General features: G+C 41.2%; 1 protein-coding gene across 2 annotated transcripts; it reads left to right on the forward strand.

Moving 5' to 3' along the window:
- The first annotated feature begins 8113 nt into the window (after positions 1-8113).
- On the forward strand, positions 8114-57912 carry cdh24b (cadherin 24, type 2b). 2 transcript variants are annotated; one of them, XM_016671794.1, is made up of 9 exons: positions 8114-8325; positions 25124-25380; positions 26942-27078; positions 31210-31331; positions 40640-40757; positions 44533-44847; positions 49645-49852; positions 51255-51744; positions 54290-57912. In XM_016671794.1, the coding sequence occupies exons 1-9, from the start codon at positions 8146-8148 to the stop codon at positions 55289-55291; spliced, it is 2829 nt and encodes a 942-aa protein (XP_016527280.1). In that variant the 5' UTR covers positions 8114-8145; the 3' UTR covers positions 55292-57912. The 2 variants fall into 2 exon arrangements, with proteins under 2 accessions (XP_016527280.1, XP_016527281.1); XM_016671795.1 differs by having other exon boundaries at positions 49648-49852.
- The last annotated feature ends 14177 nt before the right edge of the window (positions 57913-72089 follow it).

Here is a 72089-nt window from a genome sequence, read left to right on the forward strand (position 1 = left end):
GCACTATTTTAGACCCGAGGTGTGATTTTTATCACAGGCCAAGCTCGGCTGCTTTTTGAGCTTCTTTGATTTGTTCGCGGCGTACCACTCACTTTTTTCCTCCTCTAACCTCTGCCCGTTTCCCCCACTGACTCTCTCCCCCGCCCCCCTCTGCCTCCCAGTCCATCACAGGTGGAAATGATGTATGGGTTTTGTTGCCAGCTGCTCTGCAGTGTGAACAGAAAGCTGATAATGACTAAGGCTAGCCTACTTTACCATCATCACACCCCCTTTGTCGCTATTCTCCTGAGCGCTCCCCAAGTGTGACAAGTGTGCATTAGACAGAACAAGGCTGGAAATGTTCTCCGTCTTGGGGTGGGTGGGTCGGTGTGTGTGCGTGTGTGTGTGTGCGCAAAAAAATAAAATAACTCCAGAGCATGTTGTGTCCTACTTTGCCACGCAGTCCTCTCCAGATCAATAAGAACCACGCACTCTGATTTGTGAATAACTTTGTCAATTTACTTCCTCACTAGCAACAGGCACATTTATGTTCAAACTGCCTTCGTTACAGCCGTCTGGTGTTATGTCAGTCCCAGATGGTGGGCTTGGTAATCACGCCACATAAACTGGCATTTAGCATTGAGTTATTGGCACTTTCTGTCCCTTTTCAGCGAGCCGAGCCCCGCGCGGCCATGTGGGCATTGACAAACTTTGTCAGCGGTTAAATAAATTCTCCCGAAAACGGTGTGCTCTCTGACTGCTTTCATATGCTTTGTAATGTACTGCCATGGTCTGGGTTAACCTGCCAAAGTCCAAAACCGCACCAGGTGACACCTACTGTAGCTCTGTCAAAAACAGTCGGGGTGCATCCTGATCCGCTTCGTTTCGTCTGCTTCAATCAAACTCCAGTGTTTGCCTGGTTAGATTGTTGAGGTGTGAATGCGCAACTGGACACAAAAAAGGCTAGCTCTGGTCCGCTTAAAAACCTACGATGTGAGCGCTAAGCGGACCGGAGACCCCTTCAAAAGCAGGAAGCGGACTAAGTGGCAGGGTATTCTGGGTAAATGCAACCAAAACAAACGCACAAGTCTAACGCTAGACGGAGAAATGGTTCGTGGTTTTTTACAAATGGCAAAAGAGAAATCCTGCAACCGCTGAAATTCCAAGCCACTCCATTTTTGTTTTGCACTTTGAGAAGAAGCAAGTCGCGCTCAGCGACCTTCTCCTGAGGTTTTCGTGTTGTTTCCTTCAGTGGTTCTCGATGCAGCACCACCACAGGCAAGGGGGCGAACGGGTTTTTCAATTATTTTGGGTCGTTCGACACAATGCGGTGTGAAAGCGATCCGCGCCAGCTGGAAATGTAAGAAATGCTGCCATTTTGGTCCCAAATCAAACCCAGTCTGCCCAACTAGCAGGCGTGCAAACGTCCTTAAGCACCAAGAAAGGCAGAGAATGGTCTGATTTGGAATAAAAAACTATTAGTCATTCTGTCCACAGACGGAGTTTATTTATGCAAGAGTGGCAAGAGGAAAGCTACTGTTGGAAGAAAAACACAAGAACCTCCACCTGCTTAACGATGAACATTCGTGTTGGGAAGCTCCAGACAAAAATCTAATTGAGAGTCTGTGGCATGACTTGAAAATTGCACAGAGGTACCCATCCAGTGTGATTAAGCCTGGGTTACTTTGCAAAGAAAACTGATCAAATATGTCAAGTCCCCACATGTGGAGAAAAAAAGAAACTGGAGGAGATCTGCAGCTGTCGTTGGTTTTACAAATCTTCCATTTAGAGGCGCTGGATGCAAATGTGCGTCAGGCTTTGTAGAGTCTTATTTTTTTTTCTTTTCCCATTATGAGTATGAACTGCTTTCTGTTGGTGAAGCTCATGAAATCTCAGTGGAATACAAACTATAAATAATTTCTAGAGGTTTGAATATTTTAGGAAGCCCTGTAACGGTCAGGCAAACACTGACTGGAAGTCTCCAAACACAGGAGAGGATTCGTCATGCAGCGTTTCTGTCACTTTATAGAGATTAGCAGGCGCCACCATTTTGGGTTGGCGTCGTGAAGGTGGGTCGTACTTCGCAGCGTTGCAGTCACTTGGTGTGCGAGCGTTCCCACACATGCTTTGTTTCTGTGAATTGTGGGGAGTGAAGAGGTGGATATTCATAAACACAACTGATACTAACATTTATTTTTAGCCTTTTTTTTCCATCGGAGATTTTGATGTTAGACAAAATGATTTAATTTATTAAGTGTGACAGATGGTAGTTTGTTTCTTCATGGACTTTCCTTTTAACAACAACAAAGGGTTTTTCCACCATGATCAGCCGCTTGACATTCAGAACTTCACATCTGTTCAGATTTAATCTCAGACTTTTATTACGTGTCTCCAAAATATTTGTATTTACTATATGGTGGTGGAAATCCTTGTGCGTGTATGGTTGTTGTTCTGCTGGCCGGATGGATAGATGGACGGACGGACAGACGGATGGGTGGATGGATGGGTGGATGGATTTAAACAGAATAAGTCTGTAAGGAGGCAAATACTTGTTCACATCACAAAACCAGTTCCTCTTCTTCATCTCCACCAAATCGTGTCCAAATCCGACCATTTGTTGTTTTGCTATAACAATCCTGAGCAAGCAGCTGTGGGGCAGCTATGAAAGATTTTTATTGGACTGTTTACAACGTGAACATCTGATTCACGCCTCCAGCAAATGTTAACTTCCTGTTATGGTGAGTGAAGCTTAAATTATGAGGTTTCCTTTATCTTCACTTAGCGGTTTGTACCTAAAGAGCAACCACAATGTTGTACAGTGAAAGTCAAATAAAATTGCCTATTGTCAAGTGGCTGATTTCTCTATGTACATTAGCTGCATTTTTATTAATTTTAGTTACTATTTGGGCCAAGAATAATTCAATTTACTTAGAGACTGAACACAAGTTTGTTGTTTAAGTTGACATATATGTTAAATGAAAAAAATTAAGAATCCCATTGAAAACCTCATGGTTATTCCACCAAATATTGATTTCTGAACTCTTCCTGAGTTAATACATTAGTGTTGTTGTTTTTAAATGAATATGAATGCATTTTTTTAAGTGCTGTGTCTTTTTCATTATTGCTCATTGTCTGCAAATAAATACTAGATTGTTGCTTTGACTTTCAGACACATGTTGTCGGTACTTCATAGAATAAAAGAACGACGTCCATTTTACTCAAACATAAACCTTTGCAAAGTAAAATCAGAAAAAAAACTGATCTTTTTTTTTCCCCATTTTTTCCAGAGCTGTATATAAATATAGTCAATTACTTTCTGGGGATTTTTTTCTGAGTTTTTGAAAAGAAAATCATTTATCTCCACATTCACTTAAATCAGTCATCTTTATTTTTCCCTTTTTCTTTAAAGTAGTTGTTTGATGCAAGCGTATTGAAGGCCACTGACACGTTTAACATAGGAGCTTAAAGAGTGGGAAGGAGTCCTTGACTGCATCTACTGGAGCACGTTGAGAAAACTGCCGAAAGTCTGAAAGAAAAAAAAAAAATCAGGGAAAGAAATAAGATGCCTAAAGAGCTGGCTGAAAGGCAGTTACAGGGCCGACTCACGGTCCCTGGGAGCTTAAAGGCCAACAATGGGTTTATTGCTGCTGTCACAGTTGCTGCTCAAAATGTGTGTGGAGGAAATGATTTGGTTCTAGCGAGCAGAATCACTTAGACATATTAGCAATAAGAAACAAATCCCTCTCGGGGTTTTTTTCTTTTCAAAGCCCTGAAAAATAAAGCCAACTCTGCATTATATTCAAAAAACAAAACAAGTTTATCCCCTTTCCGATAACGAGCATCGTGGTCATTCATTAATCTACGACGATATTTAGAGAGATACTAATTAGGCGGCAAATGCTTTCAGGTCGTGGATGTCGAGCTCTTGCGTGAGCGCGCACGTTATCCTCGTCTTGTCACGGCCGCTTTTGAAAAAAAATAAAAACCTGAGGTGGTGAAGATCATAACATCTTCGAACCCAAACATTAGACATAGACTTTATTGTGTAGCCCAATTTATGAGCCCGTGTAGAATGACTCTCTATCCTCAGAAACTCCAGAGCGGACATCGGAGAGTGAGAACTCAAATATTTCATTAAACGCGAGACGCTTTGAATTGCTTTGTCGGCGAAATCTGCTGAGACAGGAGTGGATTTTCAGTTTAACCCCACAAATTCATGCTTTTTAGTTTGAATTTGATTGATTGAACTTAAGTTTTATACAACATTAACATGAAGGAAACTAAAGGAAATGGTCACAACGCTGCTTTTTGCAGATGAAGTGACTTTGTTCAAGTCTTGGCTCTCGTGAAGCAGTTCCTCGAAGTCTAAGTCGTAAAATGATGGCGATTGATAGATCAATGCCTCTTCTACCAAACTGCGTAATTCATGGTGCACGCATTGTTTCGGTCTGTTGTGGTAAAGAAGCAGCCGAACCAAGAAGCTTCGTCTATAATCTTACGCTCGCCTGTGGTGCGTGTGGAATGGATCATGGCTGAAAGAACAAGATCATAGACAGAAACGGCTGAAATTTGCTCCGTCTGTAGGGCGGCTGGTCTCAGCTTCAGACAAGGCCTGACAAATTGAACTGAAACACTAGCTGCGTTTCCATTACGAATGTACGCGAATCTTTGTCGATATTCTGCTGATGTCGAAAAAACAACTTCATTTCGCAATTCCTGTGTTTCCATTCAACAAGAAATTCGATTAAAATCGAATATGAATAAGTTTGTTCACACGATAAGTCATTAAAAATCATGGCAGCGACAGACGTAAACGCTTGCGCGATATACATTTGTCATTTAGCTGTCGGCTAAATGACAAATTAAATCAGCTGTCGGCCATCTGAGATGTCTGGATAACGAGTGAATTTGGTGTCTTATTCAGGCGTTCGAGCGGCAAACCCCTTTTGCTTTGGAGCAACTTTGTTTCGCCGTTTTGAGTAAATTGTCGTCGGCGATTTTACAGAAGAGAAGAGAATGACGCCCAACTTCTTTGTGAACTGTGCGATGCTGTGAGGCTTCTGGTGCAATATCTATAAATTAAAAAAAAAAAAAGACATCATCCTCCGACTACTTCCTGTCGTCATCTTTGTTGTTTTCACCAATGGTAACATTGGATTGTTGATCACGTGACTAAAAGTGTTTCCGTTGCAGTTAATACATCTATTTCGATACGGCAGAAGAAAAAAAAAACACCGCCCAAAAACTTTAGAAATCAAACAATTATTTTTTGTAATTTTGTTTAATTTTTATTGCAGCTAGCTTTTATGGCAGCTAGCTTTCCCACCGTAAGTGGGAACTTACTAACAAGTTCCCAGTTGAACTTATTAGTAAGTTCAACTGAGAGAAGACCCGGCGGCAGACCCAGAACACATCGGAGGAGTGTTGTGTTTTCTGACCCGACCACAGACGGTGGAAAAGATTGAAAAATCCTCCATTGTTTCCTGGGAATTCATGAAATGTAGCAGCACAGAAATGTTCGCTCCAAAGATGTAAAGCAGCCTATCACACTTCATAAACATGCATATAGGAAAAATAATTGCCTCAGCAGTAGATAAATCGGGGAAAGACTTTGATATTTCATCTAAATATTCATGCATGGAAAACTGTCCACAAAATCTATCGTTGGGACGCATTTGTGACACCAGAAAAAAAAATAGTTTGAAAGAAACAAAAATGTTTTTATTTTTTTTAACGCCTGCAATGTCATATTCTGTAACAGAATGAGAAACAGGCTTTTGATAATAATAACTACTCATAAGCCAGCCTCCACAGATTGGACCTCAGCGAGCGTCCTAAGGGGAAGGACTCTCGCTGCCAATAGACGCTTCGACATCTGAACCGAAACTCCGGTCAGCAAACCGACTCTGCGTCCCTCCTTGTTCTGCCACGATGTTGTCACGTTTGCAGAATTCACCTGACTGCCTGCTGGCGCTGATACGGCCTCGTCGAAGCGCTATCCGTCTTTCATCCTGTCAGCCCCCACGTGTTTGTTGAGACGTTGTTCTCTGTGGTGTTTACAAGTCTGATCTGGTTCCTTTAGCGTTAGCCGAGGGAGATAACAGCCGATGTTCGATGTGTGTGCGCCGAAACCGTTTCCTCGATTTCTGTTTCCCACACACCGTGTTCTTGCCCGTGGCAGCTCTCTCTCTCTCTCCCTCCCTCCCTCTCTATCTCTGTGTGTGTGTTAAGATGAAATGAGATGTCTGGATAATATGTGAATTCAGGAGCGTGGGAGTGTGTCGTTTTTAAGCCTAAAAAGTTCCCTCGTACCTTGTATTTTCATCACAAATCAGACGTAAACTGCAAAGCCAGCAGATGGATTCATGAAGTTCTGCTTTAATGTGCACACCGCTGGAAAAGAAAAAAAAAAAATGCATGTTTTAATATAATGGCAGTGAACAGGAAAGACCCCTGTTATCTTAATGAATGCTTGTTAAGCAGGAGGAAGAAATGGACAACTCTGGGACTAAGAAGCAGATGATTGTAATGAGTAGGTGGCTCAGTTCATCAAGCTTAAATGGGAGGTAGACGGAGAATCTCCCGTCTCTGCAGTCTGTTCTTTCACTCCGTCACCCCTTCCTTGTCTTCCAAACCCCAGCCTCCTTTAATTTAGTTATTTTTGCAGCAAGTTTTTTGTCTGTTAATAATATCCTGGCGGCTAGCGCTCAAGCCTGCCTTCATCCGCTGCGCTGATTTAAATGAACAGCTGGCCTTATCTGAACGACATGTTGTAAATATTAGCTCGGCACAGGTGTGGGGAGTCGATCCGAGGACATAGCAACGCATTTAGCTGACAAATGAATTGTGTCAAGCGCTAATGACGTGCCGCGACTTGGACACCGTTGTGGAAATGACAGGAGGCTACAAGGGCCGGGCCCTTTGGGGAGACTGCCACCAGGCGCCAAGCGACACGGGATTGGTGGTTAAGCAGTTCATGCTTAACGTGCAAAGTGCTGGATTAGTAATAGGGAAGCATTTGAATGGAAAGAAAAAAATGTAATGAGCAAACTAATTAGTGCTGAACGCAGCGGTGATGGATGTTACGGCGTGCCTACGTAATGTGGGATTGGCTGATGATAATAATGAAAGCTGAATAATAATAATAATAATTAAGCACCGTCAAAATGGGTTTTGCCTCAAGTGTTGCATTGTTTCCATCTACACAACCCCAGATCATGGTGCTGCCACCACCGTGTTTCACTGTAGGTATAATGCGGTTTTGGTAATGTGCAGCATTGTGTATGTTTGGTTTGATCAATTTCACTTCCTCCCCACAAGTTTGGATTTTTTTATTTATTTTTTTTTTATTCAATGTTGGATGTTTTCACCGTCACAGTTGCTAGGCAACAGCACATAGGTGAGGGCAGGAATACATCTGAAGCCTACACCATCTAATTTCACAGTCTCAGTCGGTTTCGCAGACCCTAAATCTGAAAACACCCACAGTGCTTACCTTTTGTTTTGTATCTAGCTCCTGACTGATACCTTTGTTCAGTAAGATCACTTTGATATTTTTGCAACCTCTCTTCAAGCTTTAGGATGCTAGTAAGCAAATGATGAAAAAAAAAACCTCCCAATAGGACAGTTTCAGTTAATTCAGGTTAATTAGATGAACTATAACTGATGTGACCTTTGTACCAAGAAAATATTTTATTTAATCAGAAGATCAAAAGGATGTTTTTATTTTTTTACCTTTTTCTTCTTCACAATTTTTTTTTTTCAATTGAACATTGAAGGATAAATTTTGTTACTTTTATATGTCTCAAACTGGGAAATGGCTAATTTTTTTAGTGACTGTTGCTATATTTTCATACAAATTTGTGTATATACTGGATGTTGCATCTAAATCCTAGTCGCATATGAAACCCTTTGTTATTAAAAAGAAAAGTAATGTAGTTAAAATGGTCAGGGAAGGCTTCAAGGCTTCAACTACAAAAACATTTTACCCAATCACCAATGCTTAAGACCTCAAGACAAAAAAAAGAACAGACAAGATGATCCTGTATTCAAGGTTGCTCAACAATATGGGCAACCTTTCCCTATCATATATGGGACAATTCCATATTTATTTAACGGGTGGCGCCATCAACCCTAACGCGTGTCTCTGTGCGTCTGCTCCCAGGCATGTGGTCCTTCTCCGTTTCCGAGCTCGCCATCCCCGGTGCCGAGATCGGGCGCATCTCCGCGACCGACGCCGACCTCGGCGAGAACGCCAAGCTGGAGTACACCATCCTGGAGGGGGAGACGGGGGAGACCTTCAACATCACGGCCGTGAGCCAGGAGGCGGTCATCACCCTCAACAAGGTGAGAGGAGGACAGAGGATGCAAGTGCAGTTACCAAAAAAAAAAAAAAAAAAGAAGGAAAACGTTGATTGTGTTTTTGGGAAAGAGAGAGAGAGAGAGAGAGAGAGAGAAAAAAAGAAAACCAGCCCCCAGCTAAGAGCATAGGCAGATGGGGAACAGATGATGAGGGGATGACACAGGTAACGTGGGAAGGTCTTTAGAGGAAAGCTGTTTAGAGTCAAAGCATAGCTAACAACATGTTGTCTAAGCCCATTAAAGTAGAATTACCTGGAAATAAACAGAAACCACTGTAAGCCTGTAAGGTTTTACACAGTTCATCAATTAGCAGCCTCTTCACTCAGCTTTCTTTCTTTCTTTTCTTTTTTTTTTCCTTCCTGTTTTTGAAACCAGCTAATCTGTATTCATCCTACCTTTTCTCTGCATCCCTCTCCCGTCGGATAGGGAGCCTTTTGATGGCTTTCTGACAACGACAAGCTCAATTTCTTGCTTGATTCACTCGCAATGAACCAGACTCCCTTTTCTTTCCTTAATCAATATTTCCATCTGTTTACAGCAAACACAAAGAAACATCTGTACGGAAATCAATTAAAGCGCCGCGCATCTAAATGCAAATGCCTCCCTCCGCTTTTTTTTTTTTAAATTTTGAAGCGGAGTGCAAATTACTGAAAAAGTGTTTTGACCACCGCTGTGGTGTGTTTTGACTGTTTGCGTGGATTGCTGAGGCTTTTTTGCATTCCCATTCGGAGCGCAGCTGCCTAATAGATCTCCGTGGCGTAACGCCGGATCACTTTGGGTTTCAGAGCCGCGTCCGATAATCACGCTCCCGTGAAAATGATGCGCCCTCGCTCTCGCGACCGGTTCCCGATCGGACGCGCGCGCGCTCCCGGCGGAGGAGAGGCTGTTGTGGGAAGCCGGTCTGAGACGTGACACTTTCATGTTAAATGAGCTCTTCAGAAGCCTCCCCGGAGCTTCGGCGAAAACACACACAATTCATTTTTAATGATGTCAGAAGTGTGTCTGATCCGCGGGGCGTCAGATCCGCGAACATGACATCGGCGCTCAGCAGGTGCTAAGTGCTCTATTATTGAGGCAGGCGTGTTGCCGCGCTGAACGGGCCCTGGACCCAACATTGCGTCGGTCTCGGTTCCCCTTGCAAAAAAATGTTCAGGTTTGATGTCGTTCAGCAACACAAAAGTAACTTGTGATTTTTTGAGGCAGGAGGAAAAAAAAATGTTCTCATTTGTGTTCTTCCAAATTAAAAAGGGGGTGGGGCGCATTTTGTATTTGACCCCCTTAGTCGAGACTTTATGGAAGAACGTTTTGCTGTAATTAAATCTACAAGTTTTTTTTGTTTTTTTACATGATGTTCACATCTAAACTATGAAGTTTAAGTCATTCATTCTTCTTTGTAAAATATATTTATCTTCCAACTGCAGTAGGTAACTTTTACAAAAATGTTTTTTTCTTGTTTTTTTTTTGTTGTTTTTTTACATATTTGTTAAAACTATCCCTATTTCTTGACAATATAATATGAGTCAGATATTCTGTGAAAAAACTGAGCTCCTCTCTGCTCCCCACGGAAAATTCAAAGAGCACGGATTATCTCGCGCTTCAGTTTCACGTCTTTCTTTGGGTTGGTCTGTCTCATAGAATCACAAATATCATTTATGGAGGTTCGTGTTTTTGTACTCAGGACAAAATGTATGGATATTACACCAAAAGCTCTGTACATGTGAAGGAAAGTTCACAGAACTTGATAGTAAACTGAGTAAACTGTTTGGACAGCTCAGGGATCCTTTAGAGGTTTATTTAACTTTTCCACTCTGTGAAATCTCAACTCTGCCTTGGGAGGATTTGACATTATGTCTAAGCAGAGCGATGCTAAATGTTTTCACCCTGACAACAACAAAAGAATGAAGTATGGCTGGCTAATAAGTCAATCTGCTGTTCATGACGATTTAATATTTTAAAAATCTGACTTTCTTTTTCTTCTTCTTCACTAATGCATTCTTTGGGCTTCCATAAATCAGAGTGATGCCAGTCTGTCCAGGGCCGACCGTCTTGTTTTACAGCTTGGCTGAGCTCTGAGTTCAGGTCGACTGCCAGAAGGGATGATTGAAATGAAAGTGTTTTTTTTTAACATATCCATCATTTGTCATTTTATAAAAAGGAAAATGAGGGGGAAAAAATTGGGGCTAGAATTGGATTTGGGTATGAACATAACCACTAAGAGATTTTATTTTTGAGCCGTTTTGCCCAAAAATAAAATCTGGAAAGTTTATCAACCAAGAATATCGTCCAATAATTCCTGTGCATCTCCAGACCTTTGAACCTGCCACTCCATGGTCATGTTTCAATACAGCCATCTTCTTTTAGATCGTACTTTTTAGTTTTCACAAACCTTTACAGGCACAGCCAGCACAATGAGCCATTGGGTTTAGGGTTTAATTTTTATTTATTTATTTTTTTAGAGTAATCAGAGTGGTTTGAAAATCATTTTTGCCCTAAATGAACTTGAAAACTTCTTTTTTTATTATTTTTCGTTCTTTTCTTTTTTTTAATCATAGGTTTGCTTTGTACAGAAAATGACTATAGTCACTGAAAAAAAATAATTTAATTCTGACGTTTTTTCCTCCAAATTCTTACTTCAATGCCAGAATTCGGAATTTAATCTGATAATTTTGACTTTTTATCCCCCGAATTCTGACTTTTGTTCCACTAACTTGTGAAATTAGTCAAATTTCTAACTTTAATCTCACACTTTCTCAAAATTATGACTTCGGTCTCAGAAATCAGGATTCCGAGATTAAAGTCGGGAGTCCTTTCGTTTTTCGGTGACCCTAATCCTCTCGCGTAGCTTTGATATTAAAATTAGTTTGCCTCTGAAACATTTAAAGCAAGAAATAAAAGAAATCAGTTGAGCGCCGAACACTGCTGCTTTTAGAGGCGAATTTAAAAATATCGACAGTCGACATTTTACACGATCTTTCCTCTGATTTGTTGCTTGTGAGCCTGTTGAGATGCAGACTGATGCATGCAGATGAAGGGCGCGGGTGTGAATTCAACAGGGTGTCATGTTACAAACAATCCAGACCTGGAGGGTGAAATGTAGAGCAGGGACTCCAGACCCTCTGAAAGCCTCTTTGAAGAGAAGCAAGTTGAGGAGAGGGAGCCGGCAGAGGAGGGTGGGGGCTGGGGGGTCTGTAAGATGCAAGAGGAAAGAAATGGAAGGTAAGGACCCTGGAATGATGAGGGAGAAAGAGACGTGGGGATGAAGAGATGGCAGCAGTGAGGGGAGCGTGTTTAAATGAGGTCCTGCAAGGCAGTGACAGGAGAGAGTGCACTATAACAAGGGAATAAGAGGCAGAGGGAACTAGAGAGAGAGAGAGAGATGTGCAAATAGACAGGGAGAGAGATGCACAGACAGCAAGAGCTGTGAAATCAGTGACAGCCTCGCACAGAAAAATAAGCAGAGCCAGAGAGTGAGAAGCGCAGGGAGGAAGAGAGGAAGGGATAGACAGCTAGGCAAGCAGGCTAAAATGGAAAAAAACACACACAAAAAACAGAGTCGGGATGAATTTAACACAGGGAGAATATCTTACAGTCAGAGAGGAGGACACTGGGGCAAAAATATGACAGGATAAGACAGAGAAAGCAAAGGAGGTGTTTACCAGGGGAATCGATGGCGTACAACAGGCCAACAGGTAAATTGGACGTACGGTGAACAACGGTGAATCCCGCCCACAATGCCACGACAGGAACCTGCAAACATATTCCTGCTTTTCCAACTCCCCCCCGATTTTGTCACGTTGCAACCTCAAATTAGGATTTTACCACCGACGAACACAAGCGCACAGCGCAGAAATGGTCTTGAACGCATGGAAAAATTAAAAGCACCAAAGTTTTCAACAGCTTTTTGTGGGCCAAACGACGGGCAACTTTAAAACGACATAAAAACAAAGGGCGCCAGCTTCACTTCAAAGTGAAAAGAAATGAGACGCGCTTTCCTTTTTTTTTTCCGTTTTGCAAATTTAAATCTGAAAAGTGCAGCATGAATTCATAATAAGCCCCAGTCCTAACCAACCGACTCTACTCACGTAAAACTTGTATCATTTGCCATAGTCCTCTATGTTTGCCTCAGTCCTCGCATGCACAACGGTTAAATCGTTCAGTCTCAGTCAGATTGGAGGGAGAGAGTAGGTAAACGTCCTTTTTAAGTCTTGTCGTGGGTTTTTTTTAATTTTTTTTATTATTATTTTAATTGATTATATTTTAAAGTTTCAGCTCGTACAGATGTTACACAGATCCCAAGCAGCGTCGCATAAACGACAAAAAACAGACGGCAACACTCATGAGGGTCCTTCAGGATGGGTTACATTTTATCTGCGGTCGAACAGGCGGTACTGTTCAACGAGAATCTTGGTCTCAGTATGAAAGATGATTATCTTCCACAACAGAAGCGATGGCGGCTCATCACTTTGTCACCGTTGCCGTCCCGACCTCTGTCTCAATATTGTGTTCTTTATGCATTTTTTAATGAATCAGGTGGAAGTCCCAACAGACCCGTTAATGCATCAGGCTTTAGCTCCTGTCCGAATCACTCTGCTGACCTGAGTGCACTACCTGAGCACTAAATAGGAGAAGACGTTTGAAATGGTGACGGTGACGAAATGCAAGAAAAGTTTATGAAGTGTTCCCCTCCGTTTTGTTTTTTTTATCGGTTTTATCCGTCTGCCAAGACACGACAAAAGGTCGGGAAATTAAGTTGGACCAGGCTGCTGTCACGTTTGATAGAAAAGTAAGAAAATCTAAATCACCGAGCCCTTGGTGCTTCGTTTTGAATAAAACTAAAATGGCCGCCTTTGTTCCTCGTGGAGGCCTTTTCCAGCTGCTTCCACCAGCTCCCCCCTCTTATTTGAAGCCCTTGTGAGCGAATAAAAGTGGTTGATATCTGTACAATTAAGAAACAAACAGCCGAGGATGCATGAAAAGGGAGTTAATCCTTTAAGGGAATTCAGACTTTACTAAAAGGAATGTGAAGCAGTTCATAACTTTAATAGAATTAAAGTAAACAAGGCGTTAAATTGGCGCTAAGCTACCGTCGGTTTGACTTCATTAAACCCAGAAAGGAAAGAAGAAGAAAAAAAAAGACATTTTGGATTTTTACGCAGGCATATTACAACATTCAGGGAATGTTGTGATGACTCGCATGTCCTTGTGTTCGTATTTTGGAGAAAAGACAGCTCTCGCGCGGTGAAAAATTTAAAGCGTCGAAAGATCCATTGTTGTGCCTTTAGGGAGGGAAGGGGCCTCGGCGCAGAACGACTTGTGATACCAGAGCGCGCTGGACCTGACCTCCGCATCGCCGCTGTGGGCCAAATCGCTCCAGCCGCTCGTCTGCGAGAAGCGCTCTCTCGTGCACAGAGGCCGTGCACATGAACGTTCGCCTACACGTTCATGTGTAGGTGAACGTGGACGTTCACCTACACATGTGAACCGAAGCCGCAGAGAAATACAGAAGCCCACATCGCTAATGCACACTTGACCTCGCGGCTCGCCGTGTTTAAACTGCGGGGGAACGACGGCGAACTAAAGGGAGAGCAGGAAAGCGGCGTTCGCCTTTGCCTCAGAACGACGTGTCAGATGGGAGGTGGGTGGGAGCTGCAGGAGGGTTAACAGCAGATTAGGAAGTAGCAGAGTAGAGAGAGCGAGCGAGAGAGAGAGAGAGAGAGAGAGAGAGAGAGGGGGGAAGCAAGGATTTGGGAGAGAGTTAAAAGAAGGCTGCAAGAGAGAAGAGAGTTTGATGACAAAAATGGAGAAAAGGCTGAGAAAAATTTGGAGAAACGGAAGACTGAGACAAAAAAGGAAGGGTGCATCACAAAGAGGGGCACGGGTGAAACCGGTGTAGCGACTTGCGACAAAAACTGGGTCATTAACACCCTGCGAGTCTGGAGGTGGGGGGGCGGACTGAAGCCGCCTCCTGCTTATCTCTGCTTATTTCCCGTCAGCACCTGGAAATAAAAAAAAAAAAAGAAGGAATTCTCCCACTTCTCCCCCTCCAACCTCCATCCCTGCCATTACCTCTCTCCCAGCCCTGTCATCATCAGCTGCTGCCTCTTTGCATTCTGTTCTCTCCCTGTCTGAGCTCCTCACATGTCAGACGAATACAGAAAAAGGCAAGCGAGAGACGCAGCAGGCGTACATGCGTGTAAACACGCTAACGCGGCATCTCTCTCCGGCTTCCTCGCCTCGCCTCGTCCTGGTCTGGAGGCCATGTCAGGCCGAGCGCTCGGCTTGTCTGAGGGTCTGACTCAGTCCGGGTCCGCGTTCGCGCTCACAGACGGCCAGTGTCTGTCCATCTTCACGAGTAGCGTAGTTGGAGCTCATTTCCACTTTTTCGTCTGGTTTATTTCTCAGTCTGTTTACATCTCCTTGTTTACCTCTTAGAAATGATTTGTAATGAGAGGAAAAACTGACAAATTAGCTGCAGAATTAGCATAATGGTTTTTAGTTTGTGGGGTTGTTTTGACATTACTGGGCACCGCTGTCTTCTGTCGGTTGAAAGGAAAAAACGATGGGAGCCTTAAAGCTACTGTAGGTACATTTTATGGAGCTCATCTATTTCCTCCCATCTGCAGAATTGCTTCACGCTCGGTCAGAAACAACCAATCACAGCAAAGAGGATGGCCTTAGCGCTGTCAATCAGCTTGTCTAAGAGTTTACACATTATTTATCTTGTATGTTTCCCACAGAAAGAGCAATAAAAGTACAATTCCTCTTAAATAATTATTGGCTTCTGTGTAAATAACCCACCCAGTGCAGTTCATTAAAAAAAAACAGATTTTTTTTTTTCATTGTTCTTTTTAGCTGAGATGTCTCCATTGGTTTCAGTAGCCATACATTCTTTAGACTTATAGAGATTTACAGATCTTCCACTTTACTTATGAAGGAAAAGGGAGCCATTTCACATATTTTGGGGCATTAAAACCACCTTAGAGTTATGGTAAAAATGAGCCTTTCAGTGTCTGTAACGCTGCTGCTGCTGTTTCCTGCTTGGTGATGCTGCTGCCAGCATGTTGCATGTTGCCAGCAGAGGGCGTTCCAAAATTAATATCATATCGCTAAATCTGTGTTGTGTGAGCTGCTCTTGATATTCAAGATGGTACTGCAGTTTTAATAACAGCACAGATTTGCAAACACACATGCAGAAAGCAGTACTTCCAAAGTTGTTTTTTTCCCCCAGGTCTTTACTTTGTCCCATGTCCTATCATTCCGGTCGAATGGGAGCAACGATCGTCTTTGAATGGCTTTTGTTTACAAGTTGCAGTCTGGTTTAAAAAAACAAACAAAACAAAAAAACAATGAGAAAGCTAACTGCTCCAGAGACAGACATTTCCTGGTGTGAATTCATCCTTTGTTTTCCAAAGATATGAATACAATTTATGACTTGCAGATTCCACTGGCAGATTACTTAACAGCTAAATATTCTCTGCCAATGGAGCTAGTACTTTTTTTAAAATCAGTATTATTGAATTATTTTCTTGCAACAAGTTGCTATATCTTGCTGAACAGTGTTTTGTCTTACTTCAAGTTTACTATTTGCACTAGACACTAGACCAAAAATACTTGGTGAAATGGTTTGATTTGGTGTATTTGCAGTGTGTTGGTCTGGTTCCACACACGTGACCCAAATGAATGATTCATTACACTCCTGCAGAACCTGATGACACACTGAAACGCTAGTTCAGTCACTAATTTGCTTTGATGGAACAGGGAGACGTCTAAGCCAGGGCGTCTCTCCAGGACCGTTTACGTGTTTTCAGATGTGCCTTCTTTACACGAAAAAAAAAGTGAACTATCCCTTTAACAGGGGCCTGGAGGTGACAAGTTTCACTTCACTGAGAATGAATCCATTGTGTTGTGGCTCAGTTAGTCTAACAGAGGTGGGTATCTTGGGGGGAGAAAATCTCCCGCCACAGATGGGTTGTTAAACGTTTGCAGCTGCATTTCTAATCTCTGTCACAGCAAACTGTTAACGATTTGCGCAAAAAAAGAGGCAACTGTGGAATAAAGCTGTGATTTTTTTTTAAACACCTCATTACACATGTACACCGCTCCTAATAGCATGTCGTATTACAAAGTGGGATCACTGTAGACGCCATCACAATGGCAGCATTACCATGTGAAATCTGAAATATGTCTGTATCCCGATTCACCAGCAGGTTTCACTTTTCAGGTGTGCTCTTTGGGGTGTGTAAAGCTCGCGCTGTTTTGTGTGCCTTTCATTCTTCCTACCTGAGAGACGGGGGGCGGCGGGGGACAAACTAGATGATGCGCGCGTCGGTTCGCCGTTATTATTTCCATATGCTCTCACTTAAAACGGCTGGCTAATCCCCGGTCACACGCCAGCAGCGCGCTCGGGATTATCTGTGTTTGTTTTCTCACACCGAGGAGAGATTGTGTTAATCTCTTCAGAGGGGAAAAAATAGAGAGATGGAGAAAATTAGAAAAAAAAAAGAAAAAAAAAGACAGAGGGTCAGACCGATGTCTTGCCCGTAGGTTTAAAGAAATAAAAGGAAGCTCGATGGGTGGAGCAAGATGGTGACAGAAGGCAGGAGACAAGTGACAGAGGGGAAGGGAAGATGGCAGACAGAGTCAAAAGGGAGATTTAGCAGGCTCTTTGTTCTCTCAACTCTGCAGCTGGGCTTGTTGGCAGAAACGTCCAAAGCTGTGTTTGTCATCAGACAAATGTGATTTATGATCTTGATTTAGAATGCAGGAAATAAAAAGAGAGAGGACGAGCTGCCAAGGACGGCAGGGCGCAGCACTCACACAAACCTGTAAAAAGCACACCGCGATGATGAACACACACGAGAAGGGGGAAGAGGAAGGATATGCAAAATTCATCTTCATTTACATTCGAGCGAAATCTTTATTCCTTTAATTTTTTTCCACTCAGGTCTAGTAGAGGTAGAGAGAGTCATCACCTTGCTAATTCGAGATCCCACCTTGTAGTTACGCACGTTAAAACCGTTCGTGCCATATGCGCGCGCGCGCGCACACACACACGCGGTGGAAATTCGCGCGTGACCGTGAGCGGCCCTCTTCCAGGAGAGCCGTATTATGTTCTGCCAGTCTAGCATGCGGGCTAGCTAATTATTTTCTGCTTACTGTGAGGCGAATCTGAAAGGGAAATTGAATAGAAATTAGAATTTCAAAAACGGGACTGTTGGAGCACGACACCACAGGACGCGGGAAGGTCACACTTGTGGAGCGCGTGGGCGTGAAAACACGAGAGCAGTTTGAGGAGACGGTAAGCTGTCTGCGCTCGCACGAGGGCCACGGACCAATTATGTTTCCTCAATGTCAATCTGTTGGAGGCTCTTCTGCCTAAGTAGATGATTATCTGTAAATGTTCGCAAAACGGCGACAAGATACGCTCTTAGACTTGCTTGTTTTGATTAAAGAATGCCGCTGAGTGTAATGATCTTCCTGCTAAAAGTGTATAAATCAGCTAATTCCGGGTAAATGGAATCAGCGAATGTTGTCTGTAACTGCACGGTGAACTGGTTAAATCTTTTAATTATCAATGTTATTAATTAATTTTCCACTCAGCGATCAGGCTAATTTCATTGAAACACTTGAATGAAAGCATTAAATGTCTGATGGCAAGGGATGGATGTTTATCACGAAACGAGAAAGGAAGTGAACTTTTAAATGTGTCTCTTTAAGGTTGTGTTTTTCTTCCACGGTGACATTTATTTCGGCACTGCACTGGTCACTTTTTTTGCTTTATTTTTGGGAGAGTTTTATTTTACTTTTCATTCAGCAGTGCTGGAAAAATGTCAGAGGGAATGGGACTTTCAACAAGAATACCTGATTTACTTTGTCATCACTAATAAAACGTTCAAAAAGTTATTTAGCATTTAAATAAACTTGTTTTATATTAAGTTGAACCAAAAAAGAAAATCAAGTTAGCCTTGATTCAACTAGATAAATATAAATTCATAAAATTGTATTTATTAGATGGACAGCGTTTGAAACAGTTTTATAATTTTTGATTGAAAACCATTCCACTCAGGTGGCTCAGCTGAATGAGGTTTTTATTTTTTTTTTTAAGTAAAACTTGATGGACTAGCGACCTGGCCCGTCCAATGGCCGCTGGAAATAATAGCAAAAAATTCTTTATGTAGGTCTTATTTTGGCCAGTATTATTGAATTTATTCTCCCTGGACTTAAAGGCCATGACTAACTTCAAAATGTTTCCTTCATATGACTAAACCTTGGCTAAGAGAAAGCTAAAAGATCTGTGCTATAATGATATTTATGCTAAATTTGACGTCTGCCAGCTGATTGTCACAGCTAACATTGCGACTCATCAGACCAGGCTTTTTTTTCGCTCAGTTTGGTTGAACTCGTGTGAATTGTAGCCTCCGTTTCCCGTCGCACCAGCACCAGCCTTGGTCTTCTGCTGCTGTCAACCATCTGCTTCAAGGCTCAGTGTCGTGCGTTCAGAGATTCTGTTCTGCACACTTCATTGTTGCAAGACCTTATTTGTGCTACTGATGTCTCTCTATCATCTGTAAACCATCTGCTCGTTCTCCTCTGACATCAAGACTTCGCAAGGAAAACATCTTCATCCTCACAGCTGCCACTCACTGGGTGTTTCCTCTTCTTCTTTTCCTCACACAACCGTGTGGGATTTCTGATCCTTCAGAAATCAGACGTAGACGCGTTTCAGTTTGTGTTTCAGTGCAATTGCAGGGAGCAAGTTCTCAGATTCATTTAAAAAACACGCTGTTAGTTCATTTCCTTGGCATGTTGTTGTCAGTCTAAGAGGCAGATCTGCAGACTCAGGAAGGTCTGAACTGCTCTGGTCAGTCTTAATGATTTTTCAACAGTTGCAGACGCTGAAACTGTTCAAAATCACAAAACGAATGGTGGAGCTTACCGAGCAGCCGCCAAAACATAAAGCCGAAGGCGAGTAGAAGAGGTCAACCGGCAATCGCTTCTTGAAATCTCTGCAGTGTTCATAAATCATAACAGCAGACATATTAACATCAATGTTAGCATTAGTGGTATATAATAGACTCGGTTATTATAAGTATCTAACTATATAATTAGTTTAATTAGTTTTTATGCCTCGGCTCTCTTCTGGAAATGAGTTGTGAAACATACAGCCACATTGTTAAATTACAATTCTTGAGCCTCTATTTCTGGAGCGAAAGGTGTTCAAAATCATGTTTTTGAGAAGAAACACAGACATATTTTGACTGTGTTTTCATCTTGTTTGATCTTTACGTAATGAGGAAAAAGAAGAAATAGGATTTACAAATCCCCTTACTAAGCAGCCTTGTACTGTGAAAGAAAATGTATTTTTTGTTTTTTGTGAGATATCTACACTAAAACTTGCTTTTGTGCTCCATTTGTAATGAGATTTACTGAGATCTACCTCAAAATTCAGTCTGGCTGCCATATGTATAATAAATAGTGCTGGGTGCAGCAATAAACTCGTGCATCTCAACAAAGTCAGCTTCCAGTCACAGGGATGTCTAAACGCATGAAATGTTCACTGAGGACAACAGTTTGCAAATCAAAATAGTTTTTTTGTTTCCAATGTTGAACATCTTTGCCAGGTTTGTGTTCCTGCTTTTAAAATGAATGGAACATTGCATTTTTGAATTGAAGAGCCATTAATCTGCAGCTTTGACTCAAAAACTTCACCTAACTATTTAAAATTTGATCACAAATTTGGTCTCTGTTTAAATTTGGCTCCATTTGTTCTTATTTTGAAAGTGTTTCCTTGTGCTGCTGCTAAAAACAAAGTGTGCTGAGTACTGCAGCTAGAGAGCTCTTGTTTTTACCAGCTGTCAGTCAGTGTTAAATTGAGTTCGACATGAATTTGAGCAAATATTTTCCTTCTTTGTAAGATGTTTGGTCACTGTTTATACTCTCCTGTTTGTGTCGCCTGCCTAAAGTGACGGGTCTTATGAAACACCCGAGCTTGTTGCTCTTTTTGTGCCGTATGTTACACACTTCAAACAAGGAATCGCATCTGCAAACGTGCGTTTGTGGAGGAGCGTGCGCCGTTTTCGCAGTGAAAAGGTGGTGAGTATTAAAATAATGAGGGAAATAATGTATTTATTTTCCTGATTCATCACTGCTCCCTCCGCTCATTTGCGCCCTAACCAGCTCCGCCGCGGCAGCTTGAGGAGCGCTCTTACTGGCTCCCCTGCAGGTTGAATCAGGCGAGAATAGCGAAGTTAGAATGTCGTGTTTACCAATTTTAACAATCCCTGCTGTTTTTTCTTCCTCAAGGGTTTTAGCTGTTAGAGAATGCTTGTTGGTATATATAGATTGTGCATAAATTCTTGGGAAACTGATCAGAAATATGCAAAAGTCAGCTTTTGTTGATTTTATTTTTATATTCTTCCCCTCAAAGGTTCCTTCTGTGGAAGCATCTTTCTGTCAAAGACTTTTTTTTTTTACCTTCTTAAGTACATAGATGCCTTCCTGCTTTCTCATTCTGCACTTCCCCTTCCACATCGGTGTTAAATTAATATTAAGAATTTAATATTCCTCTAAATCACTGCCTTAGCCTTGGGTGAAGGTGGAGATCTGAGGGTTAATGAAGTCTGCGTTCCTGCTGCCAATTTCAGGTTGTAAGAGAGACATCTCCGCCCGCAGCCTCGGGGATGCTCTGGTGCGGATCTGGCTTGGCTTTCATGTGTGTGTTTTGTTCTTATAGCACAAAATCCTGGAAAGACCCCTGCTTATCCGGACTTCTCGTACAGTGTCTTGCAAAAGTTTTCATGCTCTTGGAACTTTCCCACATTTGGCCTCTTTAGGGCCTCGACCGTCAATGTGTTTGGTAGAGATTCGGTATGAGAAAGTGCTGCATAATTGTGACGTTAAAGGAAAGTGACGTGTTCTTTTCACATTTTCTTATTATAACAACAACAAAAAAAATCGTTAAATTGTATCATCTGCATTCAGTGCCGTTTTCTGAGTTCAAGTCTTAGTATGCGGGATGTTATTTCTGTTACCTAGCAACCTAAGTGTCGCTTCAGGACGTTTGGTTTTACTGCTGTATGCATTGCACAACGGCTGCTGGGAAAGACGAGCGTGTTGTTGTTGACTTACCATCCAGACACCACTCGCTGCATTCTTGTTGGTTGTGCAGGAGGCTCCACTTCTGCTTTTCAAAGATGTACAGTTGCACAATTGGGGTGGCAAGCAGCAGCTCATTTGATTTTAAAGTGACAAGAGGCTCTAATACGGAGCTCAAAATAAGCCGAATGGACCAGACTAAAATCTCATTATCCAAGAATTGTTTTGTGCAAAATAATGTAATAAACATGTTTGGTTGGACCTATCCTGACCTGTTCGAGGAACCATAACAGGTCACCTGTTCAGACTAGACGGAGAATGAGCCGTTTCAATAAAGTGTAACCTTTGGGGGATTGAATCAGACATACATGGTTGGACGGATGTAAACCTCACACGAGCTAGCGGTGGATAAACCCATAGCACACCAGAATAACTGTTGCAGCGCCCGCATGGTAACTGATTCATGTTGGGGCCCATGAGGGTAGGAGAATGTGTGCGCTGCGGTTTGACACACACACACACTCTACAGGGAAGGAGAAAAAAAAAGATTAGAGTTGGTTGATCGGGGAATAGGTGATGGAGTGTGTGAGGTGGTGACGGAGCGGCGGCGGAGTGATGGAGCTGGATGGAGGGAGGGGGTTGATGAGTGTGCGCTCACAGTGTAAGTGACACCTCTCCTCCTTAGACAGATTGTCTCGTTCTCCCAGTAATGTGGGCCCCGTTAGAGCGCATTTTCCCTCCATCTACCCTCCTTCCACACATCCACTCCATCATGATCTCCGTCTCTCTGTCTTCCGTGGCAGCTCTTTTTGTTTGTTGTTGTTGTTTGTTTTGTTTTTTGTTGGGGGGTTTTTGCCTCGGAGAAGCTCTGCACATTGCCTCCACTGTGCCGTCTTTCTACTCTCCCTTACTTTTCTGCATAATTTTTAATCAATCCCGATTTCTGTCTAAAACCACAAATAATTTTATGTTGTTTTTTGTTTTATTTTTTTTGCACTTCTTTACAGCTCAGAATGTGGGGGAAAAAATAAACACAGAACAGAAGGAGAGAATATCAATACTTATTCTTCTGACTGGATCACATGAGTGATTTTTTTTTTCTCTCTGTTTTGCTGACAGTGGAAATTCCACCAGAAGTCCCGTTTAAAATTCATCCAACATGATTTATTTATTAATTTTCCTTTTCAGCCAATCCGACCGAGACGAATCAAAGACGCAGCCTCAGAAGAAGCACTTGTACACCCACTCGTCCCTCAAACAGATATTCTGAACCAGAGTCAAAAAAAAAAAGACGTGTTGCTTTTCTGAAATTTAATCAGCAGCAGGTGCATGACGGTGGGAGACAGTAGATGTGTGTGATTACTCGTGCGTGCCTGTCCCCTCGCTAACAATCATCTCGACGAACCAGATCAGAGGCTGTCTCTTCGCTTCAGAGCCGCCGTGCTAGCAGGAGAGCGGCGCACAATCACACGGGGAGACCTCAGAAAAAAAAAAAAAGAAACAACAGAAAAAAAACAGGCTTCATAACTTCTCTGCCCGAGCCTCTATCCCAAATGAAATCTCTTACACCTGCATAGATGCAACTATACAAGGGAATTTATAATGCTCCTTATATCCAGGTACAAGTCTCCATGGTGATGGTGGAGTCTCCATGGAGATGGAGATTGTCTTCTAAACTAGGGAAGCGTTGTTTGTGAAAAATAGGGATGGGATGCTTTCGTTTGCGCTTTCATCATCGGAAGCTCTAATGTTTATGGAAATGATCTGCCGACGTAACATCTGTACGGCGCGGCGGATGCTTTGCAGTTCTGCAAAGAGTGCAACTTCTACCTCTGAAACGAACCCTGCCAACACTTTTGTAACTTTTTATTTTTATTTTTTCCATTTAAATGCAACGACATGTCTCAGAGTTTTTGGCAATACTGCAGAAGCAAACAACGGGCTGAAACCTCCAAAAAGGAAAATGTGGATAAGCGGTTCCACTGTGCTGCTGTTACTCACAGATGAGTCACAAATACCCAAACATAAGCTACTAAATATGTAGCCGCATCAGTGACTGAATATTGAAGATGCTCTTGGACTTTGTGCCAGGGAATACGTCGCCAATACTGGATGGATCAATACTAGATGTCACATTGTTGGATTTAAGCCATTCCGTTGTGCTTCCTGTTATACATTTAGCGTCGCCACCTGGCTGGAAGGTAAAACTCTACTCCGTTCTGAAATCTTTTGCAACTTCTAAGTTGTCTTTGGTTGTAATTGGTCTTTATTTAGCTCTTGATGATCCATTTAACCAGGTTTACTATCCGTGGGGAAGTTGTAATGGTGTGCTCAGCGAGGGGTACGGCTTTAGTTTTCCTCCACACGCAACTTTTATTTTGAAAACCCGAAAATATGGCCTTATAGGTTAAAGCTTAAAACTTCACAGAAGACCTTTGTTATAGAATCTCTAAAATTATAGAAGTTTGTGATTAAATCAAGCACAGGTGTCTCGTCACAATAGCAAATTTCGCTGGATAATAAATCGCCCCAGAAACGAGACCATTTTCAAGTCATGTATTGATAATGGCATAATAATGCAAGTTTGCCTTCTTAAACTTACATTTTTTCAAAAGCACTTAATGCAACTGAAAGATATTTTAAATATCCAAAATCAAAAACCAATAAAAACCACTCACAACCAAAACCATAGCTAATATGGACTATGAAGAAGCTGTAAGTAAAATTGTAGTTAAAAGAATACTAATCAGAGTGGAAATGATCGAGCTAATTAAAATTAAAAATTTTATTAATGACTTGTTGTGAGGGGCTTCCAGGTAGAGTTGGTTACAAGTGATTTTATTTAGGGGTATCAGACCAAATGAGTCTAAATGCAAATGCATAAGGAAGCTGCTCCTACCACTTCACACCAACACATTGAGGAGTTTTTGCCAGCGTAGTGGGAAGAAAACAATGCTAATGCTAAAAAAGGAGACAAAACTGGATTGGCTGCTCAATGCAGCGCTGCTAATCTCACAACTCCCACAAATACTCGCAGCTTCTTGGCAGAGTTTTTCCTCAGCTATACGTTCTCTAGTCTCAGCGTGTCAAAAAATATCCAAACATCAACTCGGAGCGACACGAGCAAACATGTAGTCACATCAGTGGCTGAGTTCTGAAGAGGCTTTTTAACTTTTGAGTGTCAGAAATCTCATTGGTGATACCGTAGCATCGCTGCCTCATGAATGCGTTTTCTCACTTCACACACACACACACACACACACAAAAAGCCCCCACCACCATCTGAGCAGCCGCCCGCCCACAACAACCTTCAAAAGAAGCCTCTTTAGAAATCCAAATGTCACAACATGGAAGGTAACCGTGAGATTATTTCCCTCCAAATTGTTCCGAGCCGATTCTGGATGTGGCCACTCTCCCTCTCTGATGTGCTGATACCGTTCATTATGTGCCGTCTCGCGGATTTCGATATGTAATTCAGCAGCCGTCCACGGATAATTTGGTGTGAGAATTAGTTCAAATGAAAGCGCAGTCTGTTGGATCTGATGTTTAAAACATTGGTATTTATGCCTTTTCTTGCTACTAAGAAGAAGAAAAAAGAAAAAAACATTAGAAGTGCTCATATTCTTAAATCTTTTTATTTGGGCATTTTTCTAACCATTTGTTTTTTTTACGTTGCTCCCCCCCCCAGCCTGTAGACTATGAGAGCCGGCGTTCCTATTCCTTCTCGGTGGAGGTCCTCAACCCCATAGTGGATCCTCGTTTTCTACGCCGAGGCCCCTTCAAAGACAGAGCTTCGATCCAAGTGGCTGTGCTAGACGCTGATGAGCCCCCGAGGTTCTCCCAATCCAAATACCACATGGACGTGTCTGAAAACTGCCCCCCGGCCTGCACCGTGGGCCGGGTCAGCGCCGTGGACCCCGATACCGGTCTGACTAATAATATCAGGTAAGGCATAAGGCGTCTAAATGAAATGCTAGTGATGTTTGGCTTTGTTTTTGAGAAACAAAACCAGACAGTTTTTTTTTCCTCGATTAATATTTGTAGGTCAAATATATGGAAGAGCATTAGTGCCAATGGAAATAAAAAAGAATTCTGACTTTTTACTTTATGTTTCAGGCAAAGTGCCTTTTTTTTTTTTGTTTGGCACATTTTATGCACACATTTCATGGAAAAAAAAGTCAAATCAGACTTTAATCTAGGAATTCTATGATGGCATATTGGGGCTAGATGGTAAAAAAATAACTCAAAAAGAAGAGTACATTTCCACTAAAACAATCAGAATTTTTTAGATTAATCTCAGGAAGTTTTCCAAAAAAAAAAAATAGGAAATTAGAATTTCAAAAGTTGAAGAGATTTGACTTTTAAAACTGTAAAATTTCGGTGGTTTTTGAGGAACATTTTTAGATTAATCTGAAACTTTCTGAGTTGACTGGTGGAAATGTACTCCTCCTGAGTTTTTCTAGCATTTTTATTTATTGACTTTTCAAACTCAGAAATTAAAAAACTAAATTCTTGAACATCTTTTGATGAAATTTACTCCTTTTCTTTCTTATGTACAATGGGCATATTACACTGTGGTAGCTAAGGGTTGGGACGCCAGGATGGAGTCACAGCAAAAAACCACAGAAGCAATGATTTAGGAAAAGCACAAAGTATTTAATGTTAGTGGCATCATCAGCTATGGCCTCTGTGGACTCGAGATTAAGTATAAAAACAAAAGCACAAGGCCAGCACCAATTTGTTAATGGAGAGAAACACAAGTTTATAGCATCAGTGGCTCTCAGTGGTTATATCCAGGATTATGAAATAGCTAAGCACATGAGTTCTGGACCAGGGGTACTTTCCACAGAAAGAAAGTCAAGAAAAGTACACAAATTCAATCACAACAGTAACTTTCTCAGAAGCACTAGACTTGGTGTACTTTCTATAAGAAAGAAAACAAGGAGGGTTCTCAAAGGTAATGGCATCAGTACTTCAGTCAATACATTCATCCACAAAACAGATTGGTAATCACATGAGCCAGGTGCACTTTCTATACATAAACTATGTGAAAAGGTTCTGTCCTTTAACTTTCATTTGTGGGAGATCATGACTTAAGAAGTTTAAAGAAGTAGAGAGAAATAGAAAAAAAAAAAGCAAATCAACTCCAAAAAACCATGTCCCAATTAAACGCAAAAGCACTAGGAGTGAAGATGTGGGGAAGAATGATAGCTGGTATATTGCTGGAGATCTTTTGATAATCCTTTTCACTTCAAAAAAAGCCCCAATCTGCCACGATAATCTCCCCATATTAATTCTTTGGCCATTTGAATGCCGTCCTCCTTATCGCTCCTTCACACACTTGCCCCGGCCGCTTTTTTCACTCCGCGCCCCGCTGCCAACTCCGCTTGCTTCCTTCCTTTTGCTGGGGCACTTTTTTTTATTTTTTATTTTATTTTTTTACCCCTCCTCATCTCCCTCACCTTTCTTCTGATAACTTTTTTCTCTCTTTCTCTCTCCGTTTCAGATTCTCAATAGACCCCCAGTCGGATCCGGAGGCCCTGTTTCGTATCAGCCCGGAGACCGGCCTCATCACCACGGCGATGGAGCTGGACCGCGAGCGGGAGCACTGGCACAACATTACTGTCATCGCCACCCAGAGAGGTCAGAGGTCACATTGCTGCGTCACTAGAGCGTTTTTTTCTTTACCGGGTTATTTCTTCTACCGAAACTATTATTTCTTTTAAACCCCAACACCTGCACCCAATGACGACTAAGAGGTTTAGCGGAGTAAAACTCGACGTCGTACAATGTCTGAAAAGCTTGGCATCCTTTGTGAGTTGCAGCTCGCTAAGCGGCTTAGCCTTCAAGTCATCAAGCCGTGAGGGGGATGTTGTTTGGCCGGAAGACCGATTTGTTACAGCGTGCCTGAAAATCAGTAGATCTATACGGTGTTGGTTATCCGACGCCGCAACAGATCCCTTCCCCACAGGAATACGAGCTAACTTGCTGCATTAAAGCAGCAAATTAAAGACGAGCATTGCTTTCCTGGCACATTGTGATTGCAAAATGGGAATGATAAACAACTACGGGGTCAAAGTAAGTTATAGAAAAAGAGTCTGGCACACCACAGGTTGTACTCCAGAGAAGAAGAAAAAAAAGGAAAAAAAAAAACAGGCATCTGAAGTCGATGTCGTGGAGCTTACAATCATGCATGAAAGGTAATTTTGTAAATAGATGTTTTCGAGTGATTTGTTTTAAGAAAGCAATAAGTGCCAGCGTAGAGCCTTTCGAGTAATTTGCGTTGTACCGCCTAGTGCCAACACACACACAAATCTCCTGAAAGCTAAACAGTGCATTAATATGCTGCAAAGTCACGCATGCTGTTTTGAATTCCATGTGCAAAAGCATAAATAACGCAAAATTTTATAAAAAAAATAAATAAAAAATAGGAACTTCTGTGCATAAAAGTATTCACTCCCCTTCAGCCTTTTCACATTCCTTTATGTTCTATTAACAGACTTTAATGTTACTTCGCTGGGCTTTGCTGTGGTGGACCAACACTGAGTTGTGCATATCAATGAAGTGGAAGGAAAATTCTACGTTTGTTTCAACATTTTGTTCAAATGAAATCTAAAAAGTGCGGCTTGCATTTGTGTTCACCTCGCCTTAGAAACGAGCATATTTGCTCATTCCTCTCTTTACCCAACAGCTTAATTCAGTAACATTGGACAGAGAGAGCTGTGAACATGTTACAGAGTCAGGCTTGGACTTTGACTGGGCCGTTCTATGTTTTGATCATATAGCTGTGGCTAGATGTTTGGAGTCACTGATCTGGCTCAGGGATCCATAGTGGATCTTGCCTCCTGTGGGAAACTGGGGGAAATATTTTTAAATAAAAAGGTAAAAGAAAAATAATCTAGTTGATACAAAGTATTTTTTTAGTCCCTTTGTTTTGTCATTAAAGCAGCAGTATGTAGCTTGAATGTTTTTTTTGGGGTTTTTTTTTTTTACATATTTGCCAAAACTGTCACTATGTTGTGACAGAACAATACGAAACAGATAATTTGTGAAAAAATCGAGCTCCTCTGCCTCCCCCCTGTGGTCCTACTGTCATCTGAACAAAAAGACAGCGCCGTCAGAATCAACCAATCAGATCCAGGAGGAGGGTCTTAGCACTGCTAAATGCTAAGGCTAGTTAGCATGGCCGCCTATGACGGCGGATAAATGGTTTACCTGTAATGGTATGTTGTTTCTCCGCCATTAGCACATTGAGCAAGCACGTACACGAGCCTGATTAGTAGCGCTAAGATCTTCCTCCTGGCTCTGATTGGTTGTTTTTGACCAACTGCACAGTAAAATACTGGAAACCACAGCTGCCCATAATTTACAGTAAATAAGAGACTTTTTTATTTTTTTTACCATGTCACAGTTTATCTGTCTCATGTTAAAACGGTTACAACATGGTAACAGTTTTACCAATATGTGAAAAACATATTTTGTAAAACTTACATGCTTGAAGCTGCAAACTAGATGTTAAAAAAAATGCAAATGTTCCTTTAAGAAAATGGTGGCTTTTGTCTTCTTTCACAATTTGTACATTTGGCTTTGTTCTAAAACCCAAAATTAGATTGTTTTTTCTTCTTGAATATAACTATACTAGGACACATGCAGGATGGCTTTATGAAGATAATCTAACGACCTTAAGAATATATTTGAGCGTATGACTAATGCTGTCTAGTCAACGCATTCTGCCACCGGAGCTGTGAATCTCTGCAGCTCCTCCAGAGTCTCTCTCTAATTAATGCTGTTCTTTCCTGGCCTGTTAGCTTAATTTCTGTAGGTTTGTTCTCTGATGTTCTCTGACATGAACTTTGACAATTAAATCACTGGGTTTGTGTTTATCACAAAACACAATGTAGAAAAGGAGGAAAAAGCACAAAGGCTGTATGGTTGACTAAAAAGGAAGCTATTCCTCCAACCCAATAAGTGGAAAAATAGAGCGAGTTGTATAGACATTGTTTCTCATTCACCACAGGTAATTTTACTGGAATGTGCATCTGTTGGATGATCCAAACCGCAGCGAAAGTCTGACAGCAGCACTGTCATTAGCTGGCAGCGAAAAGCCGTGGCTGCTAATCCAAATAAAACACTGTTTCTGTTTTAGCTCACCTAACCTTGTTAGCTTTTTAGATTATCTCTGTGAAATATAACTAGCTAAAAGGGAAAAAAAAGAGCCTCAGCTGAGAAGATGGGAGCAATGAAGTGAGATAATAGCACCTCATTTTGATGTTAAAGACAGCTCCTCTTCTAAATCAAACATCACTTTTATGCCTTATCAAATCCAAACTTTTTCTCATCTGCCAACAGTGTGGCGGATCACAAAAACAGCTAGATGAATCATCTTATTAGTCACTCAGTAGTTCTATAGTGCTGGCAATCGTCCTTGCTGTCAGTTTCCAGACTCAGATTGCACGTGCTATATGGGTTATTGAACAGACATTGACAAAAAAAAAGGAGTCTATTTTCTGCTTTATTTCTTTTGGTATTCTTCGAATCAACACCAGCTTGTTGGTAAAGCCTGGCTCAGTTCCAGCAGCATTCCTTTTTTTTTTTTTTTTGGCTGGCTGCAATTCCTTAAAGCCCCAAACGATGCGATCCATTTTTAATTTTTATTTCTGTACAAGCGAGAGAGCATTGTTAAATAATGCTGCCCACTGCGTGCAATGAAGGAAAGTTGCTTTGCTGCCAAGTCCTGTCCCGGATGAAGCTAATCTTTGCTTAAAATCTACTCAGGGCTGCTTGTGGCAGGAGATCGCCGGTACGGCTGAAGCGGCTGCACAGCGAGCTCCTGTCTTGAATAATGAGCTCTATCTAATAAACAGACTGTTGGTGGTTGTGTTGACACAAACACAGTGGGAGCTCTGCCATGGCCACAGGCAGCCCTGCTCACCCAGTGGCATTGCGGCTGCAGCTCATTTTCAGCTTTCTCGGTTGTGGCGGGAAACGGTCACCGCTGTCCCGTGACGCGTCGCTGCCCCTCCGCATTCGGGAAGTGTATGCAAAATGTGTTCATCTCGCATTTATAGAAAGCGTGGCGTCAGGTTGGCCGCCCAGACAAACGAGTTACCGTGATGTTTGTGAGCTTTTTATACAGCAGGCTAAAATGTAAAGCGGACGAATGGCGAGGAGATTCCGACTTTACTTGTTTGACACTCTGCCATTGGAACTTTATGGCTGAACGCGAGTAGAGCCAAGTGATTGTGGAGTGGAAAAGCCAAAGCCAATCCATTTAAACTGCAACCTTGTGTGGCGCGCACACACACCGACTGCTCTCGACATTCCTCTCTGCCCGACGTCTCTCTTTCTTAAAGGAACGAACGTACTCTTGACACTTTGAGGAGCGTTGGCTGCGAATCGAACTCCTCAATGTGCAGAAATCGGACCGCCATAAAAGCATCCAGTTGGGATCCTGGGAGCTGCAATATGATCCAAATGAGACCAAATGTACCACGGCTCCTTTAGCCAAATGACTGCTGGCTAATGGGATCTGAGAATTGTTGAGGCTTTTTGGACAAAGACTAAAATGTTTGATCGTTCCTATGAGGACAATTGCACAGAATTAATGAAGCGCAAACCTGCACTCAATTGTGTGTGTGTGTGTGTGTGTGTGTGTGTTATACTTTTTCTCCCTATTTGTTTGTGTTCATATAATTTTCCAAACTCGGATCAAATGTGTAGATGTATTTGGTTGGCAACATTAAAATGTCTATTTCTGCTCTTTGCCTTTCCCAGACAATCCCAGCCAGGTGTCCAGAGTTGTGGTCGGAATAGAGACGTTAGATGTCAATGACAACGCTCCCGAGCTCGACAGGCAATACTCCACGGCCCTGTGCGACTCGTCCAACGCTGGCCAGGTCGGTTTGGGCTTAAATTAACTTTAAAACTGGATTTAAATTGTTGGTGGGAAAGTCTAGAAGCTGAGAATATTGTCCAGATATTTTTAGACTACTCGTAGAAAACTCAGTTTTATTTCTCACCTTGTTTCTTTTGTGTTTTTGTTGCACATAACCTTTCCCGCACATTTTGAAGGGCTCTGTTAGCTTGCTCTGAAAGTCTGGATGTTTAATTTCTATGTGCTCATTCATCTTGTTCAGGTTCTTGAGGGGGTTGCAACCTAAGCAGCCCCCACAAGGCTGCGTAGTGCTTGACTATTTGAACAGTCAAGCACTGTTCAAGTAGAACCCGTGTAGACCACTAACACAGACAATTAAATCTCATCAGCATAGAAATGAGAATAGACTGAAAATCCGACCCTGTAAAACAGGAAGGGAAACTGTAAATTTCAGAGTAAGGTATGTTGGTTTGAGTACAACTCATTCTTCATATCTATATGTGATATATATTTGTGTATTTGTTGTTCTGTTTGTCTTGTTGCTTTTCGATCGCTGTGCGTTGTAGCCCAAAATCTAGAGTTTACACTACATCCTGTTTTTATTATTATTGTTGTCATTGCCATTTATCCCCAAACATACAGGATTTCCCGCAGTGTATTATAAGCCTGGCGGGCCACCAGGCTGTACTTGTGCCCTCACCAGGCTAAGCATTGCTTTTTTTTTTTTTAAGTCTTTTTAAAATGTTTGCATTTTTTAAAGATTTTGTAGTTTGTGTTCAGGTATTAATGTTTCAATTTTTCAATAACACATACTTATCAAGTGATATTTTCAAATTTCCTGTAAGCTTTAAACATTTTTTAACTCATAAACATGATGGGCCGCTGGATGAGTGACTGCTCTGGCATCCATCTGCCAGGCTTAGAAAGTTTTCTGGAGGAAACCTTGAACATACAATGTATAAGTCATCATTTGGTTACAAACATGCCCAAATCATCACTCATCCACCTCCATGCTTAACAGGGTTGTAATTTTGCTGTTGTTGACTAATTGCTACAATTTGGCCAATCTACATTTTTGCCTCGCCTGGTGAAGTTATATTGTATATGAGGACTTTGGGTTTGTTGAAACAACAGACAGGAGCTGCAATGCAAAGTTATTTTTATGCAAATTAAATCAGTTAAGTCCTATAGAAACATATAAGGTGTGGTCAGCTTTAATTATTTCCTTTTATTCCATAAATAATGAAAAATTATTTCATTATAATGAATGACATATATTTTATGTGTTGTATTTTCTCACTTACCTTACTTCAGGTATTCTTGTGCTTTTCAATGGGGTTTTTTGTATTGAAATCATTCATAGTGACCCCCGATTGCAGATCCTTTATATTCTGGTAAATATGATATTTTGTGTAACGTAGAGGACCAACATCTCTTACAAGCATGTCACTGACAGTTCAGGATGTTTAAAAGCATCGCAACCTTCAAGTTTGAAGAACTGCATGAAGATCACGAAGGAGTGATTACACAGAGAAAGCAAAAAATGTCAAGTATAGCAGCACAGAAACCGACTTAAAACGAAGTAGAAATGGTTGGGGTCAGACTAACTAAATGGCGTGTGAGAATTCGATCAACAGTCTTTTTTTATGTGGATGAAAGCACAGTGCAACCATCAAAAGGAGAAAAAAAAGCCACCAATCAAGTCTTTTGGGTCGAGTGGCTCCTCAGAAGCATTCCTCTCTGAACTGTGTTAGACAGCCTGCCGCAAGTTTTCCCCAAATTCTGCCGAATAACTCCAAAGGAAGCAAATTTTTCTCTGATCTGACAAAGCTGAGAACTTTTTTTTGATCAATTCCCCAATACATGTCTGGACGGCGGAAACTGGGCGCTGTGCTTCTTTTAATTAATGCTATCCCGATAGTCGAGTGTATCCATGGCAGCCTCGTTCTGTGATGATCTTATGCTGCTCCAGGACGTATTGGAGAACGACTCAAAATTAAGAAGAGATGCTGGCAGATAAGCAGTGATCAGTAAATCCTTGAAGAGGATTTCGCATCCCCTGGTAGGCTCTTGTGTGTTAACTTCAAATACCTTTTATCAACAACTTTTTTTTTTTCTTTTTCTTTTTTTTTCTTTTTCTTTTTTTAACCAAAAACAACACCCCATTTAGTCAGGAACAACAATCTACAGAAAAAGCTATTAGCCTTCTTGATGCATTTCAAAATTTATATTTTAGAAAGTTAAGGTCTTTCTTCTGGGTAGAGCCAGTGTGTCTAAGCTGAGGGCGACAGGAAACCTTGGAATAATTAATGTTTTCCAGGACGAAACAAAATATGATGATCTCAATAATATGGTAACAGACTGGATGCTTTACACAAGTAAAATGTCCATCTTACTCGCACTATACTGGTGACAGCTTTTCCACTAGCCATATAATTATGCAAAATTGAAATACGGAAGTAAATTTGCTTAATGAAAACATGGCAATTAAAAAAAAACCTCTACTTTTTCAATAAAAAGATTTTGCCATAGGATGTAGTGGTTTTTTCCAGTGTATCGAAATTGGTGTGTTTCGCGAAACTGCAATGGAAACACTTTTTTTCCCGCTCAGCAGCAGACATGTGACCAACAACCGGATGTTACTACTGAAGGAAAAGACGAAGAAGATGACAGGAAGTGGTTGTGTGGCATGTTTCTTTTAATGACCTGTCATGGGAACAAACTTATTCACAGGTGATTTAAATTTTCCTTATTATTTTTTTCTTATTTAATGGAAACACAGCAGTTGTGAAATTGTGTTTTTTTTTACATGAGGGGACTATCAACAAAAATATTGCTCACATCTGTTAAGGAAACACAGATACAGAACTAAGGGTCAGTTTTAGGTCAGTAACACTATTCAGCACGTTAAAAAAAAAAAACAGGCAGATTTCAGTCATTCCTTGCAGATCGAAGGATCCTGCTTGAGTTTCTCTACAAGAGTTACTAGAGTTAATCTATTCTAAACTTTTGCCTGATGGGTTTACGTGAAAACTCCTCAACTAGGTTAGTGACTTGGGCGTCTAAAAACATTGAGGGAAATGATCGAAGGGAAAGTCTGAACAGCAGTTTTCTCTAAAAGAGTCAGATTTGAGAAGGGAATACTACGTTAACAGATGCTTGTGGAAGGCTGGCTCGCTTTGTAAAACAAGATTTTTAAAGCGGACACCACCTGCTCCGTACTAAACCTGGCAAATGTGATCCGAGAAAGAAGGTGGAAATAAGCGGTTGGATACCAAGGGAGTGTGAAGTGAGAAAATGCAGAAATTGAAAGGTTTTTCGACCGTACTCCACTCCTAGAGGAAGTGTTAGATCGCTGGAATAACTGGTTTATCAAAATGCAGAGGAAGACGAGAACCCAGGAAGGACATGGGAGGAACGACCTGGACCGAATCCACGTCCTTCACCAGCCCTGAATGAAGATTTCTATTCTCTTTGGATTGCAACTACTTATTCTTTTAGCGTTTCAGTCAATCATTTCTTTTGGATTCCTAAAGTCCAAAAGAAATTTTGGACCGAATCCACGTCCTTCACCAGCCCTGAATGAAGATTTCTATTCTCTTTGGATTGCAACTACTTATTCTTTTAGTGTTTCAGTCAATCATTTCTTTTGGATTCCTAAAATTCTCACAGACAGTTCCTGTCGGAAAGGTAAAATGAGGTTAAAGCATCTGTGGAGGCAAAGAGGAATTTAGGTATGAAGAATAAATATAAATGAATGATTATTTGTCTGGAATATTGCAGCCAATCAAAGTTGCGTTTAAGGGGTGCCATTGTAACTTCAGCTTTAGGGCTACAGAACATATTACAATATGTTCACTTTAGTAATAAAACAAATAACTGCTTGAATTGCAGTAAATACAGATATTTAGGTATCATGCATAATTCTCTTTACTCTCTATTTCTGAAATTCATTTTTTATGCAACATGAACATGTTTTAGAAGTCTAAGTATCATTACTTTCTGCTCTATTCGGTTTGACGTTTAACCATTTAAAAGGGTCCGCCATGACACACACTCTGTCCTTTGTGTTATTGTGATTCCCAGATGTGTGAGCTGCACTTTGTTTTGAATCCCAGTGTCTGTTCATTTAAAACAAAAAGTTCACTTGAAGAAAAAAATCGGACTGCATAGGCAATGACGAAGACAGCAAAGAAATAGGACTTTAAATAAAAAGTATCACATCATCTGCGTAAAGTGAAACTTTTAGTTCAGAGTGATCCCCTCCAATTACCAACATATACGCTCACAGCACCAAAAAGGACATTGCCACAGGTTGCGATAACTAAATAAAACATTAGGACTAAGGGGGCAACCAGTTCGTGCGCCTCATTTAACTTTACGTTCACCTTTTAACAAGCCATTGGTGATGTTAAAAAACTGCTTTTCGGGTAAGATGAGACAGTCGCAGTGTTGCTTTTTGAAACCCATTTTCAACGACATAACAAGCATATTTCGAAATGTCACAGGTTGTACTGCGTGTTCCCACCTTGGGAGCAACTTTATAAACCTGCTCTGTACTTTTTCTCTGCTCTGTTCTCGGCTCAACAACTTTTAAAGGTTGCCAGCTTTGCTAAAGATTGCAATTTGTCACCAAGACGTCAGAAGAATTTATGCTTTCATAATGGCAGGACTGCTGCCGCTGTAGGTGTTAACAGCTACATACATGGCTCTGCAAGCACATTATTGACTTTTGGGGCAGCAGCAGATGGGCACTGCATTCAATAGAAAGTTGTTGTTATAGGCATGTAGAGGGAGAAAAGCAGATTTGCTGTCAGGAAATGTGGTGCAGGGGAAAGAATAAGATGGTTTGACAGTTTGGTTCATAAAGATAGAAATTTTCAGTTAAAATTTGGTCTTTATCACCAAAATCTCAACATTCCTACAATATGATATCCTAAAGTAAAAATACTGGTTTCATAATATCACAGTATCTTAAAAAAGAAAGTGTTTTTAAAGGATACAACATGATGGCATCACTTTAATTTAAAATAGAAAAGCAAGGGTTATTCTTCCATTTTATATCTATGTATCATAGATAATGGAGGAATAATTGTTGCTTCTCACACAGTGAATGTTGCAGTAATAATGATGTCATTTGCAACACATATCTTAAAGTTTGCAAGTCATGATTATAAATGTTCTCATAATTACAGACAAGAAGAAATTCTCTAAAGTAGATTTTCTGAAAGTTGGCAGAAACAAGTGGGGGAGGGCCTTGTTGTTTTTACTTTACGCAAACAGTCCGAGAAATCTCTGAGGCAAGACGTGTTTAAATTGTTTTGAAAATAAAAGTTTTTAAAACCTTGGTACATCTTGACACCAGTAACCAGCCAACATGAGGTTTCAATGCAGACGAAGCATTATTGAAATCTTACTTTTGCTGCTGCATCTAATATGATTGTGTTTATCACCTTTAACCATTCAGGTCAATATGACAGTCAAAGTTGAATCAGTGGCTCGGAAATCATCTTTCAAATTCATGTGTTCAAATTTAGATTTAATTTCTCCTGTGGTTTTGTTAACCCACGCGGTCGGACCTTGACAGCACTGAAATATAAACAACAGGTTGAGAACTTGGAACAACTCATTGAACATCCTTGTGTAGTGTTGTTATCGTAAAATTATTAAAGCATTAAAAATCTGTGTATAGTTTGAAGTGCTGCAGTTCGGAGGCTGGTTTATTAATCTAGACAAACGGGCTTGTAATGACAAATCGAAAGGGTCACAAATCATCGTCCAGTCATTGTAAATAATTAAAGTTCGGTGGGCATTTGCAGGTTCTGCTCAGTTGGTTGCAAACCTGCTTACCTATTAAAGTGCCACGGGAATTTTGAGCCGAGTTATTTCATCAAGCGTGAAAAGTCTGTTTAACTGCCTGCTGTTTGAACACTATGGACAACACATGAGTGACTATTAAGTCATTAAAGTCCATCATGCAGCAATAACAACTTGAACTTGATTATAAACCTGCTGAGGCCAACAGCTGTTTTGAGCGTTTCCCTTTTGAAAACTCATCAGGGTTATTTTTAAAGCAAATCACCTTTTTGGTGTTCAGTGACTGTAAATACGTTTTTGTCATCTTCCTTTTTTGGATTTCGAAGATATAACATAAGCTTGGAAATGTCTGCTCCCTCTAGTTTTTTTTTTTTTTTTTTTTTTTTTAGTAAAGGAAGACGGCATCTTTTTTAACACCAAAACTATAAAAAAAATAAAACAAACAACAAGAAAAAGAAACACTATTTATTTACCCCATGGCGTGCAAGTCCTGGCATGATGCCTCATAAACAAAATGCAGAAATGCCTCAAAGAATTGGTTGAATCATACCGTGAATATATCAGGAATATTTTCTAAAGACGACGCTGCATTTGCATTTAGAGCAAGTTAGGAAGGCGCAGCAGAAACAGGCAGTCTGTGAACACATTATTAAGTCATTAAAAAGGGAATTGGATAAAAGCGCTGTGATGTTGTTTAGAATATTATTAATTTCTCCTAAAAGAGAACATGAAGTATGTCAAAACAGCTTTGTATCAAACGTGGAAGTGCTCTGTGCTCGTCTGGAGCCAAGTATAGAAGCATATAGGGTTTGGTGATACGGCGCTGAATGTAGAGGAAAATGAATTCTGCTTGGCTGGGTATCTAAATGCAGCAGCTATTCCCAGTGTAATTAAACTCCAACCTTCTACCAGACTGTATTAGTCAGTTTCAAAACTGGATTACATGCACATTATTTTGTTGACCCAGCAAATTTCGGCTTTCCAAGGCAATCTAAATGCGTTTCCCCCTTTATGTTGATGCTCACACTTAGCGAGATGGTACCAGCTGCTGACCCTGCCCATCTCCTCACCTGGGCTCACATTTTCCCAGACCTCTTTTTATTTTGGAGGTCACTAGGGCCGAAAGCAAGTGCAATTTGCTCTTCGGACATCTTTTGTCTGGTAAATCTGCCCCGATTTACCGTAGGCAACCATCTTGACTCTATGGAAAGCCTGTGGTGCCAAGACAGGACACAAGAATAGAAAAAAGAAATTCTTAAGTGAAAACAACGACAATGCTTTCTGTCTAAATAACATGAAACTCTTGTTGAAAACTTAAAAATAGGATACAAAGATGTCCAAGTGAGGACTCTGTATATGAACGTGGTCAAAAGGTAATTGAAGTTGATCAAATAGGATGACCAAACCTGACTCGTCTTGCAGGCTAAAAGTAAAACATGGTAGCTTTAAGCTTGCATCCATGCTTTAAAATACAATTTGCAAATTGTTAATGGTAACAAACCCCATTAGAAAGCTCAGGAAGGAGACGGATTCATGCTTTGGTGCTAAACTTGAGTATCTCAGAACAGAATCTACACTGAAACAAGTCCTGCTCTGACCCGGCCTGACAGGACACTCAGAGATGTAGAAGCCAGATTACATTTAGCATATCCATGCAGGCACAAATACCTTTATTCTGGTCTAATGGAGCTAAAATTGAAGTCTTTGTCCATGCAAATATGCTGTATTGACAACCATCATTACATTTGGAGGAGAAATGAAGTGGGAATCTTGCAAATCTAAAACAAATTGAAGCATTTACAGGAAAGGACAGAACATTACATGGGAACAACGAGGCCACACCTCAAAACATTAGAGCCAGGAAGTTAATTTGTGCCCAAGGCATTTTCACCTTGAGCAAAATATGTGTTCCCATTGGACAATGACCCTAATCGTAATGCCGAAATGGTTATACAGCGACTTGAGGACAGGACGGTCACTGTTTTGGAGAGGCAATAATCATTGATTTTAATCCTGTTTTAAATTTGTGGGCAGAGATGAAGAGGTGTTTGTCAGGAAAGTGCCAACAGACCAGACTCGATTGCATCCGTTCTGTCGAGAGGAGTTGGCCAACACTCCAGAAAACTACTGAACAGTGTGGAAGGATGCCCAAAATGTTAACATCTTAATAGTTATGTCTTCCAAAAAATTACATTTATATAGTACATCAATTTCCCGAAACTGCTCTTAACCATCCTGCATTTTGCAATAAAAAATTAACCATTTTGGAGATTCTAACTGATATAAAACAGAAGGTGTTTGAATGACCTTTAGGGGAGTTTATTTAGCGTATATAAATGTCTGGTTTCGACCGGAAGTGATTCTAAAAGCGCACAAAGTTTGGTGAAACAAAGTTGTACGTAGAGGAAGGTGAGTCCTCCTTGGCCTGTTATCCAAATGCAGCAGCTATTCCCGGTGTAATTAAACTCCAGCCTTCTCCCAGACTGTCTCCCTCCATCCCACTATCCTTCATGCTTTATTTGTCTTCCTGTCTGTTTTTCCGCATCATGGTTTCCCGTATTTGATCCCATCTCAATTATAGAAATCTTGTCTTCCCTCCTCAGTCTCGCCGCGGAAGCCAGCCTTTCGCTCTCACTGTTTTTATGTTCTCTCCTCCATCTTCTGTATTCCACGCTGGCTCCGTCGCTATAATTTGGTGTCTTGGCCCATCTGTTGTTTTGGCTGCTGTTTTTATTGCTCTGCTTGAGTCTTTGTCGTTTCGCCACTAAATCTGTGATTCTGTGGCAACGCCGTTGATTTATGTGCGATCCTCGTTGTTTTGTGTCTGCGTATGTTCTTGTTTGAGCGAGCGGGAGACGACGCAAGAAGATTATGATGTCTTTCACTCCGCTAAAGTTGCGTGTTCACGTCTCGGCTTGACAAGTCATTAGACAAAACGCCTCTGAATATTCACACCAGAAGCCGACAACGTAGCGGGACTCGGCGCAGCGAGTCCTCTGAAGGCCTGGAGTCGCTGACTGACTCGGAGGACATCCGGCGCCATTCATTCCTGCTTTTCCCGCCTTGAACTCGAACGCATTCATGAAAAAAAAGAACATATTGCATAATGACAAGCAGAGTTTTTCATTAAAAAGAAATTATCCGTCACGCGTGGGCTGCGGGAGATATCTTTTAGATTAATTTTGTTACCATTTCCAGTGAAGATGCTCTTACTAAATTGAAAGCCACACTTCACTGTATTTGTGAAAGCTGATTCACATCAGATGCTGTTATTTATTTGGTGTATCAGACACTGCTCGCTTGTGTCTTCACACTAATTGGCTTGTTATGATTCCTGCCGACATCAGCTAATGGTTCATTGCTAAAAGCACTCTCTGTAAAGTGTTTTTCCATTGCTTTTTGTTTTTTTTTCTTCTTCCCCCTCCATGTATTCCTTCTTCTCACACAGTCACATTCACTTATTCATTCCCGCCCCTTACTCAATCTCGTCCGCACTCTATCGCTTTGTTTCAGGTGGTGCAGGTGTTGCGGGCGATTGATAGAGATGAGGGAGGGAACGACAGCACCGTGTATTTCAGCATCCCTCCAGAATCCGGCGTTGCCCTCAACTTCAGCGTCAGAGACAGTGGTGGTAGGTATTTAATCTTTACCTCCCAGGTGCTCTCTCTTTATTTATTTGTTTTCCTCCCCATCTTTCTGGCAGACAGACAGCTTTTCTGCACTTTGTAAGACCCTAAATCCCAAATGTTTTTCCTTTTTCTCCTCCAGACATTCTCTTTCCTATCGCCGTTTATTCAGATATCCTTCTTTCTTGTGCTTTTATCTGTCTGCTTCTCTCAAACTCTCTCTCCTCATTTTCTGTCGCTGAATCTTCATCAATCCGTCAACCAACTCTAGCAGTCCCTTTGTTCTGCCTTATTATCCATCTTTCTTCTGAGTTTAATCCACTGGTTTGCCGTCCTATTTCTCCCTTGCATTCGTCTCCCCAGCACTGTCACATTTACTTACTGTTTTTGTAAAATGCTTGTGAAAAGACCAAACGGATTAATTTAATTGAGTTCATCCCAATAGGCATTAGGAATTAGTCCTTTTTCTATTAGCCTTTCTTAGTCTCTTGCTCTTCTGTGTTGTGCTAAGCGTTTGCCTAGCTGCTGCTTAGCTTCTCCAGTTTAGCGATCTTAATGTTCCTTTTAACTCTGGACTATAGAAACCATCCGCCTTCCTTTTGTTTCGTGGTTTTGGCCTTGCAGTGAACACTCTGTAAGCACACTGTAAACCCAACACTGGGGTTTAAACTGCACCCCAAGATGATGCTTGGAAAATATCCTAAAGCGTTCAACACACGGGAGGCAACGTTTCTTTCTCTACATTCATTTTCTATTGGACTAACACAATGAGGATACGATCACCTGCCCTCCCACAGCCAAGCCACTGGGGGAAATTCACACGTAGGCCAGCAATGCAACACAAGAAAGTTGAAAAATTTTCAACTTTTGTTGCTGTTGTTACCACGTCCCGTGTGTTGGGTTCCCTCAGTGTGACAGAAAACTTTCACGTTTCGACGTCGTTCTTTGCTCGACCCCATTAGTTTCTTGGACGCTCCGCAGCACATATTGAATGATGACGTCCTTTTGCTTTTTTTCTCGTCTCCTGCAGTGGTTTGACTGATTAATCTGAATTCTGTATGTCTAGGCCTATCCTCAAGTTATCTGTGCCTTCCCAATGCGTCTGTGGTCCTTTGCTTCTGCCCTTGTGGGATTCTGATGAGCAGTAGATGTAGTTTATGTTCCAGTGGCTGATGAGATTCAAAACGTAGGTGGCAATCCCTGTGTGTGTGCGCTCGTGTGTGCTTTATTGGTAAGACTTCCATCTTTATCAGTCATTACCAGACAGTCTAAAGATGGTAGCTACGTTCTTCAGGTGTTGTTGATTTGTTCAGTAAAGGCTTGAATTTTGACCCAGGTAACATCCACATATCTAAATTAGCGGCTAGGCGTTGCTCCTTTGTCAGACTTCAAAATTTTGCGTCCCACTTCCTCCATGTATAGATGGGTCTCAACCATTCAAAACGGTTGATCACATACAACATATCTGTGCTTCTGGCTGTAGACATTCTATTTACGACATGTAGGAAAAAGTTAAGACGTCCAACAGAGAAAAGAAAAATCTGGTCGTGGTTCAAGTTTGTGTTATTTTTCAGCTGAATAAAAGCGTCTAGCCATATTTACATTAACTATTATAATCAAATAGGAAAATCCAAGAGTTGTTTTGTAGAAACACGTTGTTTCATCCACAAGTGTACATTTCTTGGTTGCTCAGTGGAGCAGATGCTGGCAGCGTTGCCTTGGTTCTGTGTTTGAATCCCGGCCAGGGTGCACACCTAGATTCTCTGCTGGTATTCCTGCTTCCATCTACTGTTCAAAAACATGGGTTTCAGGTGAATTGGTCTCTCTACATTGCCTGTAGTTCTGTATGCAAGGCAGAGACAACAAACATTCTGTGTGTTGTCTCATGCATCCAACTGCACCCTCACAACTCTGGATGAAAGTGTCTATTTTAGCCACACAAAGGAACAAGTCAAAAATCATCGTTTCCATTTTTCACATGCTTCCAGATAATATAACACAGCAACAATTTTATCTCTGAAATTCGAAGGCTTGAACTCATGTTTCATTTAAGTGTCGGTGGCAAGCAGGGACATCCGGGTCTCTGCGATACAAAGCCCAGAACTTTTTTGAACAGCTTTTTGTCCCTTGATTAGAACACAGTGATGGATCACGGATCAGGAGGATAAATCCACTGACGTGTGGTTTCAAAGTCCTCTTTGATGTGTCATCCAGCAGCAGAACAGAGGAACAATAAGATCATGTTCCGTTCCCATATGGACAGCTTGTCACAAAAACGTGCCTCATTATTTGCTTTGTTACCAAAGAGAATGATCTGATCTGTGATTTCAATCAACAGAGAGGATTCAGGATAATCACCCTTGTCATGTTGGTGCAACTTTGCAGTGACATTCATGTTGATAAAGAATATCCATGCCTTCTTTTATCTCACGGCATTCTGGGGTTTTTTTTAGTCTCCGTTATTTGATATAGAAATATCTTTAAAAAAAAAAAAACATTTTCCATGCACATAGAGAAATCTATTTGTTGGAGGTTAGAAGAGACATTTCAATCGCAAAAACATTGCATACAAGATTCTCAATATCTTGTATGCAAGATATTGTCTAACACTTTAACATGTCAGATTTTGTACTTTCAGAAATTTTAGCCTCTTACAAAGGTTTTCATATCCCTTGGCATTCTTTTGTTTTGCCCCCCACAGACACAAACTTCAGTGTATTTCACTGGAATTTAATGTTACTGAACAAAAAGTAGTGCACCATTGTGAAGTGGAAGACAAATCGATAGAAAAAAATGCAATTTGGGAGCATGGTTACCATTTCTAAATAGTAGCCCCCTTTTCTTGGATACTCCAAAATGAAATCCAATCGAGTACAACTTCAAATGAATCAAGATGTGACTACTAACCAAAACTAACAGGCTGGGCAAGGCAGACATTAATCAGCAAAGCAGCTGAGATTTTCTATGGTGAACAAGAGAAAATGAAACAATTCAGAGTTGATTGAAAGGTGACTCGAGCGTAAGACTTGAGAATAACGCAGAGGTTTCCCTTCCAGCAGGACAAAGGTTTTACACCCAGAGCTACAATGGGTGGGTTTACAAGACATTGTTTATGTGCGTGGCAGTCCGTCTCGATGGATGACGATTGTTGCTTCGTTAAGGATCAGAAGTCAAGAATAATGGTTCCTTTAATGGCTCGCTAATCTAGTAATTGGCCTGTGTTGGTGTCCACAGAACTGGCAGAGCTGTTGGGTTGCACCTGCTGAAATCAAACAGAATATTTGTGAGTTTGATGCTTTGGATTGTTTTATTCTGCATGACATTTAGTCTTTTACCAGAGTATGAGCATCTCCATTGAAAGGCAACTAAGATATATTGATGCAGCTCGGCGTTTTGACATGTTCACATCTCTTAAACATCTGTACCTGTCATGACTCTTCAAGCAGTGCCATATCATTAACTTATATAGCATAGTCATTCTTGTTACAAGCAATGCTGGTCTGTCACTTAAATTGTTCAAGTTGTGCAAAATGTAAAAAAAAAAAAAAAAAACAAAGAAAAGTTTGAAATTTTCAAAAGCTTTATTCCTGCAAGAGGTATAAATCAATCAGCAACTGACACGATCACAGATTTGCGAAGTTGAAAGCTGGGGTTTTGGGGCACCGTTATCAGAACGCGACCTCCTGCCATGATTTAGCACAGAAAACGGAGAATCCTAAGAGGCAGTTAACCGCTGATTAATAACACGTGTCTTCCTTTCTGTCTGATTTTCCCCGGCAGGCCCCACAGCCAGCCTGGTGCTGCTGTCCCAGCTCCAGCCGTTGTCCCGCTCCCCATCCTCCACCTTGACGCTGTACGTCCCGCTCGTCCTCAGGGACGGGACGTCGGGCCTCACCAGCACGGGGACGGTCACCGTGTCTGTCTGCCCCTGCCTGAGGGGGGGAGCCCGCGCCGAGGAGAAGGACAAGCAGACGGAGGGAGATTCGGACTGGGAGAGAGAGGCGGTGTGTCTGCCTCAGCAGTCCATGCTACCCTCCCCGGGGCTCAGCACTGCCGCCCTGCTGGCTATCCTGGCTTGTGTTGCTACGCTACTGGGTAAATATTTTGTCGCATAAAATATGCAGTTGAAACCGGATACCTGGATACACCAGAAATACACATTAAATCAGACAAAAACTGATTAAAATGTATTTGCTGCAGTTTGCTGGAAATTCGTGCCGTTCCTCGTGACAGAAGTGAATCAGGTTTTAGGCAAACAGCTTTTTCACTCAGTCCCACAAACTGTCTTTGGATCTTCTGGAGCTGGACGATACGGCAGAGAACCAAAGAGAACGACATAAGGATTTCATATCAGTCCATATCGATAATTAATGATTAGTTTTTGGTTTTCAATACCTGAAATACTGCCAAGCTGGTGACGTGACCTTTCCTGTTTCATCCAAATTTTTTGTTTTAAGCAGTTATGAGGCATGGTGGCGAAACCTGAAGCTGCTGCTGCGCAACCTACTCAACAGGTTGTTGCTAGGTAACCCGTGAGCGGGCGAGTTGGTTGATGCCGCTCACCTTGCTTTGCTGGTGACGAGAGGTTGAGCAGCTAAAACCTTCCTACAATTGTTGTTAAACACAGAGATCAGCCAAAGTTGAGGTCCAAAATGCTTGTTTATTTTATTTTATTTTATTTTATTTTATTTTATTTTATTTTATTTATGCATCATGTCACACAAGTAATCTCTTTGAGTTGTTTCCTTAAAATACATCAACAGCTGTGCCTCAAACTGACATATTCTGGACATTCCCAAATTACGTAGACACAAAAATCCCATTAAAAATGAAGAAAGGTTATAAAATCTTTTATAAAAACAGTCGTATAACTTCGCAAATTCAAATGTTGCTAATCCTTGCTGACCCAAAGTAGAAAAAAAAAAAAAATTTAAAGTCTGACAGTGAGATAAAAAAAAGAGATTTTGTGTCCTTTCACATTAAAAGTATTTGTGGTTTTAAAAGTGTTACTGCGCTCTATATGAGATCTCTTTAACTAAAATAGCTGCAGTGCTGTCCGCTAAACAGAGTATCATTAATCATTTCCCAGTTTAAAAAAAAAGGCCTTTTCTTATATAACCTCATTGATGATTATACTCCAGCACACATTGTTATATATACAGCAAAGAGATATAATTTTCATTTTAATGCTAATCTAATAAAAACTGCTGAGTAATTAGTGTTTTAGTGCTGTATTTTTACCACTACTCTACCACTACCGCTGCCTAATCTGCATATGGAAACAATAAAAGCAGCAGTGGAAATATTTCTCTGAGTCACAGCCACTCAATAGCCGGGTTTGCTTTTTTTCTTTCTGGTTTAGCCCACTTATTTCTTTTGGCAAGGTCAACTCCGATCAGCGCTAACGTAGCATTACCGAGTGATTATCTGGGTTCTCCGTTTTCGTTTTTTTTTTTTCTTCTTCTTCTTCTGTAGCAGCGTAACCAAATGTCACTGCTCCGCCTCATAATGCTGAGTCTCAGAGAAGGCCTTGGCTGGCGGCCAGCATCGTTGTCGGTTCCATTCAGCCAGCCGGATCACCACTGACGCCGCGTTTGATGCAGTCGTTATTATTCTGGGAGCGGCCGGTTCAATCACAGCACTAATGTAACACGGTGTGAGTGAGGGCGGCTTTGACGGAGCTGAGGAATGAACCACAATAGGTAAATGCCTGAACTGTGTTGTGGTATTTGACAGTCTATAACAGGGTGTTTTTTTTTTTAGTTGTGCGATAAAGATATAACACATTAAAACCAGAACATACACAAAATGCCAGAAAGTCCTCAAAGAGGCTTTGACAATGGCTCCATGAGGATCGAGTCTGGTGATTAAAAAGAAACTGGGCCTGCATTAACGACCTCTGACGGCTCTCTTTTAGTGAGAAAATATGTGCAGTAAGCTGTGGAAATGAGCCCACATATTATCGTGGATGTTTATAATATTTTTGCACATGGATCAGTGGATTTTATCCGTAGAAAATAAATAAAGCAACTTCTGACAATATCGCGGCAGCAGATTAACTTAATGCAGCAGCTTAGCCGCCTACATGACACCCACAAGGAGATATAAGCGCGCGTGGACACGTAGTGATGCTATCGTTCTCTCCTTGCTAAGCCCCTTCCCTAAGCTTCTATTGCCTAATTGTAAACAATTGCAACAAAACAAGAAATTAACGTTTTAACCGTGTAAAATTCTCATATTTATTCAGCACGTCTGGTTAACTGATCAATCAGTCGTAACAAAGACGTACTGTTATGCCTCAATTCCACTAGAGAGGTACGTCACGGGTCGGCGTGCGCTATTTTATTTGATATTTTGTTTGTGTAGGAGAAACACTGGAGTGCAGTCTTTTTAATGCCAGTTTGGGGATCCGTTAAAATGGGATCTGAGCATAAAACACGCTCAGATCCAATGCCAGGTCTTGGATTTTGTAGTTAAGTTTTTGTCAGTGTGGACTGGTGGTGCGGTAGTGGAAATGAAGCTCATTAGTCTGCACTATTTCCCAAATTATAACAGGACAATTGGAGACGGTCAACCTCTTTGTTTCCCTTGGACGTGGAAACAGATTCTGACAATCAAACCCTGCTTCTGTGTACTGATGGTTTTATTGCTAAATGATCTTGGTTTGTCATAAAGTTTTCATGAAAATGACAATTAAATACAAGGCAAGTAGGGAGAAAATACTTTTTCGACTCCACAGATAATTAAAAAAAAATGGAAATAATAAATAGTTTTGGACAGCAGTGACTGAGCTCAGGATTTCTGATTGGCTAGTTTCTTTAAAATGTTGTATAAATTATGTGATTAAGATTTGATCACTTATCAGCTCCACAAGATACACAGAGAATATTTGTGACATTGTTTTTGGCTTGTGTGGTTCTGCTCAATATTGCACTGGATATGAGGCTCGATTTCAAATTTCTACAGAACCTCATTATGCTCTGCTTATAGGTGGCTTTTAAACGAACCAGTAGGCTATTAATATATTACATCGTTTCTGTGCCCAAATCTAGGCCAGTTGTTGAAAAGTGAATTTCAGAGCTTTTATTAGTTTTCATGAAAGATTCCAGATTTTGGACTGGGAGCGTTTGTGAAAGTGTGATATTTTGTTTCTGTTAAACTGGTTTTATTTATGGGTTCAATCTAAAGATGAGTTGTGTTTGTATCTTCCGTGTAGAAAAGATATTTTTGTCTTTTCATTGGATATTTTCCAATGGCAGTCCTCATTGATGGGAGACATCCTACTTACTTTCTAACCAGTCAAAAAGGAAGAAATGATCTGATATTCAGGACTGGGATAATATTCAGTGCAGACTTGTGGAGAGCACATAACCCAGTTTCTCTCTTCTCAGCAGCAAGTAGGAGACGCAGCACAAGGGGGAGCCTACTTCCTGTTGACAGCACATTCATGGAAGTATTAGAAAACTGGCCTCAGCTGACAGATTGACATATTTTATTACCAGGATGCTCATGTTCAGACCCACCTCCACTCGACTGGAGGTGAGTCAGAACATGATGTGGTGCCACTACTGATGTGGTGCTTATGTGCTTCACATCACTTTGATCAGTTTTTCTACAAAATGATCATAATAATAATATGTTAAAGCGGCAGTATTGTGTAAAATTGACTTTTTTAAGGTTTACGTCATATTATAATGCGATTCCCTCATCAAAAACATACCTGGAGTGAGACTAAAGGAGAAATCCTTTAGTCTCCTGTAGCAACCACCAAACATCTGGGAGGACCGGGCACTGCCTTCGAGGACGAAGCTGAAGTTTCCAAGCCTTTGAACTTCTGCATTGCAGAGCAGCCGTACACACACTCGGCTCCTTCAGACTAGCCAGCAACAATTAGCAAACAGCTATTGAAACTGCGCCTCAGCTGAGCTCATCATACAAGCTACATCTCAGTGCAGCGCTCGTAAAAAATATTGTTAAAGGGTTAATTAATAGTTGTGATGACTTCCTGAAGACGGAGTTGCAGAAAAACTTAGAGTCAGGGGCCCCAATTTCAAGATGTTAAATCATAAAATCTAATTTATTTTCGGTCATATTTGATGTATATGTAGCATTTTTATGACAACTGAAGGTATTATGCACTACAAAACGGCATGTGGCTGGAAAACACACAATACTGCCTGTTTAAACAAGTTTCAATATAAAAATAAGTTTCAGTAATAGCTCTGAATTAGTTTAAATCCAAGTTCAAAATAGTTTAAAGTTTTATGCCAAGGCATTTGCATTCCATTTGGAAAGAGTTTTTTTTTTTTTATCCCCCCGACACCAAAACACATTGAAACTATTCATTGTTGAGTTTTTTTTTTTTTTTCTTCAATCTCGTTGTTGCCCTACAGTTACACGCATAGTAACATTTTCCCCAGTTAGTAAGGTAATTATGAATTCCATTGTAAATTATGAAACCACATTCAATGGTTGAACGTGGCCACAGGTATCCCTGCTAATGAGCTTCCATCGCTTTGCTCATTGCCACAGCTCAGGGTCAAATGCGGCTCCTTGCTTTGAGAATATAGAACGAGAGTCATGGAGTCATGAGAGGGTAAGGTATCCGTTTGCCCAGTTAGAGCTCAAAGTCAATTACAGAGTGGAGGCATGCAGTCTGCTGATATGATATACCGGCCCTCTAACCTAAGGCCTCTTCTGCGTTCTCTTTGTCTTTGAGAATTTCACCTCTTTGTCCGTATGAATCTCACTCACTCCGTCCTCCACCTGCTTTCCTTTATTTCCCCTGTGACTTATGATGCACCTTCTCCTCCATTGTTCATCATTCTCTCTCTCTCTCTCTCTCTCTCTCTTTTTCTGCTTGGATATCATCGACGCCCGTCCCCTCCGCAGCAGTGAGCGCCCTGTCGCTGTCGCTGCGCCGTCAGAAGAGGGACTCCCTGTCGCCGCTGGAGGAGGACGACGTGCGCGAGAACATCATAACCTACGACGACGAGGGCGGCGGCGAGGCCGACACGGCCGCCTTTGATATCGCCGCGCTCCAGAGCGCGCCGCACAGCTCCCGCTCTCGAGGCTATCGCACGCTCGACAGCAGGAATGTGTAAGTAGGCTGAGGGACTGTTTACATAACGCGCAGACGAGTTCGGTTTCATCAAAACCTCAAAGCTGGTCTCACATTACACGCCAAAGGGGAGCACAAGAGGTAAACATCACCTCCTCAGCGCCCGTCCGTCCCTCCCGCTGTAGAAAAGGCTCCTGCAGCACTCAGGACTCAACCGATGCACTTAAGCAAGCAGTCGGGCCGCAGCTCCCGGGTCATAATCAATCCCCGATCAAAATGCCGAAACAGAAGGCTATCAAGCACGGCGGTCCTGGGAGACCACTTTGTTCTGTCCGTTTTTGTTAAAGCTCGTTTGTGTCCCGCTACATCAGAGGGCCGTTTGCACCCACTTTGATGCTTCTGTGAAACGTTGTTATTGCCTTTGGAGTAATAATTAGTTCCCGAATTCATGCAGGCCATATGGAGAGGCCATAAACAAGTACAAAGAGTGCCTGCAGTTTATCGAAAATTGCTTTTTTTTTTTTTTTCCACTTTATAAGACGTGGACACAACAACATTTAGAAAGAAAAAAGTCTAGTGCAATACAGTGCAACATCCCTGCAACAATTCCTTTTTAGGTTTTATTGTTGTTGATGCTGTGCGCCTGAGAAGTTATTAAATTAAACTTTGTGAATGTGAAGCCGCGTTTTGACCCAAATTATGATTGATTTTTTTTTTTGCAAAGCAGTTAATTTATTGCCTTATTTTAGCATTAGCATATTTGAACAAACATCGTTTGCTGTTAGTTGAAGCTCATTTGTATTTTAAGTCGCTTGCTCTCATAGTGGCTGATCTTGCACAGGATTATATTATATCAGATTGGTAGTTTGCAAGCAGGACAGTTGAAAGATCAAAATACCCCTGTTTAGTGTAAATCAGATAGCACATTGCTAAAAACATAAAAACATAAAAAAGGATGTAGGGCTGAATGAAATGGCTGAAAAACATAAGCATTATCAGTCAAAATTGATAATTATTGCTCTGCTTTTTGGTTTTAATATCTGAAAACAAAAAGGCGAACTGGTAAAGACAAACTGAAAACTGGGGAAAAAACTTCCCCAGTTTTCACTGCATGCCATTGTTTTTTATTTTTAAGTTATTGTGGCAAAACTTGAAACTGCTGTTGCGCAATATTCTCAACAAGTTGTTGCTAGGTAACCCAAGAGAGAGTGAGCTGGTTGCTTAGCTGGTGATGAGAGGTTGAGTGACTAAAGCCTTTCCTCTGCCTACATCCCCCAGAATGCCGTGCGGTTCTGGATCAGATTTCTGTGAAATTATTAGATATTCTATCAGACGTATTATCTGCTGATATTGATCACACCGCTATCACGATATTTATAGTTATGGATTTATTGTCCAGCCGTAAAAGGATCTAGTTTTGAACATTTTGTTTGTTTTCCAGGCGTTACACCCAACAAGGTCAAGACAAAGTTCGCAACTACGCCTGGCCCCAGAATCCAAGTGTGGACCATGGCTACTCGGCACCAGGAGGACCCCTTTACGGCCGCCTCTGCTACAGCAGCCACACCCTCCCGGTTCTCCGCCGTACACCAGGAGGAGCCTTCGACCCGGGCCTGGCGGAGCTGGCGTACCGCATTCCCGGAGCCCAGCCGGACCACTCCCTGGTCATCCAGAACCAAGGCGCCATGGTCGGGCCGATGGAGTCGGGGGCGGTGTACGTAGCGCCCACGGACCTCAGCACAGGGAGCCGAACGGGCAGTCGCACCGGCAGCCGTGACGGGACAGCGCCGCAAAGCGGAGTGAGCACGTCAGACGGAGGGACTCCGAGGACCAGCGACAGCCAGGAGAGAGGAGGCGGGACGGGACCGGGAAGCAGCTGCATGGACGGAAGTAACGAGGACAAAAGCAATCACAATCAGGATCTGGACTGGGTAAGGATATATGGAAACGATCGGTTGGAAAATATGCATTACCCTGCAGAAGTATCTACAACTTAAGATGGAGCTAAATATTGCACATTTCTGAAAGAGAAACCTAAAAACGACTGGAGGTTCATCTTCTACACATGAATGTCCTCAAAGGGCAGATAGTGGCAGAAAGTGTTGATAAAACTATCTATTAACAAACTGTTACATTTTATAGTTTTCTCTGCGTTTGATTAGCACTTCTTAAAATGTAAAAATTTTTAATATCTTTTCACACCAATGTAATTGGGTCTTATACAAACAAAAACTGACTTGAATTGACCTATAAAGTAAAATTTAAACATACAACTATTACCGAATAGCTTCATTTATGTGGCCCTCTATATTCCAGAGGGCCACATAAGGTTCAACACATGTGCTCAAAGCATGTTCATGTGTTGCAAATACTCAGTTAATTCCTTGTTGGATTTGGGTCTGGACTTTAAGTATCGACTCTTTTTCATTCCATTTTCATTCTCACATTAAAGTTCGTGCCTATGTAGCTAAAAATAGAACGAAGTGAATACTTTTGCGAGTGTTGGGAGTGATTTGGAAGCTAATTCAATTAATCTTGGATTATAAATCAACTTTTTGATGAGTTGAAATGAAGTGCCCTGTTTACGAAACGTGTTTTGGTTCTGATTTGCAGGATGGACTGAAACGGTCCGTCTAATAATCCTCGCATGTTCGTCGTGCAAATCATGCATCCATGAGCGTTTGGTGTGAAAACTGGTGTTCTGCTCTGCAAAAGCAGCGAAATATGTGAACAGATGGAGAGCTAGACATCATGAGAAGGAAGCAAAAAAAGCAAAGGTAGATGTTGTGCTAAATTATAAAATACATTTAAATAATTTCCTGGGCTAATGATAGATGGCTGCATCGGAATTGGAATTAAAGTTGAATGAGTGACTTAATTATTCTATTGTATGAGCAAATAATATGTTAGAAAGTAATTAAGCAAATATAAAGGAATTGTTAAGTTTCCATTTAACATAATACGGTAGATAATTGCAGTCCTCCCACACTAAAGCGTTTTAGTGTCTGTAAATCAGCAGAACTGAGCAGGACAATGGCGGGAGAAGTTGATGGTGCAGATATATCAGCACATTTATACCCCATTGTACATTTTTTTGTCTTCTTTTATTTATTAAGTCGTAGCGAGGCTCTCCGCTGCTTTATTTAATTTTCAAATATTCTGTCTCTGTTTCACTTCCCGATTCATCTCCCTTTCACTGTTGGCTCATTCTGCTTCTCAATTAATATCTATGACTTCGTACAGCTCCTCTTCTACTCCCTTCACTGCAGTTCAGTTTCTCTCTCGATCGTGTCAGGCCCTTTCCATCATCGTTTTCTCAAGCTTTTTCCACAGGGAGCAAAATTCTGGAAGAGGATGGAAATTGATTGATGACATCCCCCCCCCCTCCAACTCTGGATGAGTTTGGGGAATGATGTGTTTCCATATTTAAATTTTTTTTATTCCTTGTTCTATTATCTGAAAGCTGCTTGCATTAATTCATCAGTTTCTATTTCGCCTTCATCTTTTGCATGCTTCCCTCCTTCCTTCTTTTCTTTCATGCTTCCGTTATTCTTTTATTCTTCCTTCTCTTCCATTTTTTATTTTCTTGTTCCTTTCATCCTATTTAGAAATAGCGACAAGGGATACAAGTTATTGATTATTTAATTAATCTAAAGTTGATTCATCATGCAAGCAGCCAGTTTCTTAAAAAACTTGAGATTTCATTTCAATCAAGATGGCGGGGCGTCTTTCCAAAATGTAAAGGGCTAAATACGCTAAATTTAAAAAAAAAAAAAATAATAATAATAATATATAGTCAGCTGTATTTACATACTGTCTGAATAAACAGAAAATGGCAGTTTTTTTCACATTATTAAACTTCATAGTATATCAGTAATTTGTGCAGCTTTTCTGAATGAGCGATATTAGAATAAAAACCTTAGGAGTATGTTGAGTGTTTGTATTTCAAAACGAAACTGCATAAAGTGCATGTTGCGTCCCATATCACACTCTTTTTGGACTGATTCTCTTTCCTGTTCTGGAATCTCCCCGCCATCTTTATTTCTGTATCAGCTGACGCTGTTTTAAGGATGACAAGTGGCGCCCTCTTCTGAATGAAGGCCAAACTACAATGCTAAAAGAAGGTCTAAGTGGACGTTATTAGGTCATTGGTTCAAACTAATTTTAATCTAACAATCCAATCAAATCGTAGGTTGATTAATTGTGTGTATCCCTAATTGCTACCAAAATTCTTTTTGAGGTTTTCTGTTTAACCTTTAAACATGAAAATATGCTAAAGAGGCCTGAGGATTAATGAGTCTGGAAAAGATTAGACTTTTATTAAAAACTGTGTAGGAACCATCATCTGAGCTTTGTGTCACCACTCTCTACCATATTTACTGTCTCTTCTGTTAAATCTTTCCTCCTGTTTTGTCTAATAAAACTGATTTTATTTTCAAAACTGAACGTACTCATGCTCACCCATGTTTCCCCCAGGTGCAGTCAGAGACGTTGCCCAGGGAGCACAGCCTCGTTATGACCCGCTCCGGCTCTTTGATGGGTCAGGGTCACGCCGTCGGAGGCTGGGTTTGCGACTCGGCGACCCTCCCCATGGCCGGGCGCAGGGCCTCCCGCTCCGGCCCGTCCCCGAAGCGCACCGGCCCCGGCCTGCCCGAACACGACCCCAGCGGGGAGGGAGGAGGAAGCGAAGGCGGAGGAGGGGAGCGGGGACGAGGAGTCGGGAACGGGAACGCTTCCAGAGACGGACAATCAGTCGGCGGACGCAACTACGCCACTGTCCTCCAGGGGGAGGTGCATGGAAAGAGGGACTACACCAGCAGCCTGGGGAGAGGGGGGCTGGAAATGGGAAGCAACTTTGTGGTGGCGAGACCGGACAGGGAGAATGGAGGGATCCCGCTGACCGGAACGCCGTCTGTCTTCACGGACGCAGCTGGATTTATCGGGGACTGGCGAGAGCAGATGGGTTTAGGGGGGTACGTTTTGGGCAGGAGGGACATGAGCCCCCAGCTTTTACCCTTCCCGGGGCAGCCGAGGGGAACGCTAGGCGGAGTGATGAGCTATGGGCCTGGCTGGGTTCCTGGGATGGAGGCAACAAGAGGGCCGCAGGGGCCCGGCGGTCCCTCCTTGGCACTCAGGGTGGGTGAGTTCCTACGCCTGCGTCTTGCCCAGGTCACTTTCGACCCGTCTCAGCCGCCGTACGACTCAGTACAGGTGTACGGCCTGGAGGGGACAGGATCCAGAGCCGGGTCCCTCAGCTCACTGGAGAGCGACGGCGAGAAGGAGGATTGGGGTGTGGGGCTCGAAGACTGGGGCCCTCAGTTCCAGAAACTAGCCCAGCTCTTTAAAAACAGAGAGAAAGCTAGAGAAGATCAAGAAAAAGTTGAAGATGTTGCCAAAAAGGAGAGAGAGCAGAAGGAAGAGTCTGACAAAACAGAGAAGAGGGAGGTGGAGGAAGCAAGGGATGAAGGGAAAGACTGAAAAAAAACAATAACAAAAAAACGGGAAATCAGTGGGGGCAAAGGAGGCAGTAAGGAAGGGTAGGTGATGAAAAGGCAACTAGAGGTAGAATAATGTGAAGAGAAGTTAAAGGAGAGAAAGATGAAGAGGCAAAGTAATAAAAAGAGACAGAGAAAAATGAGCCAAGGGAGGATGGAGAATGTGAGGGCAGGAGAGGGAGTGATTGATGTAATTTAAAGCAATAAGTGTTGAAACGCTGATATGGTTGAGCACAGATACTGAGACAATGCAGAGGCTGCATGGGCTCGGGGCAGCAACAATTTGTTAAACGCTCTGGACAAAGAAAAACAACCCAAACATCCCAGACTCGATTTAATTCAGCCCGCACGTATGGAATGAGAATTAGCAGGAAAACAAGGAGAAAGAAAGATGCTACTTGTTGTGCGAGTGTGCATGTGTGTGTGTGTGTGTGTGTGTGTGTGTGTGTGTGTGTGTGAGAGAAAGTCTGGCTATGTAGGAACAAGTGCATTATTCAGACACACCAGTCTTCGTGAGCTTAAGTGTGAAGAATTAAATAAAGATAAAAAAGAGAGATGAGGAGTAGAAATCAAAATACCCAGGGACAATTTAAAGAGGAGAATAAGAAGTAGTGCTGCACAGGCAACGGTGTTGGTATTTGGAACGATGCGCAGACGGAGTCGAAAAGTGGAAAAACACACAAAATGGCCGGAAGGGTTTCTGGGACGAAGAGAGAGCAGGATGGCGGGAATGTATAGCGTCATAAACGATCTCACAAGTGAAGCGATTGTACAGCGAACTATTACTTTTTATTCCTTCTGCCGGGGCAGAAAAGTGAATAATTCAGCTTGCTTCTCCATTCCAAATGAAAATGATGAATCATTTAAGTCCCGCCAAAAGATTCCAAACCTCCTCTGAGCCCCACGAGTAAAACAGACATTGTGAAAAATTTAAGCCGTTTAGGGATGTTGTCCCCCCACTCCCCCACCGCCGCCCCGCCTCACGCCCCCAACCTTTTGTAGTCGAGTGTTGATATGTTTACAGAGATTTTACACGCTGACACGTCCCGACAAAAGGACTGAATACAGTAAAGCATCGATTGTACTAAAGCAAGGTGATCCGCAGTACCTTCAGACGTATTTTTTTTTTCTTTCTTGAATCTTTTACATTTTGTCACACCTGCAACCTTGTAACCTAAGAAAACTTTAAGATACAGCAACACAAAGTAGTCCCTACCGACGAAGTGGAGGGATTTAAAATGTTTTCCATGCTCCCATTAACTCTGACAAGCTTGCTGGGAGAAGCATCTCCACAGGATGATGCAGCCACTACCACGTTAAACAGTAGGAATGGTGCAAATTCTGTAGTGGTTTTAATTAATTAATGCAGTGTGTGTTTGCTTACTTGTGTGTAAGCCTACTGATATTAAATGTGACATTGACTAAATGTGGCTTATGAAGTCAATCCACTTGATTTTATTTAGGGGTGTCCAATTAAAGGGGTTGAATAAACTGAAGCCAAATAGTTCTGATTTTTAATTGTAAAAAAAAAAAAATAATAAACAGAAAGAAAAATCCCTTTCTTTCAGCTTTACAACTATGCACTACTTTGTGTCGGTTTTTCTTTTTACTTTACTGATTCGTTCATGCGAAACAAACATTGCAGACTAGCGAACAGAAGTATTGACCTGCAAAATAATTAATTAGACATGAAAACAACAAACACAAAGAACAAAAAAAAGGGTACAAATTAAAATGGTTACATTCAGGACAAAGACAAAACACAGAACATAACCAAGCGGTGTCACAACAAAGTCATTGAAGTCCCACTGAAATAATTACCTAAGTTTATTTTATTTTATTTTTTTTCAAAAGTGATTTTTTTGCAAATAAAAATCAACACCTATTTAATGCCAAAAGATGATGTAGGCAAAAAAAAAAAAAGAAAAAAAAAAGACTTGGGTCATCGTTTTATCATTTACCATAAAATCACTGAGGTTTGTGGTTGCGATGTGACAAAATGTGAAAAAGTTTAGCGGTTAGAAATACTTTTTCAAAGCACTGTACACGTATTCAACTCACATTTTAGAACGCTAGACATTCAGTTACAGAACAGTAGGAAGAACCTGTGAAGTCTGCTGTTCTCTGTTTTCCTTTCTATTTTCTGTGTACCTCTAAAGCCGCCCTACGTAGTCTCACTGTTCGCACCTCGAGGACTAAGTATGCATGACTTCTGACCACAAGTGGGGGAGGGGTAATCCGTGCCGATCACTTCCTCCTTTGAACACTTATACTGCCTAAATGAAAGAAAAACTTTCCACAAGTCTCTTAGTTAAACAGTAGGGGTGCGTCAGCACAGAGACTCCCGCCGTAGGCCGTCGTGTCGCCATCAAAGGTCATGATGCAAATGAGTTTGAGTTTTCAGCTGGAATGCACTTTTCTACTGTACGATGTTCAGCAACAGATCATGAACAAAGTTCAAAGATAACACTTGTTTTATAAGATGTTGATTAAAAATATATACGTTGTTTGACTGTATGTAAGATCATTTTAAATGTAAATACCACTGAATAATACTGCTGAAAGAGACTATATGAGATTAAAAAAAAAAAAAAAACGAGTTTGTTAAAAATAAAAGAAGAATTTAGGTGTTCAAATGGAGCACTGTCGGGACTATATGTATGTATTGTAGATTAGAAATCGATCAACTGAGCTGGAATAAAAGCAGCACCCTGTATTTAACATTTGTAAATGGGTTCGTCATGTGGTAGCTCTTCTCTCGACAACAGACAAGCCGACCGTTCAATTATACATGTGGCCTCTGGCAGACGCTTGTTGTGCAAAATAGTGGTGTAGTTACAGAGAAACCTGTTGGCAAGCCTGTCCCAGTGAACAACTCATTTGAAAGAAACTGTGTGCGTGTGTGTCTGTACACACACGCACACACAGGCACAAAAATCTGTATTTCATTTCTATTATGCACTAAAATGGAATATGTCAGTACTTGGTTCTGCCTGAGAGAGATGGAGGTTTTATAGATACTTACCTCTCTTTGGGAATTTAATAAACTGTGAATTAAGGGAAAGTGGCTTTTTTTCATCTTTTATGCATTTCTGCCTCTGGAATTTAAGTACCAAATTAATTTTGCATTTCAATTTACCTAAGGAAGTTCTCAAGTTCTCCTAAACACTCGTATAGGTGTCTTATCTTAGACAGCAACTCTTAAGTTACGGTCAGGTAATAAAAGCCTCTTTTTTTCTAAGTAATGTTCACATGTCAGTGTGTAATTTGTTGTTTTTTTTTTGGGGGGGGGTGTGGGGGGTTTATCTCTGGAAATGAAATAGATTTAATTACAGGTCAACACCAAAAAATGAGCCTTCTAATGTTTATAAAATCCCTAATGGCTAATGTTACATCATTATATCTGTTTGGGAATTTTCTCCCATGTTCATCCTGTTTTAAGTTTGCCTAAAGCATCTCAATGAAATTACAATATTATTTTCCATTACTTTACATGCTTTAATTCTGTCAGTTTTTTTTGTTTTTTTTTACACACATCATTCTTGCCAGTTAGCTTTGGCTAACTTGTGAGCTTTAGCTAGCTTGCGAGTACTTCAGAAGCATCACACTGACTTCCACTTCCATTAGGTTTGGGTAAATTTCAACAAAAGGGCAAACCAAAGAAGCTGCAACGAGGATTTCTGATCCTCACTAATGAAACGAGATGATACATGATATTGGCTTCACAAGAATGAGATGGGATGTTTACAAAATTCTTGGGGAGAAAAGAAAGCATTCCTACTTGTCACAAATAGTGTGAAACTTTCACAAACCACAAACTGTTTAAAATGACATATAATCTGTGCAATAATATCAAGATTTCACTAGTTCGTAATGTTTGGAGCAGTGACATAGTACAGAGAGCTAACAGGAAGTGTATCTTGTAGCGAAGCGTTAGCTACACGTTCTGCCAGAGCTGAGAAACTCTTTGTATGTTGTCTGTTTCTGTCTTGGATGCTATTTCAAAAACAGAGTTCCTCAGTGCTCTTTTAGTGGTGTCAGCTAGTTCAAAAGGACAATTTGTTAATTTTGTCAATAGAACATCCTAAAATCGACTACTATTTTTCTTATTTCATCAAAATCAGAGGTTTAATGTTTGAGACTGAACATTAAGCCACCAGAACTCTCAGTTTCTTAAGAAAAGTTTAGTTGTTTCGTCGTATGAAGTTGCTTGCTATGAACCGCAGAACCTTTGCGACAAAATATTCAGACTTTTTAATACTGAAACTTGTCAAACCATCGGATGTCTTACCCTTAGCGGTAACGTGATAAAATTATCCATTAAACATTTAGTGATGTTCAGTGAAGATTTGATTATGTCCTGGCTGATGTATTCACTTTAAAATCTGAAATGTCTAATAACTCTATTTACTGAGTTCATATTACATTGTGAGCACCTGTGTGATCTTTTGCTGTTGGATCTCTTGAACAATGTCGTCACTTCAGCTTTTGTGAAATGTTCAAACTTTTTGTCTAACGCAGCTTTCAAAAAACAAACCAAACAAAAAAAAACTATGCCACCCATTCCTGGGCAGTCACCGCAGAAGCAATTAGTATTCCATCCCAACAAGTGACCTTTCTCTCCTCTCTAATTATACAGTTTATTCCACCGCCTTGATTGGCTGCAGGTGTCTCATCTGCAGTTGATTCAGCGCTCCGTTCGACTGATTGGTCAAAATCAAAAGCGATGATTCTCCTGATTTCTTATTTCTGAGTTTTGGATTGCTGCGCCGACTAAACCACTTGACAGACCTGATTATCGCACCCTCTGAGCCTCCCGAATTGGTTCAATCAAAGCCTGATTAGTGGAATCGTTTGTTTTAAGGAGAATAAAGGCTTGCAGAATCCGCAGCCCTCCACAGCTCGCTTTTGAAAACTTTCTCATTCCATAAATACTCAGACAAAAATGAAGCCTGCCTTGGGCCACTCGTCACATGACTACAAGTCATGAGAGCAGATGATTGTTGCTTAGTTGTTGCCTTTGAAGTGTCACAAATTTCAATGGATTCAATTGTGAATTTATAGGAATGAACCAGGACAGAAGTGCTTAGCTGAGAGGTGGAAAAACAAGATTACAGGGTTGTTGTCTCTATCAGCTTTACTGATGTAAATCCTGAAATTCTTTCCTATTTGCTCCTTTGCAAAACAGCTCGGGCTCAGTCCAACGGGATTGGGATGTGATCTTAATTTTCAGGTTTTTAATTGGGTTTAGATCTGCACTTTGTCTTTCCCATTCGCGACACAAATCGATAGGCTTTTATCTAAATCAGTTCATTTCACCTTTGGCTTTATGATTGTTTTTGCTTTGACCTGCGGGGATGTAAAGTCTTTGTACCTTCTAAATGGTTTTGTTTCAGGATTCTCCTGAAACAGCTAGCCCCCTGCCCCTCTTTCGATCACTGCTAACCAGGCTACCTCCTGAAGAAAAGCTTCATTTTGTTGTCATCGGACAGGAGGACCTTCATCCCTGTCTGCTCCATACATTACTTGTTGCAAACTCTGAATTAGTCCAACAAAGATTCTTCCTTCCAGTCCTCCATGACGACCTGACCTGTGGAGTGCACTCAAGCGAGATGTTCGGTTCTAGCTTCTTCCACCTGAGCGGTGGATCTCTATAACTACTCCAGGATTATCATTGCCTCTACTTTCCAGCATGGTGAGCAAGTCTTGGTAGCTTTTCAGTCGTTCCATCCTCTTTCTACCTTTTGGGTTGGTGGATTGAACAGTTTTCTGTTGAAGGATTGTTCTTACAGCATAATCTTGCTATAAACCCAGCCTCAGCTTTATTCTTGATCTGTCTGCCTTTACTAGAACAGTCACATCAGAGTAAAGAGGGGATGGATACCAATACGAAGCGCCTTTTTCAGATTTGTATTTGTTAAAACGTTCAAAACGCATGTATTATCTTCTTTATAGTCTGCTTTATGTTGGTCAGTCAGCAAATATGTTAAAGTTTCTGGTGTAACGTGAGAGAATGCAGAATAGTTCAGACAATGAAAATGAAAAATAGGGAAGAAGGAAAGAAGACAGTAAAGGAATATGTAAGCAGCACTGACTGTAGTCTCCAAGTGCAACATGGGGCTGACCTATAGATCTCTCTTTAATGAAACACGTTGGTCCCGTCAGTTCCTGAGCCTCCTGCCGACTTCACTGCATCCTCATGATGTTGTCGATGCAGTTCCACAAACCTATTCTGAGAGTGTATTTGTGGTCCTTGTCGTTCCATTTCTAGTCATACATTCTGAACAAAAATGGAACCTTTTCAAGGATGCAAGTCCATCCCGCAGGGTGCCTATTCCGCCAGTCTCCCAAATTTACAGATAATCAGCCCCTTCTGTTGTGTGTCGACGGCCGCTTCTCCGTCTGAGAAAAAGCTGGAGAGAAATGGCCCGTGTCAACCCGCGGTGCATACAAATGCGAGAGCACCTTGTTGAGCATGTGTCTCCTCGTGAGACGGTGGGTGTGCCTTGTCAAATTGGTCTTTTGAAACTCCCGAACCAAAGGCTAAGGTATACGTGCAAGCGTGTGTGAGCGTGCGTGCGCGCCGGCGGGCAAGATGAAGGAACACCTTGTCTGGTCTGATTTCCTCTGACAGGAGGATGCGAGGTCAGTAATAGAGGACAGAGAGTTCTGCAGAGTAATCACACTTTCAGACAAAGAGGGAATATTCTTTGTTTGCGCATTGGCAATATGGGAGACAAATAATGGTGGCGGGGGAGAAGGAGGGAATAAAAAATAATTTTAAAAAAATGCATTTCAAACTCCAAAGCAGAAGCAAATAGAACAAACCCGACAGCTGCTGGCGAAATATATGAGGCCCCTTCAACAACCTTTGCGGCTCGTCTGATTCCTGCAACGTTTGTCCTGCCGGATGATGGATTGGGGAGATGTGCACCATTGCAGTGTGACAGAGTAGCTAGTTAAAAAGATTTATTACAATAATCAAATACGAAGGAGGGGATTATTACTACATGATGGTTTGGAGAATGATCGTGTTAGCTGGGTCTTCGCTTGATTACAATGATAATACCCGCCTCAAGTCAGGAAAAAGAAAGAAGCAGAGAGAGAGAGAAAGGAAGGATAGAGGAGCATATTAGCAGTTAATATGCAAGTCTGTTGTATTACAGAAAATCTTATTTGTGAAGGGTGAGAGTTGATTCTGCAGGCTGCGATAGTAAGAGCCTTTGCCATCTCTGTCAGAGGCGATGCCTTCCCATAATTATGAGGTGCTGGAGGCTGACTTGCCCCCCCTCATTGCAAGCAGCACCCTTTATCTAAGGCGGACGGGAAATCAGTTGGAGGCCAAATAGGGCATTAACTTGCATTAACCACCACCAAACCTGATAAAATACATCAACATGTAACCAGCAGAGCCGCCTTATCAATTTCCAGCTCCAGTGCGCACTTCCCCACACCGGCTCCTTCCAAGTGTCAGCACTGCAATGCAGCAGGCTAGGTGAGGCGCACTGTCACGGCTCTGTCAATAATTACAGCATGCATAATTGATCATAGTTTTAATGGCGTAGCTGGAGATGAAATGGGTTCTTATAGCGCTACACACCTGGGAGTGTCTGACTACAAACAGAGCTGGAGAGCTGCACACAGTCAATGTTGCGGGGTCGCATCACAGGACACAAGAGCCGGTGTATTGGTGCATGTTTGCGTGTGTGTTTCTTTTTTTTCTTCTTGTTTTGGGTGGGTGTTTAAGTCCATTGAAATTCCTCATTCCGTTTGAACCTTTCTGACATACTCTATCCCTCTGGCTACTGCACAGTGTGAGTTTTGCTCTGCACCACACTCACGATCGTGCATCTCTGAATTTCAAGCATGTGCGTCTTTCAGACACACCTAGCGTGTGAAGAACTGCAGTCGATCTCAGCAGACCTGCATTTCAAGCTTAGCATAACTTTTCAGACGTGACAGCCTCTATCTCTGTGAGATTTATAACAGTTTCCAGGCAAGCTCCTGCCTCCATCTGCGCCTGTAGTAGTTTCGACAAAAGCCTCTTTCACTTCTACTTCTCGCCTATACGGTCTTCCCCCGTCTTTTTTTTTTTATTTTCACGCTCTCTCACTCATGCGTTTTTTGTTTTTTTTTTGCTGCAGATGCTCTCGAAGTTCACCGGTTTCTTTGAAGTGGAAAATTAAATCTTCATTAACAATCTTAATTAGAGTTCGATCTCCCCCATAGCAAGTTGACAGGGAATCCATAGTGCAACGGGGGGAGACCGGGAGCAGGGGGCTCAGTTTTCGCTCAGGTGGGGAAGGTGGAGGATTAGCCGGGGTAATTAGTGGAGAGGAACTTGGGGCTAAATTATATGGGAGGTATTTACACTTTAGGGACAAAAGGGGTTAATTGGAATCACCTCCAAATTGATGGCGGACAAAGGGGCAGTAGTTACTGGGGATCAGATTCTCATCGTGTAACCTATGAACACAGAGACTTTTCCACTGGTTGTTGAGAAGGGGACAAAATGAGGGGTCAAAAAGTATGCCCACTAATCTTCCTTACTATCTTTAAGAACATTCCTGTGTCATTTTTGATCAGAAACTTCTTTGTCTGCTATGAAGGTCTTTAAATCAAACTCTACCCCATTCCTCCTAGCATAATTGTTCAAACTGAGTGAGATTGCATATTGGTAAACAATATTTTTTTGAGTCTTTTGCGAGGTAGTGTAGTTGGAGCATCAAGGGAGGTAACAGGTAATCAGTGTTGGCAGACAATACAAGGTTCTTAGTGGTTTTTATCTTTTGACATCTTGGTTCACTGACATCAGTCCCCAGTTGTTATCTGTTCCTTAGAAAATAGGTCAAACCAAACAACAAAATCTAAACAGTGAAGCAGGAATAAGATTATTTATCTCATCTACAAGCACATATGCTCAACTAAATGGTCTCCAAACTAAAACAATTAAAACACAGATCAACTCAAAAGGTAACTTTAAAGAAAAACTATGATAAAAAAAAAAGAGAAAACCCTCCATTTGGTAGACCCCAGTGGTGCAATCAGTGACATCATACACCGATTCAAACAGGAAGTGCTGAGTCGGCTCCTCCCACAGTCCTGCTCTGGCTGCTGGATCTGAAGGATCAAACAAAGGTGAGTACAAAAGAAAACAGGAGTAATTTACCAAAAATGTACCTTGAAACTAAAGGAACATTTAAATTGATGACATGGTTCAGTAGTGTTAGCTATAAAAAAAGAAAAACCATGGATGTAAACTGCAACATAATGCTACCACAAAAGAACCTGGGATAGTTGGCAAAGCAACAGCAATGTTTAAACTAAAGCATTAAGTCCAACCAGAAAGATGAAATAAACTAGAAATGTTTTTAAGGGACAAGTGGTAATAAATAAATACAATCTTAGTCACTTTGTCTCACTTGCCTCAGTGACTCGGTCTGATTCAGGTCTGGATTTTCAAACAAGCATGTTTCAGGTCTTTGTTCAGCCGGAACAAGAATCGACAGCTCTGGCTCAGGACTTTGGCTCATCTACTCGGTAGTCAGTCTGGTGTACTGAATTGAGTCACTGAAATTTTCCCCAAGTTCTTTTTTTTAATTCAGTATAGTTGTACTTCTTCTAGTTGAGCTAATTTGTCTGTGAATGTAACGCACCTCGTTGGGGCTCACAGACGGCGATATTTACAAAAGCTGGAAATTGCTAGCTTAGAACTCGACCCACACCTCCTCTGTCTTGATCAAACTGCAGACTTTGACTGAACTCACGCTGCGTGATTTATATTTATCTCATAAAGTGTTTTTCTCCTGACACCAGAGCAGACTTAAAATTGTACAAAAGTCTAGATGCTCATCAGTTCTTTTAAGGCTGCATATCACCTACATGCTAACCTAGCATGTAACCTATTGGTTACTAATAGTAATGGTTACCATTAGTAACCATGTTTCTAACCATGGTTACAAAAGGTTAGACATAATGTAATATGTGTTTGCTTCTTACTAATCATACTTGGATGGTACGAGGTAATCTTCTTACCTCGTAAAAAGCGTTTGCTTCAAAACCGTGATTACACTGGACTCCCAATCCTTCTAATTGACTTTTTCCATCCATCGTCGCCATTTTGACCCTCATTAAAAGGTCTACAATAAAATGACAAGTTTGCATCTGTCTGCTTCTACAGCCAACCACTCAGCACCCCATAGCCATTTTTGAAGTGAAATCATCTAAATAAAAGCGATATTAAGTTAGAGTTTGTTTGTTTTTTTGACAAACTTTCCCTGAAAACATAGGTTGTTTGGATGTCCGTCACGGCAAAGGGTCAATAGTTGCCTGGCTTGACGACTGCACCTTACTCCAGGTGTCTTGGCGGCGCCGTCTTTTTCTCCAATCGACATCCGAGAATACCAGCAGTCTCCAGGCAGCAGTATTTTTGCAAACGTAGCCTTATTAAAAAAGCGCATTAAACGGTAAGAACAGTTAAGCAATTTCGAAACTGTAAACCTTGACTGGACCGTGTGTGACAGTCACGTTGATTTAGAGCACGCAGCTCGTGTTGCTGACAAACTGTGCTCTGCTGGAAGCCGTTGAAGTTAAAAGCGTGACATTACTGGTCAGAAATCTTCATTAGCATTGCCTCTTGTCATGTTTTCTGCTATGGTACCACTCGAGGCGACATAATCCCTTATCATGCCTCCATAGAGCTTCTTCCTAATACCAGCCACTAATCATTCAAAGACACTGTTAAGCACTTAGCCCGACGCTCGCGCTCTTATCCACATTTACATGCTACAGTACTCGGTTTCTGTGCGGAGGGGTCGGCTTGAAAACGAAACAATTATGTTGCTGCTCAATTAGAACGTGCATAATGTTGTTAAAAATAAAAGCCGGAGCTTTGCTTCTTTTCAAGCTCATTCAGTGAATGATATCCATAGTTCACGGCTTTATTGGTAGTCAGCTATACTAGCAAAGAGAATCATAATCCACCCTGCAGCCCCTTTTTTGTGGCTGCAATAAGCTGAAAAGGAGACTTCTTTTTTCTTTTTTTCCCCTGCCTGAAGGAAACCAGGCAATTTGACCAGGTCCGGGATTCGGCTTGGGGGACAGGAAGACCCTCAAACACACCCCAACATCCGAGCACTCGCCAGGCGGTAGATGTCCTTGGAATATTTGCTCAGCAGTTCAGGTGCATCCTTTTTTTTTCTTCTTCTTCTTTTCCCCCCCTGATCCAAATAGCAGCAAAACGAAACGGTGAGGCCAGCAGATAGCGTCTGGACCTCGGTTTTTGTTTATCAGCTCGGAGCGGTTTCCAGGGAGCCTGGCTGGTTCACAGCTCCGAGCTGGGCGATCGTATCTTGCACTAATGTCTCCGTGCGACTGCTGGAGACTCGGGAGACTTGGGATGCGTGTGAGTCGTCGGGAGGTGACAGACTCTATTTACACGGCTGATCATTAGAGACCGAAAAAAGAAAGAGTGAACATGATAACCAATTACTGACACGCAAACAGAGCCGAAGCGAGGGGGAGTCAAGTACGTTCATTAGTGCTTTGTGTCAGATTGGTTAATTGTTCAATGAAGTGCGCGGAATAATAACTCGGGAGGTTGTAACGCCTTTGGTGAAATGTTGATAGGGATTCGCTGTGATCAGATACGCCTGTTTTTTTCCTGTACACATTATGGAGCTCTGCTTTTTGTTTTTTGTTTTTTGGCGGAGTTGCACCAGCGTTCGCTGAACTGGCCACCTTCCAAGCACCAACTCACTTGTGATGAGTGGGTTACCACCAAATATTCTCTTTTGTAGTAGAGGAATAATTTTCAGCGCTCCTGAGCCCAAGAAAAAAAGATGTCTTCCCACGAATCGTGCCCTGCAAATGTACATTGCCATGTACGCAGACATTTTTACGCTGGCCAAAAAGTTAAATTTATGTCTAACTTGAGGATAACACCATCTTCCTAATGCTTTGGTTCTTGCAGGAGAAAAGTCTCACTGCAGCATAATGGAGTCACCATCATGTTTCATGTTGAAATGGTGAGATATAACTGGAATTGGTCATTTTCAATAACTTGGAATATTATTAGACAGTACATTTTATTCATTAACTCAACTCTCACAGTTTTGCAGCCTTATTTACTGTGTACCTTTATTTCGAACAAAAAAAAGTATATATGTACATGCTTGTATTCGAAACACATGCACAAAATACATTTTGCAACAGGAAAATCAGACATTTTAGCTATTTCTGTTTATTGTTAGGACTTTCCACTCAAAGGTAATGTTACATTTAATAATTGAAGAGTACATTAGATCAATAAAACCCATTTTTAATACAGAAATATCTACTTTAAATACCAGTTGAAATACCATTTTAATAAATACCAGTTTAATACCAACTCCAAGGTTATTTTTTAAAAACTACTTTGAATCTGACAAATGAACACTAATCTAGTCCCACTGATGTAATCTCTCAGAAAATTTGTTTTTTTCTAATTATATTTTGGGTGTAAAATGTTTGAAATGTATCTTTATCATATTAATTAACAGTCCTGGGTAACTTTGTGGTGGTGTTTCACACAGAAATCCCGGTTGCTTTTGTCACTTTCTCTTACTGAGTTTGCACTTTGACGTTTCAGTCGCGCAGGTCGGTGAAAACGTTGCACATTTTGCATGTTGCGCTTCAGGTTGTGCTTCTTCCAGAACCCGTTATTTGACTAAAGGCATTTTTCTTTAGGCCAAGTCATTAGTTTTCTGTCTCCAGCGAGGCCCTCTGTAGTCGACGTGTTACATTATGTAACGTTTTAAAGAAATATTGTATTTTCAGTTGGGGATGCAAACGTTACTCCACGTATCTGACGGAATACGATCGAACGAAATCCGTCCGACTTCAAGAGAACCTGAGCAGCAGAAGTTTTAAGCACTTGGTTTTGTTTCCGGTTGAAGATCAGCCTTTTCCTCAGCTCGTCTCCTCCAGCTGCTTCACGCTTGTTCGAATCAATGGAATCCAGTTTGAATCAGTTTTACATATTGTGTTATCAGCCTTTTCGGCTCTAAGCTTTATGATTGAGTTATTTACTCCTCTGTGATTGTTTTGCCTGCAGCATTTATCAGATGGAAATATTGAATGTGTTCGGGGATCGCTGATAGAATTTTAATTTACAGCCGCTCGCTGAAACGAACACAACGCTCATAAGAAGTTGTCTAGAAAAAAACAAAACAAAACAAAAAAAACGGCATATTGTTTTGGTTAACACGAGTCTTAGAACAAATTCAGTTATTCTTCTCTCATCAGTCGTACTTATAATGCCTTACAATTATAGAGAGGGTATTTTCTCCTTTATTGAGAATAGATTGAAGAAAAACAATTTATGAAAGTATTCAGAGCCTTTGTGAAGAAATCTTATCAAGCTGCGATGAACAACTTAGCTGGAATCAATCCTAACTAAATTAATCTGATGTAGATAACGACACGCGGTGATGGTAAAATGAGAATCAGACGGCGCTTAAACTGTGAAGCGGCACCAAAACGGGAGCAAAGTCTGTTGCAGCACTAAAATACACATTCGTATTTTCTTTTATCAAACAGGATAGCTGTGCTTCTTATCACTTACCAAAGAATCCTGATATGCTGCTATAGTACTTTAGTTAAAAACGTCCCTTATTCACTGGTCACATTACTGAGATTTAATGATATATGAAGATATTTTGTTTTAAGTAAACAACATTCCAACATCAACTTTCTTTACATGACCTCCAGCTAAGTCAGGTGCTGTGAATTTTGGGGGAATTTCTTGAGAAGTTCAGTTGCGAGAACGTTTCACCTTTTGCTATTCGTTCTGCACATAAGCGTCACTGTTGAGGAATTTTCCAATGACGCGACAGTGATCCCTTAATAATGCTACCGAATCTCATGGTACACTATGCAGATGCTCTGTTTGCACAGGTGAAGACTCAGTAAACCAACATGGCAGAGGAGTTGTACATTTTATATTAATTGAGGCTGTTCCCATCTGTCTGGGGACATTCATGCAGTGCTACGCATTAAACGTTTGTCCTGAGGTGGCCGTATGATGTGATGAAAAGTACAGATGTAAATGGATGCTAAAATATTTTTAGTTATGTCACATACTTCTTTAAGAAAAGAGAAAAAAATACTCTCCAAAAAACTAAAAATGTGCACATCCTCAAGCTGTTACTTCAGTTGTATAATTTATTTATCTGATGGTGTTCATCAGCATTTCACATCTTGTAATATCTTTTCAGCTCTGCCATGAAACAAAACAGAACGTTCTCCAATCTTTGTAATGTTCACAATTTTATCAACCGTCAAAACACTCTCCAGTAAAATCGTGCGAAAAGTATCCTGAGAGCAGGAAGCTGCCACCACCAAAACGTCAAGTCTGGATTGATCGAACCAAAAACGTTTAGTTTGTCTCTGAGTTGAACTATGCAGGATGAAACAAAGCCAATAATGTAACAGAGTGCTTCAGCTGAACAATACATTTTGACAGTAAAAACGGTGTTGCATTACTGGTCGATGCGAGCTGACATTATGTTGGTCTCATGATTACTATTCTCTTCCTGAATACAAACGCATTCACCAGCTTAAAGTAAATAACTGAATAAATGTCCTTTATATGTGAAACTTTTAGATATCATGTAAATGATTCACATAGGGAATAAATGTAAGCCACAAATAAGGAGAAACAGTGTTGCATAGTACGCATCTCTAATGAATGCAAATGATTTTGATGATCCAAATTCCACAAAAATATCTTTATTTCTAACGCACGCAGTCCTTTGCATGTGTCTTTATGTTATCGGCTGCTGCTATGAATGAATGTTAATGTAACGCTACGTTATTATTAAAAATGTTCTTGGCTTTAACCTTTGGAAAACATCCATACGCTGATGGCAAGATATCGCATTACAAAGTTTACTGCATTGAAAATGGCCAAAGTCATTACATTACTAACAGGTATCAGATAATTGACCATTATGACATTGTTTGCTACTTGGCACCTTAAAAGCCAAAATGCAATTATTGACTGAATTCTTTCCTGAAAGTTTCATGCTGGAGCATAAAAAGAAAAGAAAGACAAGACATTTTAGACAAACATCTAAAGTTTGGATCTTAAAATGTTGATCTGTGTAGAGAAACCTGAAAATATTTGATTAATTTAGAGAAAATGCTCAAACTTAAACCAATAATGCAGAAGGTCTGCATAATTCTGGAAGTAGAATCAATTCTTTTTTTTTTTTTTTTTTTTTTGTTATATGAAACTCTTTGATAATGTGACCATGCTTTGAGTTGGGGAGAATTTCCTAAGACTCATTAGAAAAATTTAATTAAGATATAAGATGTGTTTGACAGAGGAAAAACCAATTGGGGAAAAAAAAAACATGAATCGTAGAAAAAGGTAGAGAAGGTTGAATGCCGCTGTATATGTAAAAGATTTTAAATATGGATGACTGAAAATCTCCCAACGTGATAAACAATTAATGGAGTAACTCGACAGAAACGAGGAGAAATATTTCAACAAATGCAAAAAGAAAAAAAAAAATCAGTTTCATCATCATCACTTGGAAAAACTCAGTTCAGTCCAAACGTCTCATTTAGCTGCAGCCGGCCTCTCTGGGGTGCACCAGTGCAGCGCTGCATCACACCAGGGTGTGATTAAAGAAACTGCTTGTCAGCCTGCTAACAAGGAACTCAACCCTCTCTGAAAATGCCCGTGTGAATGCTTGTGCATGAGCGCCTCCTCTTTTAAACCTGCACATAAAAAAAAAAATTATAAAAAATCCAGACACTTACTGATGGCTCAAATCTCCCACTGAGTCACGAATCCAGCACAGCTTGTTAGAGCTAAAAAGCCCACCACATGTCCAAGCACACTGACATGATAAACCCCTGCTGGCTGCACACAGCATATGTGATGGAAACAGTTCATTGGTTTGTGTCTGCTGCCACCTGCTGGGGATAACGGTACCCACCAGAACCTTTCCCAACTTTCACCCCCGCACCCCCTCCCTCCTTGCTTATTTATTCGGGAACTGTTTGGAGCCCGTTGGAGCATGGCCGGAGGGAACACCCTTCACAGATCATCGGCTCATTACGGAGTTAACTTACTGCTTCGAACTATCATTCATATTCCCACCTAAGGTCAATTAAAGCTCTCTCGATCTGCCTCGCCAAGCCCGTGGAAGTGTGTGGAATTTTCAAAAAGGGAAAAATGTATGCATGTGCCCTGCAGAAATATTCAGATCACTTGAGCCTTTTCTCAGAGAATAAGCAGCATCACGAAGACCAGAGGAAAAACAGCGGTGGAGGTGTTTATAAGCAGGGTTAGGGTTGTGGAAACGGCGTGGTGGGGCCGAGAACGTTTCGGAGACTACCAAGACAAAATGAAATAAAAATAGTAATAATCAGGTCGGCAGCCGAGGAGCTTAGTGTGGCAGCTTCACAGATCTGCAGCTCAGGTGGCAAAACCTGTTGACGGGAAAGCTGTCAGTTGAGAAATACGGCTTTACTGTAAAACGGGCAAGAAGACATGGATGCTGCCAAGAGTGCAGATCATTTCTAAAACTCAGAAGTCCAACAGTGAAACCTGGGGGTTACAACAAGACACATTCTTCAGCTTTTTAGTTGGAAGAAAAGAAAAAAAAAAGAAAAACATGCATCACTTTGGTCCCACTTCAGATATTATTTTGCTTTGGTCTATCCCATGAAGTCCCGATAGTTACCTTGGCATTTTAGGCTGTACGTAACATGAAGATCTGAACATTTCA

Source organism: Poecilia formosa, unplaced genomic scaffold (genome assembly GCF_000485575.1).
Source record: "Poecilia formosa unplaced genomic scaffold, Poecilia_formosa-5.1.2 Scaffold51, whole genome shotgun sequence".
Taxonomy (NCBI): domain Eukaryota; kingdom Metazoa; phylum Chordata; class Actinopteri; order Cyprinodontiformes; family Poeciliidae; genus Poecilia; species Poecilia formosa.

What these genes read in the sequence shown, in the direction of transcription:
- cdh24b (XM_016671794.1), top strand. Translation starts at nt 8,146, where the DNA reads ATGTGGTCCTTCTCCGTTTCCGAGCTCGCCATCCCCGGTGCCGAGATC. An exon ending in CGGTCATCACCCTCAACAAG is followed by an intron (nt 8,326 to 25,123) that starts GTGAGAGGAGGA and finishes TCCCCCCCCCAG; the next exon opens with CCTGTAGACTATGAGAGCCG. An exon ending in TTGTGTTGCTACGCTACTGG is followed by an intron (nt 44,848 to 49,644) that starts GTAAATATTTTG and finishes TCCCCTCCGCAG; the next exon opens with CAGTGAGCGCCCTGTCGCTG.